At 35.5% G+C, this 72,089-nt stretch overlaps 5 protein-coding genes and 2 non-coding genes across 8 annotated transcripts; 1 reads left to right on the top strand and 6 right to left on the bottom strand.

Annotated features, from left to right (window-relative positions):
• Positions 1 to 16,479: 16,479 nt before the first annotated feature.
• On the bottom strand, positions 16,480 to 16,553 carry TRNAV-AAC (transfer RNA valine (anticodon AAC)). The gene has a single exon. It is a non-coding gene; the product is annotated as a tRNA-Val (tRNA).
• A 1,007-nt stretch (positions 16,554 to 17,560) lies between these two features.
• LOC141665148 (glutaredoxin-C10-like) lies at positions 17,561 to 17,971 on the bottom strand. Its single transcript, XM_074471131.1, has one exon. The coding sequence runs from the start codon at positions 17,969 to 17,971 to the stop codon at positions 17,561 to 17,563; it is 411 nt and encodes a 136-aa protein (XP_074327232.1).
• Positions 17,972 to 23,462: 5,491 nt separating this feature from the next.
• Positions 23,463 to 26,096, bottom strand: LOC141664288 (cytochrome P450 711A1). The gene is made up of 5 exons (XM_074470211.1): positions 25,861 to 26,096; positions 25,047 to 25,199; positions 24,159 to 24,936; positions 23,978 to 24,073; positions 23,463 to 23,877 (listed from the first exon to the last, which is right to left on the bottom strand). Exons 1-5 carry the CDS (start codon positions 26,094 to 26,096, stop codon positions 23,539 to 23,541), a joined length of 1,602 nt encoding a protein of 533 aa, XP_074326312.1. The 3' UTR covers positions 23,463 to 23,538.
• Positions 26,097 to 28,346: 2,250 nt separating this feature from the next.
• LOC141664289 (heat shock factor protein HSF30-like) lies at positions 28,347 to 30,427 on the bottom strand. Its single transcript, XM_074470213.1, has 3 exons — positions 30,080 to 30,427; positions 28,558 to 29,457; positions 28,347 to 28,483 (listed from the first exon to the last, which is right to left on the bottom strand). Exons 1-2 carry the CDS (start codon positions 30,347 to 30,349, stop codon positions 28,654 to 28,656), a joined length of 1,074 nt encoding a protein of 357 aa, XP_074326314.1. The 5' UTR covers positions 30,350 to 30,427; the 3' UTR covers positions 28,347 to 28,483; positions 28,558 to 28,653.
• Positions 30,428 to 31,509: 1,082 nt separating this feature from the next.
• LOC141668457 (putative magnesium transporter NIPA9) lies at positions 31,510 to 39,109 on the bottom strand. 2 transcript variants are annotated; one of them, XM_074475352.1, is made up of 9 exons: positions 38,911 to 39,108; positions 38,064 to 38,162; positions 36,552 to 36,681; positions 35,494 to 35,582; positions 34,250 to 34,306; positions 34,096 to 34,154; positions 33,148 to 33,268; positions 32,554 to 32,702; positions 31,510 to 31,992 (listed from the first exon to the last, which is right to left on the bottom strand). In XM_074475352.1, the coding sequence occupies exons 1-9, from the start codon at positions 39,019 to 39,021 to the stop codon at positions 31,863 to 31,865; spliced, it is 945 nt and encodes a 314-aa protein (XP_074331453.1). In that variant the 5' UTR covers positions 39,022 to 39,108; the 3' UTR covers positions 31,510 to 31,862. The 2 variants fall into 2 exon arrangements, with proteins under 2 accessions (XP_074331453.1, XP_074331454.1); XM_074475353.1 differs by lacking the exon at positions 31,510 to 31,992 and having other exon boundaries at positions 32,592 to 32,727; positions 38,911 to 39,109.
• Positions 39,110 to 53,123: 14,014 nt separating this feature from the next.
• LOC141665147 (uncharacterized) lies at positions 53,124 to 53,429 on the bottom strand. The gene has a single exon (XM_074471130.1). The coding sequence runs from the start codon at positions 53,427 to 53,429 to the stop codon at positions 53,124 to 53,126; it is 306 nt and encodes a 101-aa protein (XP_074327231.1).
• Positions 53,430 to 70,318: 16,889 nt separating this feature from the next.
• LOC141669330 (small nucleolar RNA R71) lies at positions 70,319 to 70,425 on the top strand. Its single transcript, XR_012553617.1, has one exon. It is a non-coding gene; the product is annotated as a small nucleolar RNA R71 (small nucleolar RNA).
• The last annotated feature ends 1,664 nt before the right edge of the window (positions 70,426 to 72,089 follow it).

Here is a 72,089-nt window from a genome sequence, read left to right as displayed (position 1 = left end):
ACACTGAACCATCTCCTACCTCAAAGCCTAAATTCCTATACAAACAAACTGATAACACCTTTCTAAAAATACCAATCACCTCAAGCCAAATATTTCTCAATAAAATCACAGACCTACCTTCTGTAAAGCCATCACTCAAAGTTAACTACAAGTCTGTGGGGAGGAAACCTAAGAAATCCAAGCATACTGAAAATGTGCAAGTTACTGAGAGGGCCATCTGAAATTGTTACAAACAAAGTGATTTTCTACCTCTAAATTGGTGCAACTCAGATAAAGATTACTTTCAACAACTAGCTGAGGAAATAGTAAGAGTCCGGGTTGTAACACTAAGAGAAGTAAGAATCTACTATGAAGATGGGTCTTTCACATTTCTTGGCAGCACCTTAATGGACACCCTTTCTATAACGACTCGTGTATTTTTATTTTTATTTTATTTCTAATATTTGGAAGTGTAATAAAAGTTTAAGTAAATAAATAAAAGGTGTGTATTGATTTTGGCAGCGATTACTGATTGTTATTTAATTATTTATGATTTGTTACTATGTGGAATTGGAATTATGTGATTTATTAGCGAGTTATATGATTTAATTTCGCTTGTAAAAGTGATTTTATGATGATTTTAATTCCATAAATATTTGGGTTGTCTTTAAAATTTGTTTTCCAATTTTATAATTTCAATAATTATTTTAGGACTTTATAAAATTGAGAAATCAATATTTTGTTAATTATTTATGTTTAAATGATTTTCTGAGTGTGTTAAATGCTAAAATCCATATTTAATTATGGAAATCTTTAAAAATTACGAAACTCATATTTTAAGAAGTTTATAATATTCTGAGAATTTTAAAATTATTTTGGAAATTTTCGGGAATCGTTTTACCCGCGCGTCGTTTCGTTATTTGTTAAAAAGAGGGTACGGAGAGCACCTTAAAAAGTGTTTTAAAAATTTCAAAATTTATGTCTTTATAAACTTCGGGTTATTTATGACATTTTGATATTATTTTTGTAATTTTCTGAAATTATTTTTCGTACACCCAAACTCGTTAATTTCAAGTTGTGGGGTGAAACGAACCGTAAAAACCTCTGTAATTATCCTAAATGCTACGTGTCCATTCCATATTCTTCAGAGGACACGTGTTTTCTGCGTATGCTGTGGAGTTGCAATCTGTTAAAAAAAAAATATAAGAAACCAAGACATCCCCGGCTTTGGCTACACGCGCCTCGTCTCTCTCTCTCTGTTTATTCTTCTTTCAGTTTCTCTTTTTCTTTCTTCCTTCCGTTTCTTCCCTTCATCTCCGGTGTTACCTCCGGTGGTGCTAATTCTGGTAATACTCCCGGCTTACTTCAGTTCTGTTGTAATTAAATTGCTTGCATGTATATATACATGTATGTATATATCTGTGTGTGCTCCTAGGTTTGTGATGTGTGTGCGTCTGTGTGTGTTGGTGTCGGGTGTGTGTGGCGGCCGTGAGGCCGTGCGTGCAATGGGGAGTGGTGGCTGTGCTGTTGTGGTGCGGCTGTGTTCTTTGTGTTTGGGCTTGGTTTTGTTGGGCTCCCTGTGTTGTTGGGCTTGCAGTTGGGCCTTATTTTGGGCCTCTACTGTTGGGCCAAATTCTGCAGTTGGGCTTGATGGTTATAACTTTTAATTTTTATTTCCTAATTTCTGCAGAGTTTTTGATTAATATTCATGATATTAATTATTTGTGCGGAGTAATTTTAAGGATTAATCGGTGAAATCTTGCGTTGGAAACCCGAGAATTTATCGGGTACCCGCGAAATTTTGCCGCCGTCCGTGATGACTTTTTACGAGTGGACGGTGGACGGTGATGACGATGTTCTGAGTCCTAAATTCTATAAATAAATAAAATAAAATAATTATGTAAAATATGTTTGGATTTGAATAATTAATTTTTATTGGTGTTGGGTTGTACAGAATAATATTGTGGATGGTTGAGAATTGTTGACGTCGACTATAATCGAAGGGTAGTCTTATAAATAAAGAAGTTGCTGCCAAAATTTTCTAAAAAAATATATATTTGTAATTATACATAATTATGTTTTTCGTGATATCCCTATTTATGTTCGAGAAATATAATTGCATGATTATGTGTATAATATTAATACGAGTCGGGTTATCGGATTTGGGTTATTAGGATTTGAGGATATCAAGCATGTCAGTATAACTAATTAGGGTATTCTATAATTGTAGATCCCAGTCGAGTTGTTCCAGGATCAAAGTCAGCGTGAAAGCTATTAGGGTTTGTAAAGCGTTGCAAGGCAAGTACCCCTGACCATTCTTTTATGGTTCAGTGTATATGAATAGCTAAATGTTTTATTCTCGTAATGGAACAGAAAAATTTTAAGTTACGTATCCCCTGTAGTTATAAAATCATTGTTTTCGAATTATTTTGGGGAAAAGTAACTTCGAAAGGTACCTGTCTCAAATGAAATGATTTGCGAAACGGATTTTATATGTGTGCTAGCTAAATAAATGATTTTGAAAATGAGATAGGTACAAGTGTTTTTGAAAACTGGATAAAACGGTCAGATATGGGATACATTGGGGCCAGAGTAGGCCTATTGAGGTGGCGTAAGAGGCTAATTCGGTTGCGCGCATTATAAAACCGATTATTCCAGCAGGTCAGAGACCTAGCTAGTCTCTGAGTTCCGGAACAGGTAAATGGGATGGCAGTTAGAGCCGTCTGGTGTTGATAGCCTGATAAGCTATCTTCACATATCCGCTATGTATCTGATTGGGATTTGTGAATTATATGAAAGCATGATTGATTGATACAACGGTTTTATAAAATGGTTAGCATGCTAAAATTGGACTCTGATGTTTGTACACAGCACACTAATACATTTGTTTTGTTGAAAGCATGCTAATTAGTGATATCCAGTTACTTTGATTATCATTATGGAATGTTGATATTATGATTACAGCTCTGTTCCCATTATTGTTACATTACTGTTTTAATTTGTTATTCATATTTGGTACTGCTGAGCGATTATGCTCACCCTTGCAAACTGTTATGTACATTTCGCAGATGCCTAAAAGATCAGTCAGACCGACCTATGTTCTCGCCCCTACTGGACCCGGCTCCTCTGAGGTAGTTTGTATCAGGCCATGTGGTCTGAGGAGTTGCTGAATAAAGTTAGTGTGCCGTAGTTAGTGAATAAAGAGTTTGTAATAATAGGAATCTGAATTATACTTGAACCTGGATCGGATCTTGGTTTGGGGTCAAGTTAATATATTCTAATAATAATTCTGTTGTTTATATTTTCGAGTAATTGTGTTTAGTGACGTCAACTCCTGACCCCGGGGTTGAGGCCGTCACAGTTGGTATCAGAGCTACAGGTTCCAGTCCCTGATTCAGGTTAGGAATCATGTCAAGTAGGTGATAACGTGAGTCTTTAAGTGTGAGTCAGCAACTCATATAGAGGAGCAAACCTTTAGAGTCAGTCGAGGGTTCCGACGGCGTTACCCTGGCATCTATTAAATGTTTTGATAGAATCGCCTTGACCTGGTTGTGTCTTGCCTGTATATTTATTATATTGGCAGTGGCCTATTGTAATTTCGAGTTCTCCATCTCGGGCTTCTGATTCGGATAGCTCAGATTCGGAGAAACCCCTTGATGCTGTTGCCGAAGAGACCCCTATGCCTCCTCCCCCAGTTCCTTCTTTTGTGCCTCGAGACATCCCTGGATCTGGTCCTCGTCCCCGTTGGGTACGTAGGTCTGTATCTGCTGTCAGGGATTTCCCTCCTGGCTGCGGTCCCAGTTCTTCCATGATGAGACCTCCGGTACCTCCTGTGGCCCCTAGTGGTATTTCCTCACCGATCCCTTATCATGTGTATAGGGCGCTGAATACTTCCTTTATCAGAGAGCAGAGTCCCGAGTTTGCTGCCCAGTTGGACCAGGTACCTATTGCACCATTTCAGGGTATTTCTGCCCCTTCCCCTGAGGTGCGAGCCCGTGTGAGAGCATTGACCCAGATGGCTGTAGAAAGGGCTAGGTCTGTTGACCGTTTCATTAGTTCAGAGTTCAGAGCTGTGCAGTGTCAGGACCTAGTGAACTGGCTAGTGTTTGAGCTAGGTTCCATTGGTGGCAGTGGTAGAGACTAGACAGAGTTGCAGTAGAGGGATGCAGAGCTCAGAGTTGACTTCTAGGAGTTCTGTGATGGTTTTCTTTGTATATGTACATTATGTTGTGATAGTTTATAGTAGGCGAGGCTGTTATGACAGCCAATTTTGGTGTGTATTCGGATGGTTCTTTGTATTTGAATTTTCAGTTGTATTGGTTGGATTCTGTTGGTTATTGCATTTCAGCTGCTTTATATTATTATTCGGTTATACATATTGTGTGTTGCTATTATTGTTGTTATTGTTATTGTTGATTCTGTTGTTGGCATTTTTAGATTATAATCATTCACTCGGGATGGATCCAATTATAATGGGGGATGAGAATATTGTCTTAGTGGAAACGCTCTCCTGATGCATAAGTATAAACTGCTGGAGCAATCCATTTTTTTATATATGACTATTATGTTTCAGGAGATGCCACCAAAGAGAAATTCTCAGCCCAATAACGGATCTGCTGGGGATCCTTCCATGAGTGACTTGATGAACTTGTTGCGTCAGCAGACTATACAGCTGGCCCAACAACAACAACAATTCCAGCAGCAGCAACAACAATTGCAACAGCAACAACAACAGCAACAACAGCTCATACAACAATAACAGCAAATCCAACAGTAGCAACTACAAATCCAACAGCAGCATGAGATGAGAGGGGTAAATCAAGGTGTTAGTTTTAAGTCTTTTCAAGCAGTGAAGCCCCCAGAGTTTAAAGGAAAGGTAGATCCTGTTGCTTCCAGGATATGGTTAAAGGAAATGGAAAAGGCGTTTGCGCTCACTAAGGTGAGTGAGGATTTAAAGACTGATTATGCTAGTTATTTTCTGAGGAATGATTCGAATTATTGGTGGGAATCTACGCGAGCCCTAGAAGGAGAAGGTCCAGTTCCCTGGGCCAGATTCACAGAATTGTTTTTGGAAAAATACTTTCCAGCCTGTCTCCAAAGTCAAATGGAGATGGAATTTTTGGAGTTGAAACAAGGAAATAGGAGTGTTACGGAATATGAAGCGAAGTTTACGGAGTTGGCCCGTATAGCACCGGAATATGTGAGTTCAGAAGCCCAACGAGCAAAGCGGTTTCAACAAGGGTTGAAGCCAGAAATAAGAAGTGGAGTTGTAGCCTTACAACTCAAGACATATACTTCGGTTGTCCAGGCTGCCTTGGTGATAGAGAGTGATCAGAAGTTAGCTGCAAAGAAGCAGGGTGAAAAGAAGAGGAAATTTGAAAGTGGACCTGCAAAGTCAGAATCAGGAATAGCAAGTCGAAGGTTTCAGCGTTGGTAGGAATAAGAATAAAAAGTTTAAAGGGCAGAACTTTCCCCAAGTTAAGCCCGGTACAACATCAGTTAACTCTGCCCCGACGAGGATGAGTAAGCCAGTAGTTGATTGTAAGACGTGTGGGAAAAAGCACAGTGGTCAGTGTCGAGAGAATGTTAATTGTTTTAAGTATGGACAGAAAGGTCACTATTCCACGGAGTGTAAGTCTGAGATTCAAGGATTTACTTGTTTTAGTTGCGGCAAAGTGGGACACATAGCTAGGAATTACAAGTCAATGACTCAAGGTAATGCTAGAAGGAGTGTGTCTCAAGGACCAGCAACCAGTACTGCGAGAACTAGGACTTTTAAGATGACCCAAAAGTCTCCAGTTCATGATTCTGATGTGGTTACAGGTATGCTTACTCTAAATTCCTTACCTGTTAACATTTTGTTTAATTCGGGAGCGTCCAAATCTTTTATACCCGTGAATTGTGTGAGTAAAATACAATTAATGCTAGAAGATTTAGATGAACCCTTAACTATAGAAGTGGCTAATAAAGATAAAGTACTTGTAAAACAATTTTGTCCTAGTTGTTCCCTAGAGATTTTGGGATATATGTTCCCTGTTGACTTAATACCCTTCGAGTTGGGAGACTTTGATGTTATTTTAGGTATGGATTGGTTGTCTCGATATAGGGCAAATATTGATTGTAAGAAAAAGAGAGTTGTTCTGTACACCCCAGATAATAGAAGGATCAGTTACCAAGGGCAGAGGCAAGATAGGAAGTTTCTCTCAGTAATGCAAGCAAGAAAGTTGCCGAGACAAGGATGTGAAGCGTACTTGGCTCATGTAGTGGATACGAAGAAAGAGACCCCTATTTTAGAGGACATCCCTGTAGTAAGAGAATTCCCTGATGTTTTTCCAAAAGAATTACCAGGATTTCCACCTGATCGTGAGATAGAGTTTTCCATTGATTTGATACCTGAAGCTGAACCAGTTTCTAAGGCTCCATACAGAATGGCCCCGATTGAAATGAAAGAATTGGCTAAGCAACTTCAGGAGTTATTGGATAAAGGAGTTATTCGACCCAGTGTTTCCCCGTGGGGTGCTCCAGTGTTATTTGTGAAGAAAAAGGATGGAAGTATGAGATTGTGTATTGATTACAGAGAGCTGAATAAGTTGACGATAAAGAATAAATATCCTTTACCGCGGATCGATGATTTGTTTGACCAGCTTAAGGGAGCATGTTACTTTTCAAAGATTGATTTAAGGTCCGGCTACCACCAATTGAAGATAAAGCCCGAGGATATTTCCAAGACTGCATTTCGAACAAGGTATGGCCATTACGAGTTTCTAGTAATGTCGTTTGGACTGACGAATGCGCCATCAGCTTTCATGGATTTGATGAATAGGGTATACAAGGAGTATCTGGATAAGTTTATTATTGTATTTATTGATGACATCCTCATATATTCGAAGAATCCAAAAGATCACGCGGTGCATCTGCAGATTGCCCTTCAAAAGTTAAGAGAAAAGCAATTGTATGCTAAGTTTTCTAAGTGTGAGTTTTGGCTGACGGAGGTACAGTTTCTTGGACATGTGGTGAGTAAGGAATGTATCAAAGTAGACCCGGTAAAGATTGAAGCCGTATCAAAATGGGAGCAACCGAAGACACCCACAGAAATAAGAAGTTTTCTTGGATTAGCAGGATATTATCGAAGGTTTGTGAAAGATTTCTCAAAGATTGCATCCCCACTAACTAAGTTGACCAGGAAGAATGAAAAGTTTGTTTGGAAGGAAAAGTGGGAAGAAAGTTTCCAGGAGTTAAAACGAAGATTAGTGACGGCTCCAGTGCTAGCATTGCCAGATGAAACGGAAAATTTTGTAATTTATAGTGATGCTTCTCTGAAAGGATTGGGATGTGTGTTAATGCAGCATGACAAAGTGATTGCGTATGCCTCCAGACAATTAAAGCCTCACGAACAAAAATATCCAGTTCATGACCTTGAATTGGCGGCTATAGTATTTGCTTTAAAGTTATGGCGTCACTACTTGTATGGAGAGAAATGCGATATTTACACCGATCATAAGAGCCTGAAGTACATATTCACGCAGAAAGATCTGAACATGAGATAGAGAAGGTGGTTGGAGTTGATTAAGGACTATGATTGTTCAATTAATTATCACCCAGGTAAAGCCAATGTAGTGGCTGATGCCTTGAGTAGAAAGGAAAGGCTGAATATGATTAAGATTGCGGAAGAGTTGGCGCAAGATTTAGAAAGAATGGAAATTGAAGTTCGAGTACCTAATGAAAGTCAGGAGCAGCTATATGAAGTTACTTTCCAGCCATCATTGATGGAAAAGATCAAAAGGTGTCAAGAAGGAGTTATGGAACAAGAGTTGGATACTTTGACAGGAGAAGAGCTGTGTACTCAAAAAGATAGTCAAGGTTTGTATAGATTTTCGTCCAGAGTTTGGATTCCTAATATAACAGAGTTGAAGAACGAGGTATTGCAGGAAGCACACAACTCTAGGTTTTCTATCCACCCTGGTAGTACCAAGATGTACCAAGATTTGAGGAGAAATTTTTGGTGGCCGGGAATGAAGAAAGATATTGCTAATTGGGTAAGTAAATATCACGTGTGTCAGACGGTGAAAGCAGAGCATCAACGACCGAGTGGATTGTTACAACCTTTGGAGATTCCCCAATGGAAATGGGAAGACATTGCTATGGATTTTGTAGTAGGATTGCCAAAGACGAGAGCGAATCATGATGCTATTTGGGTAATCATTGATAGATTGACTAAGTCGGCGCATTTTCTTCTGATTAATGAAAGGTATTCATTGGAAAAGTTAGTTAAGTTATACTTGGATGAGATAGTTACCAAACATGGAGTTCCTGTTTCTATAGTGTCGGATCGAGACCCGAAATTTAATTCCAGGTTCTGGACTAAATTCCAAAAGTGCCTAGGAACGAAATTAAATATGAGCACTGCTTATCATCCTCAGACGGATGGCCAAAGTGAGAGGACGATTCAGACCATAGAGGATATGTTGAGAGTCTGTGTTTTAGATTTTAAAGGTAATTGGGATGAACACCTACCTTTGATTGAGTTCTCGTATAATTATAGCTACCATGCCAGTATAGGGATGCCACCTTATGAAGCTTTGTATGGACGAAAGTGTAGGTCACCATTGTACTGGGATGAGGTAGGAGAAAAGAAAGTGTTAGGCCCTGAATTAGTTCAGCAGACTAGAGATGCTATAGTGTTGATTCGGAAAAGATTGGAAGCAGCTCAAGATAGACAAAGAAAATACGCAGATTTGCATAGGAAAGACATGGACTTCGAAATAGGAGCTTTGGTGTTACTAAAAGTATTGCCTTGGAAAGGGTTAGTACGATTTGGTCAGAAGGGTAAACTTAGCCCTAGATTTATAGGACCCTTTGAGGTTTTGAAGAGAGTGGGAAATATCGCTTATGAGATAGCGTTACCACCGCAGTGGCAGCACATTCATAATGTGTTCCACGTGTCTATGTTGAAACCCTACGTCCCTAATTCGAATCAAGTCATAGAATATGAACAGATTGAGCTTCAACCAGATTTGTCTTATATGGAACAACCAGTTCAAATCCTAGACCGTAAGGAACGAGTCCTTAGGAATAAATCAATTCCAATAGTAAAAGTTTTGTGGAGAAATCCTCGAGTAGAAGAGTCTACTTGGGAATTAGAGTCAGACATGCTTGATAAATATCCTCATTTATTTAGATGAGTCAGATTCTGGGGACAGAATCTTTTTAAGGGGGAAAGAATATAACGACTCGTGTATTTTTATTTTTATTTTATTTCTATTATTTGGAAGTGTAATAAAAGTTTAAGTAAATAAATAAAAGGTGTGTATTGATTTTGGCAGCGATTACTGATTGTTATTTAATTATTTATGATTTGTTAATATGTGGAATTGGAATTATGTGATTTATTGGCGAGTTATATGATTTTATTTCGCTTGTAAAAGTGATTTTATGATGATTTTAATTTCATAAATATTTGGGTTGCCTTTAAAATTTGTTTTCCAATTTTATAATTTCAATAATTATTTTAGAACTTTATAAAATTGAGAAATCAATATTTTGTTAATTATTTATGTTTAAATGATTTTCTGAGTGTGTTAAATGCTAAAATCCATATTTAATTATGGAAATCTTTAAAAATTACGAAACTCATATTTTAAGAAGTTTATAATATTCTGAAAATTTTAAAATTATTTTGGAAATTTTCGGGAATGGTTTTACCCGCGCGTCGTTTCGTTATTTGTTAAAAAGCGGGTACGGAGAGCACCTTAAAAAGTGTTTTAAAAATTTCAAAATTTATGTCTTTATAAACTTCGGGTTATTTATGATATTTTGATATTATTTTTGTAATTTTCTGAAATTATTTTTCGTACACCCAAATTCGTTAATTTCAAGTTGTGGGGTGAATCGAACCGTAAAAACCTCTTTAATTATCCTAAATGCTACGTGTCCATTCCATATTCTTCAGAGGACACGTGTTTTCTGCGTATGCTGTGGAGTTGCAATCTGTTAAAAAAAATATAAGAAACCAAGACCCCCCCGGCTTTGGCTACACGCGCCTCGTCTCTCTTTCTGTTTATTCTTCTTTCAGTTTCTCTTTTTCTTTCTTCCTTCCGTTTCTTCCCTTCATCTCCGGCGTTACCTCCGGTGGTGCTAATTCTGGTAATACTCCCGGCTTGCTTCAGTTCTGTTGTAATTAAATTGCTTGCATGTATATATACATGTATGTATATATCTGTGTGTGCTCCTGGGTTTGTGATGTGTGTGCGTCTGTGTATGTTGGTGTCGGGTGTGTGTGGCGGCCGTGAGGCCATGCGTGCGATGGGGAGTGGTGGCTGTGCTGTTGTGGTGCGGCTGTGTTCTTTGTGTTTGATCTTGGTTTTGTTGGGCTCCCTGTGTTGTTGGGCTTGTAGTTGGGCCTTATTTTGGGCCTCTACTGTTGGGCCAAATTCTGCAGTTGGGCTTGATGGTTATAACTTTTAATTCTTATTTCCTAATTTCTGCAGGGTTTTTGATTGATATTCATGATATTAATTATTTGTGCGGAGTAATTTTAAGGATTAATCGGTGAAATCTTGCGTTGGAAACCCGAGAATTTATCGGGTACCCGCGAAATTTTGCCGCCGTCCGCGATGACTTTTTAGGAGTGGACGGTGATGACGATGTTCTGAGTCCTAAATTCTATAAATAAATAAAATAAAATAATTATGTAAAATATGTTTGGATATGAATAATTAATTTTTATTGGTGTTGGGTTGTACAGAATAATATTGTGGATGGTTGAGAATTGTTGACGTCGACTATAATCGACGGGTAGTCTTATAAATAAAGAAGTTGCTGCCAAAATTTTCTAAAAAAAATATATTTGTAATTATACATAATTATGTTTTTCGTGATATCCCTATTTATGTTCGAGAAATATAATTGCATGATTATGTGTATAATATTAATACGAGTCGGGTTATCGGATTTGGGTTATTAGGATTTGAGGATATCAAGCATGTCAGTATAACTAATTAGGGTATTCTGTAATTGTAGATCCCAGTCGAGTTGTTCCAGGATCAAAGTCAGCGTGAAAGCTATTAGGGTTTGTAAAGCGTTGCAAGGCAAGTACCCCTGACCATTCTTTTATGGTTCAGTGTATATGAATAGCTAAATGTTTTATTCTCGTAATGGAACAGAAACGTTTTAAGTTACGTATCCCCTGTAGTTATAAAATCATTATTTTCGAATTGTTTTGGGGAAAAGTAACTTCGAAAGGTACCTGTCTCAAATGAAATGATTTGCGAAACGGATTTTATATGTGTGCTGGCTAAATAAATGATTTTGAAAATGAGATAGGTACAAGTGTTTTTGAAAACTGGATAAAACGGTCAGATATGGGATACATTGGGGCTAGAGTAGGCCTATTGAGGTGGCGTAAGAGGCTAATTCGGTTGTGCGCATTATAAAACCGATTATTCCAGCAGGTCAGAGACCTAGCTAGTCTCTGAGTTCCGGAACAGGTAAATGGGATGGCAGTTAGAGCCGTCTGGTGTTGATATCCTGATCAGCTATCTTCACATATCCGCTATGTATCTGATTGGGATTTGTGAATTATATGAAAGCATGATTGATTGATACAACGGTTTTATAATATGGTTAGCATGCTAAAATTGGACTCTGATGTTTGTACACAGCACACTAATACGTTTGTTTTGTTGAAAGCATGCTAATTAGTGATATCCAGTTACTTTGATTATCATTATGGAATGTTGATATTATGATTACAGCTCTGTTCCCATTATTGTTACATTACTGTTTTAATCTGTTATTCATATTTGGTACTGCTGAGCGATTATGCTCACCCTTGCAAACTGTTATGTACATTTCGCAGATGCCTAGAAGATCAGTCAGACCGACCTATGTTCTCGCCCCTACTGGACCCGGCTCCTCTGAGGTAGTTTGTATCAGGCAATGAGGTCTGAGGAGTTGCTGAATAAAGTTAGTGTGTCGTAGTTAGTGAATAAAGAGTTTGTAATAATAGGAATCTGAATTATACTTGAACCTGGATCGGATCTTGGTTTGGGGTCAAGTTAATATATTCTAATAATAATTCTGTTGTTTATATTTTTGAGTAATTGTGTTTAGTGACGTCAACTCCTGACCCCGGGGTTGAGGCCGTCATACTTTCATCCACAGAAATCAAGAGAATGATAAGTTTACTAAAGGATAAGGATACTGCTACAAGAGCATGGAGATTTGTTTTAGCTGAATGGTTGATAATAAGGGAGGAAAGGCTAGCACAGTGTAAGGCTGAATATGAGGAGAAGATAAGGAAGTATGATGATGAGATGGAAATGTATATTAAAAGATAAAAAGAACTCAAGGAAAAAGGGATGAGCAGAATTTCCAAGGATGGAAGATTTCTAAATGTCAAAGCTGGCACATTCTCAAAGTTTAGGATTGATTTGCTAGATGGTTATCCAAAACCAGACGAACTCAAACTTGTGGAAACTCCAAGAAGGACACAAATCATAGAGGAGCTTGAAATTCTTGTTTACTTAAAGGACCTCATTAGAGAAGAAACAAAAGCAAAAACAGACTCTGTCTGATGCATGTAACTATTTAAACTCAAGAAATCACCTAATGTATAAATGAGTAATTGTGTCATTTTTTATGTATTAGTCTTATTCCATAATAGCTTGGGGTTAGTCTTTTTAACATGCATGCATTTGTAATAAGCAATTTTCTCACAAATTGGGGGAGATTATTGTGCAAGACATGCCTGTACAATAACAAGACTAAGTCAAATTACCAACCCTAAGTAAGTTGTATTGTAATCTAAGTTTGCATTTTGTATTGTATCACTTAAGTCTGTAAAAATGTTCAAGGGCAGACTGGAGTCTTTTTCAGTAAACGGTGTCAAGCCTAAGAATTCTATCTAGAAGAATATCAAGAAGATCATGCCTCATAAGAATTATGAAGAAGCTTGGAGTTGAATAAATTTGTTTTGAGAAAAATATTCCAAGTCAAGATCTCTACAAGTCACATATTAGCTGGTATAGAGAAGTCATTCGAGAACTTCAGAATGACTTATCGACAAGTCAGAAAAAGCTATTAGAGAACTCAAAGATATCGATAAGCCAATTTGAAGACATGAAGAATGGAGATATCGACAAGTCATTTCGTCACTAGAGTACTCTGAGTTATCGATAAGCCATTTTGTCACTAGAGTACTTCTCAAGTATAGATTTCTCTATATAATGAGACTGTGACAAAGTTATTCCATCAGTTGACTGAGTTACCTTGATCCCAAGAATCACACTAGCCTCACCCATATCCTTCATCTCAAAGTGCCTCTTCAAGAAACTCTTTGTCTCCTTAATAATCTCAATATTGGTTCCTAACGACAAGATATCTTCTACATACAAGTACACGATCACACAATTATTACCTCTAACCTTATAGTAGACACACTTGTCACTTTCATTAACTAAAAACTCAAAGTCTAAAACAGTTTCATCAAACTTTTTATGCCAGTCTATTGATGCTTGTTTAAGGCCATAGATGGACTTGACTAGTCTACATACTTTCCTCTCATTACTAGAAGCAACAAATCCCTTAGGCTGATCCATATAAATCTCTTCTTCAAGGTCACCATGAAGAAAAGCTGTCTTTACATCCATTTGATGGATGATAAGACCATGTACGGAAGCCAATGCAATAAGCCTTCTGATTGTTGTCATTCGGGAAACTGGAGAATATGTATCAAAATAATCAATGTATTCCCTTTGCCTAAAGCCCTTAGCAACTACATATTATGTGTATGATAAAAGCACATGTGACAATTTGGTGTAGTGGTATGAGGTTGTAAAGGTGAATGAAATATCTCGAGTTCGATTCCCACAAACCACATCTTTTATATAAATATTAAAAATAGGGGTAGTTTAGTCTTTTTAATGAGACTTTTTAATCTCATGAATATTATGACCATGTTCTTCTATTATATATAGAAGAGATATCTTCTTCTATTTTTAAGAAGGGGTGTTACAAAGATGGCATCAAAGCTAGGTTCTTTCTTATTTAAACAAACCTATTTAGGTTGACATGTGAGTTTGGGTAGATGATATGAAGGGTATTTTATTTAAGTTTATTTCATTCTGCTATTTATCATTTCATTTTGCTTCATCATTCTGCTTCACAATTTTTATATATGTTTGAAATTGCTTCATCCTATCTATTCTTGTGTTCTTCGACATCTTATATTGTAGATGCCTCCTAGACGTGATCCACTTACTATTGACCCAGCCGAGCTTACGGCGATGATAGAGCAAACGGTAGCTCAGGATGTACAGTAGGCTTTGAGAAACCAAGGAAATTAGAATGATGAGCGAAATCAGAATGGCAATGGGAATCAGATTCAGAACGGTCAAGGCCATCAGCTGGAGCCGTTTGTATGGTTGGATAGGTTTGTGAAGCAGAAACCAGACTCTTTTAGTTCAGCACCGACTCCTATTGATACTGAAAATTGGATTGTTCATCTCGAGAAGATTTTTGATGCACTGGGTTGTGATGAGATTCATATTCTTCATTATGGCATATCTTGTTTGATCTTGTTAGTAGTTAATCGGGGTTTATGCTAATTTATTCATAGTTTAAAGGTGTGTGGGTCCTCATTTCCTAACCCCGAGATTGAGGGCGTCACAAGTTGGTATCAGAGCAACATGATCTAGTCCCCGAGACAAGTTAGGATAAAGAGGTATTTTGGGTATGTATATCTATATCGCGAGAGTGTTCGACTCATATAGAGTTGAGTTAGACTATTAGGTATAGTCTAAGGAAAGTGTATATAAGTTAAAGTGGCAACTAGAGTTTAGGTGTGAGTTAGTTGGAAGTTTTATTTAGCCCTAATGTTGTTTCTTGGTTGTTGTTTTGTGTTTTCTCTCAAGACCCCAGTAGTGGTAGTGATTCTGATTCAGATATTAGTTTGACCGGTACCCCAGTGGACCTCATTCCACCCTCGTCAGAGGTGCCTGTGTATGTTAGTTCAGATCCAGAGGAGGATCTATCTGAGAGTAGTGAGATTCCTATGCAGATATCACCCTTGAGGCCAGAGTCAGAGACCCCAGCCCCTGAGCCAGAGTCTGAAATGCCTAAGATTGTGCCTGTCAGTGTTGGTGGCAAGTTAGCCCAGGATGTTACGTGATAGGCCATAATATTATCAGGCCCAAAAAACATTATAAAAGCCCAAAGAAAAAGGACCCCAGACCCAAATGAAGATGGTCCCCGAACACGTGGCATCCAATCAGGATGTCAACGGTCCCATATTACCCAAAATAGCATGACAACATCCCAATAGTCCATGTGTCAAGAACTTAAGACATCCCAGTAACAAGGGAAAAGCTGATCCCCGTTAATAATCTGGACCATTCAATCATCCACCAATCAACATTCACCAATGGCTAGGATGAAGGGGTACAAACCCCTAAAATTGGGAGCCTATAAAAGGCCCAAAAAGAGGGTTTGGGGGTTACAACTTATTACTTACTCTCTACACATATACACACCACCACAATATATTTGAATAGCTCTTTTCTTCTTCTTCTTTTTCAAGAAATCTCATTCTTATTCTTACACCGGAGTTGTCGCGGGGGCGCCGCCCCCCTCCGGTTTTGTTTTGCAGAAACCCCACCTTGTAGTTTAATGACACACCATCATTTCTGCATAAACGGAGTTAGAGCTTGTGTAAGGAAAGGAGAAGCCCGAAGGAGGAAACAAGGTTATCATTATGCACAGATTTGCGTATGGATAGAACGTCCTTCGGATATACTGATATATAAAGAATGCGAGAGATTATTCTCCCGATTCACCTATGGTGTGAGAACAAGTAATATGAAAATATGAGTTTGTGAATACAAGAGTTTAAAGTGTAAAGTGAGTGTTTTTAAAGTGTAAAGTGAGAGTGTGCCGAGAAATGTCCGTTATCCTTGGTTCAGTTAAATATATATAATCAAACCTTTGTTCGTGTGTTACGTTATGTTAGAAAGGCTGACGAATGTCAGCGATTAAGGGGGAGTGTTTGCTGTGAGTGAGCAACGGCCGGCCATGTCAATTTAATGGGCTTTCATCTTCTGGATCTAAAGGGGCCTTTGGTCATTGAACCTGATGTTGAGCCTCCATCGCTAACAGTTCCGACGGTCATGTAATTTATTAGGGGATGATTTTGGTCTATTAGGTGTTTATTAAGGTTTCAACTAATGAGGCTCCTGTTGACAGTTAAATATAATACAAAAAGTCACAAAACAATTAGTAGGGAGGGGATTAAGAAAATCAGCGAAGTAGGTGATTGTTGTTGTCACTTCATCTGCGAGGTGTATTCCTTCCTAATCACAATTAACTTGTAGTAGTTAACTCTCAAAGCCAAATCTAGAGGATTTAAAACTGAGAAAGTGCCTCCAGTCTTTTACACTTGTGTGGGGCTTCGTGCAGTCACCGTGACCGGCATCTAAATTTTTGGCAAACATTATAAAAAGGACATGGCTTCGCCCGGGCTCGAACCGGGGACCGTCTGTGTGTTAGACAGACGTGATAACCAACTACACCACGAAACCATTGTGTACATGTATTGAAAAACATTTATTTATTGTATATTTCAGTCACAAAAAGTGTTGTCCCCTGACCCTGACTTTAAATATGGGAATTGAGAGGATTAGTCATCGGTCAAAACTTTCATAATTTCATTCTCAGACATGGCTTGGTTATGTTTTTTTTGTGCTCGAGGCCAGCAAATCTTGTAAAAAACACATTTTAACTTGAAGAATATTCTGTATTTGACGGTCATCAATTACAATAATTATTTTATTTCCTTGACTATATCATCAATTTTAATTTTGAAATTTACTTTAAAGATGAAAATACATCTAATTTTCAAAAAAATATACATTTTAAAGTTCAACCCCAGAGAATATAATTATACGGATGATTTGAAAAATCATCAAAAAATTTGGTTTAATGAAAAGTATAACATGTATTATAAAACAAAAGATTTTCATTGATTAATGAAAACAGTAGGGAGTTTATTAATACAACTTTTCGTAAAATATATTTGTTATTTTACCATCTTTTGAAAATATTTGTAAAAATATTTTTAATTCTGAAAATATTTACAAAAATACGATATTAATTATTATATAATATGTTATATTTAATTTAAATTGTGAGGTTGAATTTCGAGTTGCATTCTATATTATATTTTAGGTTGTAAAATGGTTCCGAAGTTGTAAAATATATTTTGTAAATATTTCAAAAAATGATAGTATTATTATTTTTTTTTAAAAATGGATATTTACAAAAAAGAACCCCAAAATAGGAATTTTTATACACATGAAATTCATGTGTTGGATCTATAAATATCTTACGATCCAACAACACTGAAATTCAACGGAGACAGCTTAGCCAGATCGTTTATATTTTTACAAGAACATCAGGCTCTCAAATATATCAACTACATGATAGATCATATAAAGTAGAGATACATGAGTTGAACAAAAAATTCACATAATTATGATCATATATTGATATTAAATGACATACAAATACAAGAACCTAGCATAAATGATTACAAGACCATAATCATGATTCTATTCATACTCCCAAGAGCACCTATTTGGATGAGCTTAGGAACAAGATGACCACCTAAATGAAGTGCCACGAGGCTCTCAAACCCCCCTACATGTGTCCCTCCGATAAACAAAGCAGGCGCATTCTCCCCGGCGGCGCTGATCTCATCCTCCTCTAATTCGATCACCGTTGGATGCACGCCAATTTTCCACAAAAGTTGCTTCATCACATGGCACATGCAACAACTAGAAGAGCGCGTGAAGATCACCACGGGGTTCTCGGAGATGAGTCGCTCAATTCTCATCTCCGGTGATTCCGAAACGTCGATGGCAAGTGAGGAAGCCGTTGGAGTGAGTTCTAGGCGAACACCGCCGTCATGCAATCTCCGGGAAAGATGAAGGCCTTGCATGGTCCGGCAGGAGATATTGTTGCGTATAAAAGAGAAATATGATCTACTAGTGGCAAGCTAGAAATGAAGCAGAGACGTATGGACTGAGTTGAATTATATAGGCAATTATAATATTAAATAAATAAGGTAATAATGATATTAGTAAAAGCAAAGAGGAATATACCCGTCCAAAGAGAGTGACATGTACAATTACTAATTATCAAAGTGTCCCAATACACGTTTGTAAATACGTGTTCATAAATTAAAAATTATCAAATATTTCCATGCCCTATATTTAAGGGACTCTAAAAAATAAAATCTGATGGGTAAATGGTAATATGTAAGGGATATGTTGTCTTCGAGAAATATTTGAATAAATATTTATGTTGTTTCCAAAATTGAGTTTAATTACTTGATATTTGTATATTTCTAATTAACATGAATTCTTTTTATATCGGAAATTATGATGTGAGCTGTGTGATTTGGAAGTATGTGACATCCACGCCACTTATATTCTGTGATAAAGTTGGCAATAAAAAGTGGTGCTAAACTAAATCATAGAGCCTTCATAAATATATAAATTGCATCACATGGAGTGATGGGGCATCACCAAATCATACCTACGTCATTCTCTTTTAATCTCGTCGAATTATTTTCAGCTTATGACGTAGCATTTGGTAGGTTATTAAAAGTGCAACCCTTTATGTTTTGTTCTATAAATGAATATTTTACAATATAAGTTTCAATTAAAGATTTGGAATTTTAGAAGAAACTAATGATGTTAATTTATTTGATTGTTCAGCTATACAAGGAAGTGTCAAAAGTTTTGAATACGAAATTCAATTACTACCAAATTCTTCACTACTAATTTACTCTAAATTTGAGAAGAGTGTACTAGTCAACATGAAACAGAACTAACATGGTTGAGAAGTTGGGGGGATGATGCAGTGAGTAATCAAGGAGAGGGAGTGGAGGGGGCACCAGGAATATAAAATGTAGATTAAAGACGAGAGATACGTAGGCCGAAGTGTAGTGGTGTTTAAAGAGCTAGGGCCGTTGGTGGTGGCTTATTTTAATTTTGGGTGGTGGGCTTTGGATTACGTCCCCATTTTTATCATTTCTCCTGATTCATGGAATATTTACGGTCTTCCATGGAATCTTGCCAAGTTCCTGTAAAGTTACTCATGCCCAACTGGATCCGTTCCTTTTAATTCATGTCATTATTAATATTCATGCACACATAAGCTTGCTAACTCAACACGTTCGTGGTGCTTGTTTGGTTACCCTCGGTGAACTCATTTATATTTCAAAATTTATATAAATTAGTTTAAATCCTGTGTCAAATGCCGTTAATATTTAAATTTTTTATTTATTCTGTCATATTATAATTTTAAAATATTTATATAAATATATAATAATTATAAATTTATAAAGAAAATAATAGGATAACATGTGATCGTAATTTAGTGGGATAGGTAGATTATGTCTAGTAATTTAAGAATTTAGTAGTTTACCAATTATATAACACTATTTATTTATTTTTTAATAATAAAATAAGTTGTCGTCGAAATTTAGTAGGATAAGTAGACTATATGTATTATTTTAATATTTTAGTAGTTTAGCAAATATATAACACTATTTATTTATTTATTTTAACCAAAATTAGGGGATACCGTTGAACCAAATTATACATCATTCGAATTATTATGGTATAATATAATATATATATATAAGTACTAGACTATGTCTAGTAATTTAAATTTTAGTAGTTTAGCGGTTATATAATATTATTTATTTTATTTATTAATAATAAAAATCATGTGTGATACACGGGTTCCGTTAATATTTAAATAAATTTTAAATTTTATTTATCCAAATTATATATTAATTTTAATATGTTTATATAAGTATATAATAATTATAGATATATAATAAAAATAATAAAATAATTAGGAATCAAATGTAATCTAGTAGTTTAGTACGACAAGTTTTGGTTGTTATTTAGATGAATAAGGAGACTAAGTAATATAACAATTTAGTAGCTTAGCATTTCTATAACACTATTTGTTTTTATTTTTAATAATTAAAATAGGGGAATAACCGTTGAATCAAATATACCCTATTTCGGTTATTATATTATAATATAGATAAATAAGTATATTATCTCTAGTAATTTAAGAATTTAGTAATTTAGCGGTTATATAATACTATTTATTTATTTTTAAATAATATAATAAGTTGTGATCACAATTTAGTAGGATAAATAGATTATATCTACTAGTTTAACAATTTAGTAATTTAACAGATATATAACACTATTTATTTATTTATTTATTTTATAACCAAAATTAGGGGATAACCGTTATACCAAATTATACCTCATTCCGGTTATTATAATATAGTATAGATTTAGAGCAGGTAGTGACTTACTCGACATTTATTTGATTTACTTGTTTCATTTTTTTCATAACAAATTTTATACTTTAATATTTATTATAGCTCACTTATTATAATTATCTTGATATTTATCATTAATTTTTTTAATATGTAAATTCAGAAGAAAAATAATTATACACATGCTATCTTTCTGATTTATTTTTTATTAATGTCTTAACAAACATAAGTATTGACATTATAACACGTGAATTTAAACAATTGCTATTTTTATATTGAATAAATTATAAATGTGCATTATAAATTCTAAAATAAAATTGAGTTGAAATAATAAATAAAAATTTGATTTCAATATTAATATCTTCATTGTAAATTTTTAGGCTAGCTAAAATTTTAAATATAAAATATTATTACATGGAATAAAAAATAAATATAAAATTTATTAACACCTACTTTAATAAAGAAATATATTTTATTTATAAATATATTTATTAATAATATATGGATTGTTTTTATTTTTTACTACTCAAGAAGTGGAACTAACCTAGGTATAAGGGTAAGCAACTTCTTGCTTTTGCATGGGTATTTGGAGTTCCCGGTCATTTCTAATAGTTACACGGTAAAACCTCGATAAATCAATACGTTGGGACCATGAAATATTATTAACTAATCGAAATAGTAATATATCGATAAATTAATAATTTATTAATTTATCTATATATTAATAACTTATTAATTTATCGAAATATATTATTTAAAATTTTATAACATATACAATTCTCAGAATAAAAATTTATTTTCATCTATTGAATACTTAAAATAATATTAAGAAATATTTATTAATTTAAGTAAATTGTTGGATGAGGAACAAATTATTAGCAGTGTTTTGGAAAATAAGAAAGAAGACGGAGTTGGTGAAGACAATTGGAGCCGGTCTCACAAAAAAATGTCCTTAAAATAACAATTGCATTATGTAATTTTCTCTTGCAATATGAACATAGTACGTTGCATTAAGAAAGATTTAAGATGAAATATAAGGCGACATCAATTTTAAAAGTGCATCTTATAAATCTATAATTTTGATGCAATATGCAATTATTAATTTATATATTATATGAGATCTATATGCATTAATAAAAAAATATTATCTTATAATTTTTTTTATTATATTTAAGCGACATGCTCTGATTGCATAATCATAAACTCTCCTCTGTAGGAGCTGTGTCCAAGAGGAGGATAGTTATCCTACCTTTACGACTTGCTCCCAAGTTTTTTAATGGGAAGGAAGTAAGTGATTAGGAGGTAAATTACTTTCATCCTATTTTTGGAGTGAAAGTTTTGGAGTGAAAGATTGTTAAATTTGCATTCAATAACACTTGCTTTCGCTCCTTTTAAAAACTCGGGAGCACGCTTACGGAGATAAGTGAAACAACTTTACTTATCCTATTGCGGGCTTATCTTATAAATTTAGCAAATTATTAATTTAACATAAAGGACCCGGCTCGGGATTACAAGAAATTATTAATTTAACGAGTTTATTAATTTATCAGAGGTTTGAATGTATTTTGTCAAACTAAACAACTTTGTCTGCCTAGGTATTCCAAATATTCAGGTAAATAATATGTGTCAACCAAGCGAAGTCTTACTTGTAATTCAGACTAAGAATAATTTTTCAACTATAGGATGCTGAAGAATTTTAGCTGGAGTGACAACTGTGCAAACTGAGAACACTCTGGTTTCTGTCATCAGCCAAATGCTTTTACTCGACTCAAAAATAAAGTTAAGAGATGTAATATTTTTGGCATTAAGAGTGGAACACTAGAATTCTTATTCCTTAGCGTCCAAATTATTAAATTATTTTTTTTAAAAAAATAAGATAATATAAAATTTGGTGGATTACATGTAGTAGAAGGATTGGAAATATGAAATAGCCAATTATAGGGACATCTCTCAGCTCAGAAGAAATTTAAGGTGCAAAAGCTAGGCAGAATTTGAGTGTGCAGGATGTGCCTAATGAACGACGAAGAAAGCAACACTATAGGAAGTCGAGGTAAAAAAATACAGACCGAGACCGATGGGAGCTTTCATGGTCACTTGCATATTCTCTTGCTAAAGAGATCACATTTGCAGTCCGATTAGCAATGTGTTCATAGGCCTCAGTAGTTGTTGGTGGTGGATGAGGTATTGGATCCGAAAACAAAATGGATTCTAGCCAATTGGAAGGATCTGCTCATCTGTGACGGTGATCGCCCTGCCCTGATCTCGCAAGCAGGTTCTGCAGTACCTGCCAAGGGCAGTAGCACATGCCCCTGTTTATTATCAAATTCACACCACGCAACTCAAATCTAGGCACATTTGACCAGATTAAGACTTGATATCTTTTTTATTGAACGACGGTTGTTTTTCGTGAATAAATATGAATGATTGTTTAATCACGATCAGTACCACGCCATTTAAGCAGAACCGATAACTTAATTTCACATCTATCTATACTATATTATTATAAGCACAACACCCTCGGTTGCTCGGTACAGTTGGTACGACAAATAACAACCGTCAAATCTAAAGTTTGAAAGATGAGAACCGTTTGATGCAATAATAAAATATTATTATATTAATATTTAAACTGTTCTCATGGATTCAGGGTTCGAACCCCGTCAAGAACTTATTATATTTAAATTTTTATATTCTTATTTTAACAATTTCTACGGGGCTCGAGTCCCGTGAACAACATATTATGTTATATTATTTAATTTCAATCAAGTCCCAAATTATTATAAAACATATATTGTTATAACTTATCATGTTTTTCAATTTATATTATAAAATATATTATTAAAAATTATCGAATGTTAAAAGCAATTCGTTAGTTAAGATTAAGAAGAGGCCTTGAGTTCCAAACCTCCAACAAACAATATTTACATTCACTCTTTTTCTTAACCGAGCTAATAGGCAGTAAACTTAAAAGCAACAAAATGCATTTATCTCTCACCAAAACTGATAACTGTATGAATCCACACCTTAGTTAGTTAAATTGCTTGTTGTGTATCATTCCCCCCTATTTTGTTTGTGTTTTTCGATAGCATAATTAAATCTAAGACTGATCTGAATTCAGATATAATCTGATTTATTTCATAATCTCAACATACAACGAAATGGATGACAATTACATATATAGAACATCTTCCTTAAATTTAAGACTTTAATGTACGTTTGATGGCTCTAACCTTGACCCCATGCTTAAAATTCAGAACTATGCCATAGTCTAGTCCCAGAGGTTTTTCCATGTTGGGTGAATGACAAAATACATAATTTCGATACAGATGAATAATCGAGAGTTTGATTTCTTGTAAAGAAAATTTTCCACCAATGCATGCCCGAGGTCCGATTCCAAAGGGAATGTTTGCATATGGATGTCTTTGCTTCTCCTCTTCACAGTTCAGATCAAACCTTTCAGGCTTGAACTTTTCAGGATCTGGGAAATTTTTCGGGTCTTTTGCTAATACTCCAAGAGCCAACCACACCCATGTCCCCTGCACATTCACAAACAAATCATGATCATGGTCTACTATTTTCCTCTTCACTTCTTTTAACTTTATGCCTATATATTTGGTGAGGAATCCAGGATCTTACCTTTGGGATAGTGTAGCCACCAATATCTACTTGTGCTGATGTCTCTCTAGCAACTAAAGGAGACACTGTATAAAACCTCATGGCTTCTTTAATCACCTGCAAAATTTGTCAATAATAATTATTAGCAAGGAAAGATATCACAAGACGTGTGTAAATTTAAGAAAGATGACTAGAAACTTGCTTGATCAATATAAGGGAACTTGTTTTGAAGATCCTCAGCTGTTGGGATCTGTTCTCGTGAGCCAAAACCATCAATCTCTTCAAGCAACTTTTTCTCAACCGCTGGATGCCCAGCAACTAGGTAAATGATTGTGGATAGAGTAAACGACGTAGTTGCTGACCCAGCAAGAAGGTGTTCGTATGTTACAGCACTAACATAATCAGGAGTGAAGAACTTCTTAGACGCCGTCTCAGATTCCCTTGCTTTTAATATAAGTGACAAGAAATCTTTAGAATTATTATCCTTCTGTGCCATTTTCTTCATGACAATCTCATTAAGCCGGCTACTTAAATTCTGGTTTGTCCTGTCTACTTTCCAGTCCATAGTACCAGGTATTCTCTTAAGAATCTGCCGAAACGGTTCTTGAAGTATTGGGACAAGGAGACCTAGAATAATCGAAAAGGAACCTGATAAGTCCATCTTCAGAGTAGATGTGGAGTACATATGTTGCTTAATGAAGTCCTCAACTTCTTTATCGTTGTGGCTGCTTGTTGGATTCTTTACTGAAACACTGCTTTGAGGTTTAGACAAGCCAAAATCAACACCAAAAGCAGCCTGTCCAATTACATCAGTCGCCAACTTAAGTGAAAGGTCTGAAAATACTATGTCTTCTTCTTTAGAGGGAATAATTTGAGTGGCAGATATGATGTACTCTTGCATTACTGGAATTAGTTTAGCTAAGTGTGATGGCTGGTAAACAGAAAGTATTGTGTTTCTCATGGTTGACCATCTTGTATCCCTGCAGAATCAACAGTTTATAAGAACAAAGATCATTTAACCAAGAAAAATTGCTTGGCAACAGCCTTGCAAATAAATTCTCTACCTTATGAGCAAAAGTAAGAAACATACTTGGTGAAGAATAGACCTTTTTGATGAAGAGGAGAGGATGCAATGGGAGAGGGGATGCTTCTGTTGGAGAAGTATTTGAATTTCTTAATTCCAACTTCTCTACAAAGCTCTGCATCTGCTATAATTATTAGTGGCTGTCTTCCCATGTGAAACCTGATCAACACAACAACTGACTTAATATATTTTCCTTACAAATAACCTGGAAGAAATAAAACAGTCAGTTTCTCGGCAGATAAAATTTGTTACTAGAATTAAGTTTTTCAGATACATTCTCCCCGTTCCATTAATTCAAGATAAATGGTTACTTTGCGTTAAAAATTGCATGTCATTTCTACTAGTGTGGCATCACTTACCAGTTCTGCTAAGAAAGTGATTACATAATGGCAGTAAAAAGAGGTGTTCAAATGATACTAAGAGTCGAAGTATGCATTTCCCATTACTTACTGCTGCTTTAAGATCAGCACAGTGAAAGTGGGGTACCAAAATAAAATATTTCAAGACCTTTATACAACTAATTTTACTGGCTTTCAAGTACATACAGTTGGTTCCCTACAGATGTCAACTTTTAGCTGGTAAGCAGTAAGCTTTCGAACTGACATCATTACTAACAAATATGGTAATGACACCAAGCAGACTCTCTGCTGGTATACAATACTATGCCTATTGCAAACATGTGTGATATTGGTGTAGTCAAAAGATTAAAACATAAACACTCCGGCGTTATCAAGTGAGCCATAGAACTACAGTTGACTTGAAATACAGATAGATCTGATAAAAACAGAACCATGCTATTTCTATAAATATGTGCACTGACCTGAAAATGGGGCCATAGCGTTTGGCGAGAACCGAGAACAAATCAGGACCATACTTAGCAAGCAAAGGCAAGTGTCCTACGAAGGGAAAAGCAGGAGGTCCTGGAACTCTCCTAACACTCCAATAAGGTCCATAGCAGTAACACAAAACAGCAGCAAGCAAAGCTAACAAAGAGCATATAGCTGAAGCAACAGGCACCCTTGTTAAAGTTAGAGAAGCTTCACTTATGAAGTCCATTTTGCTGGGGGAAATTCACTGCTGCAAGAATCAAATGGTAGATGGAAGAAATATAAAGAAGGGTGTCAAGAAAGCATCTTGATGAAGAGATATCAGCAGTTTGGCACTTGTACTTATTGTACATGATAAACGATTTAGCAAAATGCATGGTGGGTCCTTTTAATAATATATATTTGTGATATTGCCTTTTATTTTAATCTTACTTTCCACGCTTCATTATGCTGGTCTGAAGTTGGAATCTTTGGCTTTGTTTATGTATCATTGGTACAAAGAAGACCAAGTACTATAGCCACTGTATCACCTTGAAAAGGTTGAGTTAGTTATTCCATTCGACTGGTTCATAAGTGAAATGACAAACCTGAGGTCTATGTAAATATTCTGGTAGCATCTAAAGAGTTTCATGTCCATGAGTTATGAAGCCTACCGTGATAGTAATTTGCGTTTTCAGTTGACCGCTATTTCATTCTAAGAAACTGTTTGCTACCACTACTAACGGGCATGCTCTCATGAGGTAGTCATCAGCTATACAGCCTATACCTGCTCTCTCGCGAGTGCAGGTCAATTCAAATTATGAACAAGAACTATCACATTTTCTTTATTCTTAGTCTTTGGACGTGATCTAGGAATTTCTTAAGCATATCTTTAGTTGCAAATTTGCTGATTGGTGCCAAGGTCACTATTTATTTCATTAGAAAAATTTAGTAGGTGTGTTTGATGTTGAAGCATGGAAATATGCTTACTTAGAAAACAACATGGATTCTTCTAATCCCAAGTTTGTCTTGGTATATGGTGATGAGATTGATGTTGTATATATTAATCTAAACGGATTAGAGTCTGTATCTGTGTGTATATTATAAGCATCATAAGATAGTGAAACGATCATAGAACAAATTTCAACTTTTGTTTGTCTCTTTTTTGAGGTATATTCTAATGACCTTAAATTTTAAGAATCAAAGGGTATTTCCTCAGCAACATTTTCCTTTGGGCAATTGAAAATACAATTTACAAATTGAGCTTGAATATCTCCCCCTGACCTACGACAAGATGGCCTGGCAAAATTTTTTAATGTCATTTGGACAAGAGCAAACTTACTCGATACATTCACAATGGATTTGACTCGAATCACCGGATCTGCTGACTTGTCTTTCTTGGCTTTTTCTAATCCAATAAACATGAACCCTGCAATTGACTTGTTCCATTATCATGTTATCTTTAAAGCAAAAGAACACAATTTCACCTGCATAGAGTTATCAGAGATTATATTAATGTTACTGACAGCTATTAGCTCCACTCGTAACAGTTGCCAGTAAGTCTTATTATGATCAATATTAGTGACTTACCTCTACTATCATAAAGGCGTGTCCAGAAACCAATCCTTCCTAAATGTGAAGTGGTGGAAAATGAGCTAGCAGCAATTCAAACGAGGTAATGTTAGGCCTGGTACTATGAAATGATTTTAATTTAGACGTGTATGCAATAGTGACCACTATATTGAATTAGAGATAACGTACCAAGAATCAACCTAAATTAGTGTAGAAACTTCTGCAAGCACATGAGTGCCATATCCTATGGCTCATCTCATATAGATATTTAGGACACAGTTGCTCTGTAACTGATGTAGGTTTTGAGTTGCCTGCAAACACAAGGTTACTAAAGACCAAGCAAGCAGAAAGTGGCAATCATCGATAATCTTTTAGAAGATTTAAAGCCATTTAAGCCTCGTACATGCAATTAATTACAATTGCCAAACCCTAATTCTTCTAAGTTGAAATATTTCTTGTAAACATAAATAACTAGCAGCTAACACAGCAATATTTTGCTCCCAAACTGAGTCAAATATCATCAGGACTCGCTAAAATTACCCAAAATAGTGTTCTTGCATTAAACACTAATAAAACTACAATACCAACTATGAGCTATGTAAACTCATAAGACTACGATACCACCACCTAAAAGGATGACTGTTCTTGGAGTACCTTAAACTCGGCAGAAAGATAAAAGTGTCCCCCTACCTCCCACCTATGCCGAGTTTATTATTCTTTGTTACTTCTTCCAGACAAAAACCTAGACAGTGGTTCTACATGTATAATTATTAATTTGTCATATATTAATCTTAAAACCTCTACTTTATGATAATTCGTTAGACTAATTACACTGCAGAAACTTAATGCTTGCAAAGACCATATAACTAGAGGGAGAAAAAAACAGAGAATATAAATAATAATTCAGGTTTGTATCCTGAAAATGCATAAATGAAAAAACAAATGAAAGGTTACTGTCAAAATTGAGGAGGAAAAAATTGTAAATGTAAATTATTGAAAGGACATAATATCGTCCTTCAAAGGATATAATAACACTCCGTCTCTTCCCTGCAACTCTCTTCACCCCTGTTGTATGAAAAACAAATTAGCTAAGCACTTAAAAAAACCAGAAGTACAAATTAAGTAACGACACAAAGTACCAAAGATTAATAGGGGATGAAGCTGAAAGAGACCACATCACGACATCACGTACATCACAAACACCTAATACCAAATTCTCGGTCATAACTGACTACTCACGGATTCGACCTGAGATATTCCAATTGATCAACAAGTTGCTTTAGATCCTCACTATCCCAGTCTGGTGACTCTGCAGCCAAATCTTCCACTTCTACACCCGGAAAATCACTAGCCATCTCTTCTTTCTCTGCATTCACGGGCCCGAGATTTTCATGAAGTAACTCCTCCCAACAAACCTCACTTAAAGCATCCAACTCTCCACCTCCCGATGAGAACATTTCATCCTTTATTCCACTGGTTGCCTCTTCGTTCAGTGAAGCTAAAAAAAATGACTCCATGTCTGTTTCAATATCAGCTGACTTTTCTCTTTGCTGGTACAAATGATCTAAACCCTGGGTTTGCGAACCTTCCACATTTCGGGTTGGGCTCATAGTTAGCCTCCGTTTCCTCCCCATATCAATCTGATTCTGATCAGTCATCTGTACAAACTTGTCCATATACTGCTGCATAAATTGAGGATTCCTAATTGCCTGAGCGAGGAAACTCATCATCTGTTGCTGCTTAGACTCCATACTCTGAATTTTATTCTCCATTGCAACAATAACATTCTTCGACTCCAGGTGTTGCTGTCTAAGTTTCTTAATTTCTGCAGATAACAAACTGCCATCACGCCCGAGCCTTTCAAGCTCCTCTTCCATTCCATAATGGCCTAATTCCACACAGACGCCAGCCACTTGCTGCTGAGTTCCCTGTGAGATGGCATTCCTCCTTCTTTTGATAGTCTTCAAGAGATGCTTCTGACCTCCTAGAAACCCCTCATTCGCAAACTCCCATCTATCTGGATCCACTTTTTTGAACCCCTGCATCATTTCAGACAATTTATGTATCAGAAAACTTGCAAACTGCATAACTAGGTAAAACAAATCCCTTTGAACACAAAAAAAAAAAAAAAATCGAGACAGAAAGATAGCATTTTCTACATTAGTCTTCAACAATTCAACATAGAAGCTATCAACAATCAAGAAATTTATTGTCAACAGAAAGTAGAAAAAAAAGATATTAAAAGAACCAAAAAAATCGTAAACACAACCAAGAAAAAAGAATCTACTTATTTTGATTGTAGTACTTAAAACTAGTAGCTCGTCTACACTACCAATTAGGATTGACAAATACGAGTACACGAGCATTCACCCTGCTAACAATAACCAAAAAGAACTTCATTAAAAAAAATTAGAAAACGAACACGACCCATGATCCGAAATTATTTACATAGAAACCCTTATAATCCCACACATTTTAGAAGCTCTACAAAACCCATGACTAAGAACCTTAATCACATGCAGCAAAATGAATATGAAAATAAATCTTACACAAAACCCCAAGTCACCCAACACAAAAGCAAGAACAACCCACATAATATAATCCTATAAAAAAGCACAAACATGAAACAGAACATAAAATTAGGAGAGGAAAGGCACTTACATAAGTATTGAGCTGACGAACAAAACTAGAGAAATTACTATGTTTAAAGCATTTAGAGAGCAGAGCAGAGAAGTTGTAAGGATCCCAGACAATGAAGCTATTCTTAGCAGGACTCCAAGAAACAACAGTATCAGTAGTTGGGTCTTGAACCATATCATATGTCTTTGTAAGAAATGGAGGTGGCCCCACTTCATGTAATCCCTCCATTGGCTGAGGCCCGGGGGATGACGAACTACTTACAACTACTTGTTTCATTTTCTGACTTTCCATTACTATTTATATAACAAGTGGTGATCAGTGATTAGGGTGATGAGATTAAGGTTGATTAGTTAGTGTTAGTGAGGAGAGTGGGAGAGTGTTAATATTGACAAGGTTTAGAAAGTTCTGGACAAGAATGGAAGGTTCTAAATTAGCAACAAAAAAAGAGTGAAGGAAGAATAGAATGTTCTAGTGATGAGTGGGGAGGGGTTGAAGTTTCTGACATTTGTCTTCTTATGTCAACTTGAAAACTTGACATTGTCATTTGTCCGACTGTTAAATGAGAGAAACATACAAATCAATCATATATACAATATACTGTCGTAAAATGGGAAAATCTGAACTAAATGGCGAGATCAACTTTTATTGCTTAAGTATTAAAATGAATATTTAAACGGTTTTAAAAGCGGATCATTAACCGAATTATAAATATATATATATTTTAAAAATAATAAATATTTTTTGATATAAAGAGGTAACGTCCACGTATTATAATAAATCAATTAAATAATCATTCACAAAATCATAATTAACTTAAAAAATATAAGTAACATTTAAAAATATCAAATTACACCTCTTTTAAAAATAATTTTTTACTTTTTTCTAATTATTTTTAATCCCCATTTAATTAAGTCAAAATCCGCTTAATTTCATTTAAACCCGCTTAAACTTTACTAAACGCTTATCTATCCGATTTTGCACTAGTTCAAGCACTTTTACCTCCGATTCCGCATAAACCCATGTTTAAGTGTCAGTTTAATGTGCTTTTTATAACATTGGTATATTCCCCAATTTTTATAATTTCTTTTGATAATGTGTCCGGACCAATTTACCACGTACCTCGACTAATCTCGGAGACTTATAACACAACATTCCATCATGATTCTACTTAAAATCCGTGCAACCAAGGCTAGAACCTTGAGACCGTAAACTCTTAAAGTCTCGCTCTCGACCCGTTGAGCCAAGTGGTGCGGGCTCTTGTATTTTTCCTAGACATCATTTCCCAAAATTATCTTTTTAGACATCATTTCTGAAAGTTCTCATAAATGAGGAGTACTCTAAAATTAACAAAATATATTGTGGCTGGACGGTGTTTATTATTCTCAATGAAAAATGGACAGTGTTAAAAAAGAAATGGACCCAATGTTAGCCATTTAGCTACAACTCCAAGAGCATATGAATCAAAATCCATTCTTTGCTCAAACTGCTTTACTCCAACTGGCAGAAAAAAGATAGGTATGAAAGGAAAAAAAACTTTCATTAGCTATTCAAAATATAGACCTCTACAATATAAAAAATACAGCCAACTACTTTCTCAAGGGTACCCAAACAAAACACAGATTTTAACAGCTTATCAGGCCACAAGTATGGCTCGGTACCCCAATTAATAATCAACAATCTTGTATTCCGCACCTTCCACCTCCAAGGTTAATTGACGAATGTACACACCAACTCCAATATTACCCTAGATCTTTACATGTAAGCTTGTTTTTCAAGTGTTTTTCCGCAATCTTTTTGCTTTAGTTCAGACCTTCTGTCGAAGACCAAAGTTTTTATCAACACCGGCTCGCTTTGTTCTCCGCCATGGCCTTGGAATATATCGTAGCAGACGTGCTGAACATACGAGTAGTATCACACCTATGATGATTAACAGCCTGAAATATGAAAATAAAATATAATAAGGTTTCGCCGATATAAAGTTGCAACTCCTACCATAAACTTTATACACAAGATGAGCACAGAATGTACACTTTCTATAGCATAGCATTTTTGTTCGTTTTATTTTACTAAGCTTCTCTATTCATCCCATGTAATGTATAGAAAACATCATCATATTTTTCCTACACACTACTTGGCAGAAGGGCTCAAGGGGATGAAAATCCAACAAGCATTTCGCAGCAAGTACAACCAATGGATTACACAATTCGAAAGTAATTGTAACTGTAAGGATAATTTAGCCCATCTTATTTTCTTAACCATAAGTTCGAGATCAGCCCTTCCAATTTAAACTCAATCCTGATTCTCTTTGAATGTGTATTCACCAACATTCTGGAATCCCCGTTACATCAGTCATCACTTTTTAAATCCACGCACCTTATATTAAATTCCAAATGTATTTGACTGTGGCTGAGAACTCGTGTTTAGCATGGTAAGTTTAGGGGGTGCTATTTCTAGCAAGAGCACCAAGGGAAAGGCATTAAAGTGGAATTATTTACCATCCAAACAAAAGCCATAATCGGGCCATCGGAGCCGAAGGCAACCTTTCCCCAAGAGCAAGCATGCCAGCAAGTACACCGGTGACGATAGAAGCCACAGCAGCACAAGTGGACACCACAATTGCCCTCCCATGCTTCAAGCCACGAGTCTGTTTAAGCCAATAAACAGAGAATCTGAGTACGTATAAGGTAAAAGTTAAAACTCATGAAATATGGAGACGTGATAAAACAAGGGAGAATATATGAAAGAGAGTCAAGGGGAATAAAACCAAAAGACAGAGTCCATGATTTGTAGTCCTTTTAATTGACACTATGTTTTTCCAGAAAGTCCGAAATTATGACTTTATATCCTGCTCTCTTTTTGTAATAATGAACTCTGTTTCTAGGAAGAAGTTTCACTTGACAGAGCAATTTATTCCAAAAAGAGCCCCTTTATATTCACAAAAAGAGGCCCTTTATATTTCCAAAAAAAGCAAACCTTATAGCTGCATTATTGTGCCATTTACTCAACTAACAATTATTTTATCCTTGACATTTGCAAAATGCTTCTATGGAACCTTTTTCCTTAAAGAGGGAACAAAGACATCTGCAAACCTGATAGACAAATCCTGTTCCGCTACAGCATATGCTTATTGCAACACAAACAGGAACAAGCAATTTGGAGAAACCCTGCTCCAAGAATAGAAATCCCATTTTTGATATGACAGATGCCATCCTGAAATTTATACATGTATTCTAAGACAATGTACAAACATAAGAAATATATTAAAAAAAACAACAATCCATATTATTGTAAAATGGAGGGCTTGACTTGAGAACCGAGAACTGGAGAACACGGTTCTTGTAATGCAAAAATGGTCAACTTGTCCCGAGAAATGAAGATCGAAAAAATTCAAAAAAAAGTCATCTTACAAAAACTGGGCACAATGCAGATGGACAATTCTATTATTTATTTTTATTTTTATTTTTTTTTTAAAAAGAGAAGCTACGGGATGGAGTACAACTTTTGGTTTTCTCTCCACACCTGGGACTGAATCAGAAGTCCACAAAAATAGTACTCCTACAATATTTCAGTTTTAAATCTAATTTGATTTGTTTGCACAGTTACTGAGCTATGCTAAACAAGCCCAGTCCTTTTCTTAATTGAGCAAAAAAAAGGGTCAAATTTTAAAACAGTATAATTATAACCTTATGTTAGTATAAGCTAAGAGTTATATCCTGGAGATTTTGCCTATTCTATCCTATCCAAATTAATGGCCTAAGGGTGCTAATACAACTATAAACCCTTAAACACTAGTCTATAGCACCATGTATTTTTAAAACACTCTCCATTCCAACTCTGATGGCCCTTTGTCTTCACAAAAAAAAAACAGAAGTTATCCATTTTCAAATAAGGATGTGATGTTCTGAAGAACCAGTATCATGTTACGATGCTATTTCACTTGGTAAGCTCAATCAATAAATTCTATGACCCTAAGACATGATGAAGTAAAAATTGAACTTAAAAGAAATAGATGATTGTAATCTCAAACCGAGACATACCCAAACAAAATTCCTGATTCCAAGCCATAGATAATCTCTTCGACTACTTCAGATTGCATCTAACGGAATTCAGAAAATTACATTTAGATAAATATAAGACTGACAATATAATACGACTAAATAAAATTCTTTCAGAAAACCTAGACAGAATTACCAGCTCCTGCTCTTTACGCTGCCGTCGGTAGATACGAAGCCATCCATTAAGGAGAACCTACAACAACAGAATTACATGGATCTGTAGAACTGAATAAGATGGAAACATGATTGCATCTTACATAAGCCATAAGGAAATCCTTTTACTGAAGTAAACTAAACCAAAGCATGGGGAAAAACATATAAAAAAGGTGCAAAACTATTGAGTAACGGATTCATATCAGGCATCTTAGATACAAGTAATCAACAAAGCCATAATGAGCTCCTGCCAGGCGTAAACTAAACTAATGGATGAGCAAAACATTTTTAAAAATGGCGCTGAACTCTTGAGTAACGGGGTCATCTCCGCGTCTCAGATACAAGTAATTGACATACAAGGAGCTCCTACAACTACAAGCATATGTGATACAGAAGATTAATCGTGAATGATGAAACTCTTGTGTTAGGTCTCATATAACTTATTGACACGCACCATTACCAACGCAAAAGACAAAGGTGCTTCATGTTCAAAACTGCAGATATCCTGGTGCATCCTCACATTAATAATACTACACAACCTCACACTAACAATAATTTGCTTCATCGGTACAGCTTAAGAAGTCAAGATAACCTAGCCCATTATTAAGAGCAACTCCAATAGGTTAGCTATATGAGATCCTAAGCTAAAATTTAGGGAATGTTGTGCAAATTAGAGCTCCGACAATGTCCTAGTGGTTGCTTAAAAGTTAAGATTCTCCTCTCATGCCTCATTTATAAGTAATCAAAAGTCATTCCTTATCTTGTTTTCAATAATAAAATACTAATTTCTCTCTCCATCACTACTTAAAATACATAACTAGAGTTTTAAATATAATAACATAATAGTACTAGCCACTGGATACAAATATAGGGAAGGTTGTTGGAGTTGACATACAATAAAATGTCCTAAATCATTAGGATCAATTATTTTAATAATATTGTTAAGAAATATGCTCAGAATCTAGTGGAGTTGCTCTAAGGTAAAGTATAAGGGGTAGACTAATATCTAATGGTGATGACAACAGAAAACATGTTGGTTAAAAAAAATGATATGGTTAGACAAGAAGATTGACAACCAGCAATCTCCAGAATTACTTTCGTACATTCTTATATAGACTATATGGTAAATATATCTATTCCCTTTAAAATATTGTTAGAATAATGATAAATGCAACTAAACAAGTAAACATTATAAATATTAGATGGTGCAAAGGTTAGGATACCTACAAACATGAATGCAACAACAAATGCAAGCCATGGCAATTGAAAAACTGAAATGGAAGAAGATTCTTGGTCCTCCCCTCCAGCACCAACTCCTGCACATCAAGGAGCACAGATTACATAGGCATAATAATACTTGGCTGATAACTTAAAACAAAGAACAATTTTAAAGAATTATGAGGTAAAATTTCAGCAAGTGGTGGAAAGTGATGGCAGAATTTTGGAAATGAGGTCCAGTATCACCTTAAAGAGGTATTAAGAAAATGGAAATTTTGTTGAGCAGCTGATAGCTGTATTTTTTAAACTCATCCCAGTGTTTCTTCGCACGCGATGTTTAATTTAGTCCCTTAAATTTGCTTATATAGTAAATACTAAATTATTACCCAGTTCCCCAAAACTAGCTTTAAAATGTTGAATTTTTCCCCCATGCATGTCTACACTGTCTCTGCTTATTAAACGATATTTATGCCAAAATCTAGCTTAACCACTCTGTTTCTACATTGCCTAGCGAACAAAACATGAGTACAGGTGAAAAGATAAAATGAAGAGGAAAATACATTCACTTCAGAGTTGGTTTTACACCTTTCCTTTCAGTTTATTAAGGAAGAGATCAAGAGACTATTTTGGAGTAATAGAGATAGATAAGGGATTTGTATACAAAGGAAACTGTCCTTAGTTGCTCATAGATACGAGTAGTTGACCTTTTGCAGAAAGACGCTCGAATAACTACAACTCTACAAGTATAAAGGGTTGGCGATTAAAACCTCTCGGGCAGCATCCCTAATGTCACATGGCCCCCATACACCGTAAATATAATTTCTACTATCACCATAAATTTCAAGGCAGATATGAGTGAATTTACTTTACATTGCGCTGATTCACTAGATCTATTGTTTATCTAAGAGAAACTTTTGACGTAAATATGTGAAGATTCAAACCTTCGTTCATCTAAGTATTAAACATAAAATGTAAAGATACCAGAATTAACTTTTGCATTTAGAAAATAACAACTCTAAACAACAATTTTTTTTTGGATAACTACAACTTTAAATAACTTACATTACCTATGGTGCCAATGCCAGCTAACGTGATCCCAACCCAGTCAACAGCATTCATCATCTCCTTCAGATAATAATGGGAAAAGATAGAAAGTATAGCGAGTCCACAACCAGAAACTGGTTGAATGACTGAAACCTGGAGTAGATCAATAATATTCTCATGTTACAGGGAGATCTATTAACCTATTTCACAGTATTCTTATATCGCAACTTGTTGAACACGTGTTAAATCATGCCAAAAATGGTCAGTTTCTATAACTAATGCTAATAGAAATTCAAGACTTATGAATTATCTTCAGAAAATTAAGATTGTAAATATTACTATCTCTTAAAATAAACTAAGAAAAGAGAACCAAGGTTCAAATGACTCATGTCAGTTTAGATATGTAATGTACCATGAACGATTCTGTTTCCAGTCAAGAAATAAAATAGACACCTATAAAAAGAAAGCACAATTTACTGTTTCTAGATGTTAACTACTCAATGATACAAAACCAATATCGCGCTGCGAATATAAATGACAATTACAGTCAAAATTAACTAATCCCGAGTTTACTCTTTCTACCAACAAATGTGACAGTTACAGTCAAATTTAACTACTCTCAGTCTATTCTTTCCACCAACAAATGCCCTGGGAAAATCAAGGGAGGGGGGAAGGGGAAGGGGGATAAGATGATCTAATAAATTGACTTGACTGATTCTCATGTCTCAATTTAGATTTGCACAATGAATGACACAATTTTATTCCCGGTCAGGAAATATAATACATACTTCAAAAGATCCAGAGTAAAATGAAGGCACAGTCTAAACATACCAAAACTATCAAGCAATGTCCTAAGATTTATCCACACACCCACATACATATATACATAACAGTTGCAGCAAAATTTAACTACTCATAAGTCTAGACTTTTAATCAAAAATTCATAGAAGAAAGAAAGGGATGGGAGGAAGGTTACAATAATCAATATATTCAATTCAGAAGAAGGAAGAAAGAAAGAAAGGGATGGGAGGAAGGTTACAATAATCAATATATACAATTAAGAAGAAGGAAGAAAAAAAGGGGTGGGGGGAGGGTTACAATAATCAATTTATTCAATTAAGAAAAATAAGAAAATATATCCAAGATGATATGGTAGGGTGTTGTAAATTATGATGAGATGTAAATCACTAAGATACATAAACAAACAACAATAAATTACTTGAATTTCTTTGTGACGTGTATAATTTAACTTATATCCAAGTTTCATGTCCTATTTCCTTTTCAACAAAACCAGCGTACCCGCACCATTCTAGTGTTGCATTTGTGAGTGTATCTTTCACTTGTTCCACATTTTCATATCCTGTTTCAAGCCTTCTCATTCATTTCACATTTTCTTATGTGTAGATAACATATATTAAACAATTATCAGGTATATGTTATTAAAATATTTGCTTTCATATTTCCTTCATGCATATATTCTGGGATTACTAAATTTCATGGAGTTGGTTTGTATATTGGGATGAAGGAACACTTACAGGAGCTAGAGATAATGCTCGTAACATCAGCAAGGCTCCAAATATATCCATCAAGAAACCAATAATCCATGGTTTGTTAAAAACATATGCTCTTATGACCTGCAAACAGATTATCAGTCAATGTGTTTACGTAGGTTCCATAAGGAAAACTTGAAAAAAAACACATTTAATTCTAACATGAAGAAGCGCAGTTGACTGGTAATTATTTACGACTATAACTACAGACTACCGTACGAGTACGAGATCATACATAGACAATAAATTACAAAACTTCTCTATTAATCGATACTATGAGGAAACAAGCCATTACAATCAAGGATCTTTACTACATATTTTTTTTACTGGTTTTGTGTGAAACAATAGTTGATTAAATGACTGATCAGTTTAGAGACAAACCGATAAACTGAATCCCTGTACTCAATGTGGAAAGGTTTGTAACCGAAAAATAGAATCATCAGATTGGATATAAACAAGTACATTGCAGCATAATCTTTGAAAGCAAACGTGCAATGAAGTTAAAGAGGGGCCTAATGTGTGAAATCTACTACTGTTAACACTACGACACGATCATAAAAATGTAAACCACTTCAACAAGTGTTGATATTACGCCCTTCAATTTTCTAAACAAAATAAAACCAGACATTTTCCATATACATACATACAGATATAAAATTTGTTCTTGAACAAAGATAAGGCTACAAGATCGCCAAAGAAAACAATTACACGAAATGGGTCAAAGAAATTGACAAAAAAGAATAAAGTAAATGACAAATTACAGAAAAAGAAAGTAAATAAAAGAAATGCAAGCATATAAGATAAAAAAGAAAGGGGGTGTGGGTTGTATTGCCTTAAGCTTGAAGGAGAGAGGAGGGAGAATGATAGTGCCTTTTTTCTGGAGAACTTTTCCGATGTTATTTCCAGCGGTGGCTGCCAGCGTTAGTAAGATCGCTTCCCACATCTCTCTCTCTCTGCTTCTTCTGTTTTTCTTTTCAGCTCTATATTTTTGTGAAAACAAACCGTGATCTTTTCCAATTAGGAGGGTGCGCTTAGGCCCATAATTTCCTTTTTTTTGTTGATATTACGTATATATTAATTTCGGGGTTCTGTACGGCTGACCCGATTTAAGTAGCTTTTCTACTTATAAGTTATCATCTATTATTACTTATTGACTGTATTTGTCGATTCAATTTAGAAGGTCCAATTTGTAACTTTTAAGCTGATAAGTTGAATGTTAGCAACGACGTACTTTTTCTCAACTTATTTTGATTTTTCACTTTTTATTATCTTAATTTTTTAATAAATATTTTAAAATGTGATTTTAATGTAAAATTCACGAGTTAATATAATTGTATTTAAAACAATTTTATTTTAGTTCATTTAGGTAAAAAAAATTGACTCGTAAGTGAAATTATCAAAACACTTATATAACTTATAGGTATTTGTCTACTTATCACTTATAAGATACTTATTCATTTTAAGTCATAAATTACTTATTTTAAGATTTCACAAACAATCACATAAATTTCATGGTTCATTTCATGAGTCCGTTTATTTACAGAACATGAGCATGTTCTATGTATAATATATTTTGGAAAATATTTATTCTGGAAGAATATGAAAATTTATTTTCGGAGAATATGAAAATATTTGTAAAAACTCTTCCATAAAAAAAATGCAACATTCAAAGTAATTGTACTTTAATAGAAAATATTATTGTAATTTTCTCCCTTTATACCCTTTACTCTTTATAACAAACTGCAAACTTTTACCCGTACTACGCACGCTTGTTATCCGACAATTAATTAAACGTAAATTTTTATATAAATGAAAGCAATCGGTAGATCATAGTTTGAGATGATGAACTCTTAATTATATTAACGAACAAATACAAATACATTAATATGCACAAAAAAACATAATCAGTCATTTTCAAAGAAAACTACGGGAATCTATTGCTTGATTAAAGTCTCAAACCAATACCAAGATTATATTCTCCAAGATGATTTCAGCGTTAAGCAATTGAAAATTATAAGAAGTGAACTTAGTAACAATCTGAATGCTTTGTTAATTAATATAACACGTATATTATCTCAACTATGATGCATAACATGTATAGTTAGTGGCAAAAAATGTTCATCTGCATGAGTCATAATTTTCTGTCCGCGCTATGCACGCTTATTATCTGATAGTTTAGAAACCTAAAAAAATAATCGCCCTTTTAATTATTTTATTGGACAATAAAAATATATAAATGCACCATATTCCTTCTTATAAATGAAAAGAATCATGATATTGTATTCTGAAATGATCATGCTCTTAATTATCTTAACGAACAATTAAAAACATATAGATGCACAAAAAAAATATGATCATTGCAAAGAAAACTACGGGAACTATTGCTTGGTAAAACACTTGAATATAAACGAAAGGATGTTCTTCTCCAAAAAGTTTTGAGCATTAAGCAAATTGTGTACTAAGATTTTTAATGGTTACATGTGTTCTTAAGGATCATAAGAAGAGACATTCCTAACAATCGAAAAACTTTATTCAATAGTATAACATGTATAATACCTCATTAAAATTTGCTTAACAAGTTTAGGTACTCGCAAAAATGTTGCATCTAGATGAGCCATAACAATTTGATATACTCTCTTTACTATGCAGAGTTTGATGATCAGTGATCATTTTGTAAATATTCGACAATGTCTAAGTTGTCCAATGATGTAGAAGAGCATGTGTGTGTTCTAGTAAAGGACCACTAACTGGCTAATATATTTTAATTCAGTAGACTAATGAGAAGGTGCAACATGAAGAATTAACAATCATAGAGCAATGCTTAACAGAATGACACTTGAAGCCTCGGAATTTAACTTAACTATGTCTCAAAATTTGGCCTTAATCTGGTGCCTCAAACTTCGACTGACAGACTGCAAGCGCTAAATTCAAGACGATTTGTTTGATGACATTTTATTGTGAACATAAGGCCTAAGGAAATAAAAATTAGACTAAAAATGGTAGTTATAAAGCCTATCGTGTAAGAGATAAGAAGAGAATTGAACTTTTACATGTTTACAATTTAACACACTGTATATTGTAAACGAATATGTTGTTTCAATCTTTTTTTTTGGACACTTGAATTATTGATTTTACTATGACACTGGGATTTTCAAGTACAAAACAGTTTGCAGGTGATTACAGATGATGAATTTTTTGAGAAATGCAAGAACTTATTGAAAATATTTGTATATTTCGTTGTTAAATATAATGGCGATGACAATGTACCAGATTCATGAGAAGTTCAAATTTAAGGAAGAATGAGACAACATTGCATTATTGACATGCTTCATTCTAGTAGGATAATTATGTCACATTATGCCACAATGATGCTACTAAGACATATTAAGGTATTATTAACATTGAAATATTGGGCAATGCTGATGAATAAAAAATGGTGTTAGGAATATGTGTATTAGTTTGATGATAAGTTAAACAAAACACTTAAGTAAAAATCTAGTGTTTGTAGCCTCAACGGATAAGACCACTCTGGCTATCCGTTGATGGAGTAGCTTTACTTAGAAATAAGTTTAGTATTGTAGCACATTTCAGTTTCTGTATTTAAGCTATAATTCTTAGATGTTGTGGGAAATTATAAGTCATGTTGACTACTAGTGGATATGCAAATAGGAGGGCTAACTGTAAATATTTCATGCCTTGTAATTTTGTATAAATGAAGTAGTATCAACTGATAGATTAAAGGCCTTCAACGGATGAGAAACAAAACTTCAATGGATGTCTCTAAAGCTTCAATGGATAACATCCATCAACGGATGAGTGCATCAACGGATAAAGCTTCAACTGCTAATGCATCAACGGATAAAGTTTCAACTGATAAAGCATCAACGAATAAAGCCATCAACGGATGAAAGCTTCAACGGATGCTAAGTTCAATAGCAGTTGACAGTGACAATTCATAAGCTGACAGAGGCACATGGGTTGACAGAGACAATTGGAATGTGGTAGCCTCTTGGAGGAATCAAGAAAATGCAGCATTTCCATTCTGGTGCAAATAAGGAAGTATTCAAAGATTTACAGTTTATCCTAGATTGCATTGGATAGAGAAATGAAGAAGAAATATGTGAAGAACCTTTTTAATTGTATTTGTACTTTTGTCTTCACTTGTAATCTTGGTGATATAAAAACCAAGTTGCAGCTAGTAATTAGATGGTGAATTTTCCAGAGCTGTTTAGAAAAATATAGAGAGAAAATCATCTAGTTTGTACTAGGACGCAGCTGTGATCAATTCTTTTGAATCACAGATTTTCTGAAATACACATCTCTGGTGGAACAACAAATCCACCGAAAAAGTTTTTAAAGCGTTTGTGTTCTTTACATTTGTATCTTGAATACATATCTGTCTGCACCTGCTCAAAGCAATTCACACACAACTGTTCATCAAAACACTTAGCCTTTGAAACTGCTCAAAACTTGAAAAAGTTTTGAGATTTACATTCAACCCCCCTTCTGTAAATCTCATTGTTAGTTCCTTGGAAATAACAATTGGTATCAAAGCAAGCTCTTAACTTACAAAGAGTTTAAAGATCTATTCTACTAACATCATGAGTAAGAAGGATATTAGTGTAAAGATTCCAATCCTGGAAAGAGATAATTACCATCACTGGAAAGTGAAGATGCATCAACATCTTCTCTCTCAAGATAAAAGCTACATCAACTGCATTGAAAATGGTCCTCACATCCCTCACAAGGTAGCCACAACTGCAACTGCCACAGTTGCTGTCGGATAGTCTATTCCCAAGCCAAAAGCAGAATGGACTGATGAAGATATTAAAGAGGTTCACAAGGACAAGAAAGCCATGAACATTCTGTTTAATGGCCTAGATCAAGATATGTTTGATAATGTCATTAACAACCAAACTGCTAAGGAAATTTGGGATACTGTGCAACTTATCTGTGAAGGTACTAAACAAGTTAGAGAAAACAAAATGCAGCTTATCATCCAACAGTATGAATACTTTCATTTTGAAGAAGGAGAATCACTGAATGACACCTTCAATAGATTTCAGAAACTGTTGAATGGATTGGAGCTGTATGGCAGAGTGTACCAAGTCAAGGATTCCAACTTAAAATTTCTGAGGTCTCTACCAAAGGAATGGAAACCTATGACTGTTTCACTAAGGAATTCTCAAGATTATAAGGACTTCACACTTGAGAGATTATATGGAATTTTGAAGACCTATGAACTTGAGATGGAGCAAGATGAGCTGTTGGAAAAGGAAAAGAGAAAAGGTGGATCAGTTGCACTTGTAGCTGACAATGAGAAGACTGAAGCCAGGAATGAAGAAAAGACAATGCCAAGTCTCAAAATTGGCACAAGCAAATCAGAATCAAGCAAGGGAAATGAGCAAGTAGCTGAGGTTGAAGATAGTTCCAGTCAAGATGACTCTGATGATGTTGACGAACATCTGGCTTTTCTGTCCAGAAGGTTTGCAAAGATGAAATTCAAGAAAAATGCTAGATTCACTAAGCCAAACAAGAACATGGTGGACAAATCTAAGTTCAAATGTTATAACTGTGGCATAAGTGGGCACTTTGCAAATGAGTGCAGAAAGCCAACTTCTGAAAAGAAGAAATTTGAGCAAGTGGATTATAAAAAGAAATATTTCGATCTGCTCAAACAAAAGGAAAGAGCTTTTCTGACTCAGGATGACTGGGCAACTGATGGAGCAAATGAAGATGATGATATGGAATATGTCAACCTAGCACTGATGGCTAATTCTGATGAAAATGAAACTAGTTCATCAAGCAACCAGGTAATTACTACTGACCTCTCTCAGCTTTCTAAAATTGAATGCAATGAAGCTATAAATGATATGTCCAATGAATTTTATCATTTGCGTGTTTCTCTTAAATCACTAGCTAAAGAAAACACAAGAATTAAAGAGAATAATTTGTTTTTAAGTGATAGAAATGTTGTGTTAGAGGGTAAGGTAATTGAGCTTGAAAAGATTAAAATCAAATGCTTATCTGTTGAGAGTGAACTAGAAGAATCTGTTAAGAAAATAGAAATTCTTTCTAAACAATTAGAACGTGACCAAGATGTAATCAAGGCCTGGAAAACATATAGGGATGTTAGTGCTCAGATTGTCAAGGTTCAGGGAATTGAATCACTCTGTGAGAATGCCTGAAAGAAAAACAAAAAGGAAGTAGAATTAATTGATGGATTGTCAACGGATGTGGAATCAACGGATGATGAAAGTTATCCGTTGAAGGAAGAAAAGGAGCATCCGTTGAAGGCTCATCAATTAAAACAGGCAAGTGATTCTAAAGAGAATAATTTGAAAAATCTCAATAAGAAGTTTGGTTCAACTTCCAAGAACTTTGTCAAAGAAGAAGCTAGCACATCCAAAGATGCCAGTAAGGTGAATATATGACACATGACTTTAGATCAGTTAAAAAATAGGCTTAAGTTGGTTGAGAATAAAAAGGAAACTAAAAGGAAATCTAATAGAAATGGGAAGGTAGGGATTAACAAACACAACAATTACACACCTGATAAGTATGCTCCTAGAAAAAGTTGTGTGCATTGTAAAAGTGTTAATCATCTATCTGCTAACTGCAAGTCTGTTAAGAATGCTCCCATGCCTTTAACTCCTTCCATGCCTAACATGTCTATGTCACCTCTGCATGCTATGCCTGTTATGTCTCAACAGAATCCTCATGCACATTTTACAAACATGCCATATGTTAATAACCCTTATTTTGCTGCATTCAGTATGCCTCAAATGCCATACAACATGCCTATGTGGAATAATATGTTTGCACAATCTATGCCTTATCAAATTCAACCAAATGTGCTAAATGATTCTGTGATTAACCCTACACTTCAACCAACTAAATTCCAGACCAAGGTTGACCCAAAGTTACCTAAGTCAACAGATGCAGGAAGTATGAAGTCTAGGAAAAAGACTAACAAGGCTGGACCCAAGGTAACTTGGGTATCAAAATCAGCTTGATTTGGTTTTGTTGTGTGCAGGGAAAAAGAATGAATCTATGGTACTTGGACAGTGGTTGTTCAAGGCATATGACAGGAGATTCCACCTTGCTCACAGAATTCAAGGAGAGAGTTGGCCCTAGCATAACCTTTGGAGATGACAACAAAGGGTTCACTATGGGATATGGCTTGATTTCAAAAGAAAATGTCATTATTGATGAAGTTGCATTAGTTGATGGTCTCAAACATAATCTATTGAGCATCAGTCAACTATGTGACAGAGGGAATATTGTTTCCTTCAATTCTGAAGCCTGTGTTGTCACAAGTAAGAAGGACAACAAAGGGGTTCTAACTGGAGTTAGAAAAGGGAATGTGTACTTGGCTGACTTCAACTCTACAGATGCAGAATCAATTACTTGTCTTTTCAGCAAAGCAAGTCCAGATGAAAGTTGGCTATGGCACAGGAAGCTGTCCCATTTGAATTTCAAGACAATGAATGATCTAGTCAAAAAGGACTTAGTTAGAGGAATGCCTCTAGTGGAATTCTCAAGGGATGGACTGTGTGATGCTTGTCAGAAAGGAAAGCAAAAGAGAACATCATTCAGTAAGAAGCTTGAATCAGCAATTGATGAACCATTACAACTGCTACACATGGATCTTTTTGGACCAGTCAATGTATTATCAATTTCAAGGAAAAGATATTGCCTAGTGATTGTAGATGATTTCTCAAAGTTTTCATAGATCTACTTTCTTGGATCAAGGGATGAAGCTAGTGAAATCATTATCAATCACATTAAGCAAGTCAACAATCATCCAGATTTCAAAGTAAGGAATATCAGGAGTGACAATGGAACTGAGTTCAGGAATTCTACCATGAGGTTATTCTGTGAAGAAAATGGGATCATGCATGAGTTCTCAGCTCCAAGGACTCCACAACAGAATGGTGTGGTGGAAAGGAAGAACAGATCACTCATTGAAGTTGCAAGAACAATGCTTGAAGAGTCAAAACTCCCAACATATTTTTGGGCTGAGGCTGTTAACTGTGCATGTTACACTCAGAATATTTATCTAATTAATCCGGCAAAAGGCATGACTCCCTATCAATTATTCAAGAGAAGAAAACCAACCTTAAACTTTCTTCATGTCTTTGGTTGCAAATGCTACATTCTAAGGAATCAACCCGATCACAAAGGGAAGTTTGATGCAAAGGCTGATGAAGGGATATTTGTTGGTTATTCTGCTGGAAAAACTTATAGGGTCTACAATCTAAGAACCAATATTGTTATGGAATCTGTGCATGTTGTGTTTGATGATAAAAAGATTGATGGACTAACAGATGAGGGACATCATGAAGGACTCAAATTTGACAACATTGAGATATATTGTGATGATAGTGAAGATGAGAATGGTGGAGAAGGCACCTCGAAAAGGATTCAAAATCTGCCTTTGGATAATGCACAAAATGCTGCATCAGTTGAAAGTCTTAATTCAGCATCCATTGAAAGACAAAGTGCATCATCCGTTGAAGTACATAATGAAGCATCCGTTGATCATAGTCTATCAACGGATAATCAATGTACTTCATCAGTTGATAGAACTCCTAGTTCCTTTCAAAGGATCAGTAACTCAGGGGGAGTTTCAACCAATCAACACTCTATCTCACATCATGACAATACTGAGGCAACCTCATCTAGAGCTAATCTACCACCTCAAAGAAAATGGACCAAGAATCATCCTTTCGAATTGATCATTGGTGATGCAACATCTAAGGTGCAGACTAGAAGGGCTACTCAAGATGAATGTCTATACAGTAGTTTTCTATCGTAGGAGGAACCTAAGAGAGTGGAAGAAGCTCTATTGGATCCAGATTGGATTCTAGCAATACAAGAGGAGCTAAACCAATTTGAGAGGAACAAGGTATGGAAGCTGGTACCCAAGCCAAAGAACAAGAGCTCTATTGACACAAAATGGGTATTCAGAAACAAGATGGATGAAAATGGCATTGTAATAAGGAATAAAGCTAGATTGGTTGCCAAGGGCTATTCTCAACAAGAGGGAATAGATTTTGATGAGACATTTGCTCCAGTTGCAAGACTTGAAGCCATCAGAATCTTTCTAGCTTATACAACCCATGCCAATTTCAAAGTCTATCAAATGGATGTCAAGAGTGCATTTCTGAATGGAGAATTGGAGGAAGAAGTTTATGTAAGCCAACCTCCGGGATTTGAAGATCCAAATTTTCCAGACTATGTGTATTATCTGTTGAAAGCACTCTATGGACTAAAGCAAGCACCTAGAGCCTGGTATGAGACTTTGTCAAAAAAATTTCTAGATAATTACTTCACAAGAGGTACTGTTGACAAAACTCTTTTCTTTAGAAATGTTAATGGCTCTACAATACTTGTTCAAATCTATGTAGATGATATTATATTTGGTTCTTGATGTGTAAAATTGTAATACCGCAAGTGCACGGTGTCTGTTGTTAGCAGATATAGGCAAGTACGGGTCGTATCCACAAAGAGACTGTTTCAAGGATTTTAATTCAACTACTACAAATTGTTTCTGGATTAAATCGAGTGTTGTGAATTTTTAGCTAACTAAATAATGCAAATTTTGTGTGGTTAAAATCAAATAACTAAAGTCTAGGGCAATATAGGTTCACCATGCTTACACCAAAACATTCACTGAAATATAACAATTTATTGGGTCGAGTAATTAAATTAATGGTTAATCTCTCTCAAGCATTAACACTTTCAGAAATCCAATTATGCTCTCGCACTAATCCTCAAATCTTCTAATCGTATGTATGCCTCTAGCGAGTAAAATCTCTCGATCTATTACCCCTATTTGCATACAATTAATCCACGATATTGGCCAATTACATAGATTAAATAATAAAACATATCAATTAGAATCACTCTTTACCCATTAAACTACTAACAAATCAGAGAATTGTCATGGTGCAAACATGGCTTCCCTTAAACCCTAGGATAAAACTACTCACTCATATTAGCAATAAAAACAACAAGAACAATAAATAAAGTCATAGAAAATATATGCTAATAAATAAGAAGAGATTAAGAATACCTTAAACTTTTATATTAATGAAGAAATTGAGATCCAAGCTTAAACAAAGAATCCAATGAAGAAGATGAAAGACATAAACCCTAGTTTTTTTGTAAACGTCCGTATGTCTTCTTGTAACTAATGATAAAAACTCCTAACAAAACTAAAAGTATCCTCCAATAATAATATCTGATCCTATTTCTAATATTAAAAGTATTTTTAATGTTCTAATAATAATACCAAATAGAATTCCATAATAGAGTTGGAATTTAATGTAAAATTCGCAGCTGTTTTTGCTCCCCAGTTTTCGGGCTCTTCCAGTTGGACTTTGCTTTTGGGCCCATCTCTGAATTAAAGGAAATCTTGCAAGCTTCGCGTGGACTGTAAGATGATCAAAAACGGATTTCTGGATCTCTAGATATGGCCCAAACAGTATTTGCAGGCCGTATAGCCAAATAATACGAATTTTCTTCTATTTTCACTCCAAAATAGGTCTTTTCGCTCCAAATCCTTCCAAGTCAAGGATTCTTTATTTCCTACAATAAATCATTAAAATCTATTAAATAAATATCCAAATCAATGCAAAATATAATTAATATGGGAATAAAATCATCTAAAATATACATAAAAATATATTTTATCAAACATCCCCACACTAAGCATTTGCACGTCCTCGGGCAAATAAACAAAAAAAAACTAAGTCCTATCTAACTAACATCATTTTCGTAGATGACACGATTGCATTGAGCATATGCAACAAGCCTTTAAACCCCTAAGCAGCCCTAGTAGGACGAGTGTTGTCTCGTGAAGGTTTATAGTGAATTTACCTACAAAATTCATTTTTTTTCCTTTTCTGCCAAGTCTCAAGCATGCAACATCTCATAGCATTTCACACATGTAAACTACAATTACACAATTTTGACAGTCTTTCTAATTCGCACATCATTTGTACACAATAATTCAAGTACACACACATTGTCTAAATAGACAAAAAATAACATGAAACAATCATCAATGTCGCCTTTGGTAAGTAACATGCTATGGATAGAAAAACTCACACAACTCTCAAATCACACAAGTGTATAGGCTAAGTGTATTCACTCAAGTTCAATCAATGAAGTTACGTGGTACCATAAGCTTGGTTGTCTACCAAATCTCCACTACTTTGAATATATGCATACACAAATTAAAAGGTCTTTATCGAATGTTGTAATGTGGCTAAGGCGAAGGGCAGGATATCAAGAAAAAGGCTCACAAGTGGCTAACTTGACAAACTAATAGAGCATAATGATCATTTTTAATTAAGCACTCAATATGAAATCAAATCATGCAAAGGCTGAACGAACTCTTACAAGCATTAAGTCCAAGCACATATAACCATGTAGTTTCCCACTTCATATTGCACAAACCAATGAACACAAACTCTTTTTTTTTTTCTTTTTTTTTCAAAGTTAAGTAATTCTCCAGTAACCAAGGACAGTGAAAAGTCACCAAGAAAAAAAAGGGTTATTAGGTTAATCCTCCTTAATTTCTAGTACAATGCACTTAATACCAGCACATGTACATGGATCGTCCCTTTCATATGATATTACACTTGCCACCCAATGGTCTCAAAGGAGTACTTAACTTTTCTTCTTTTTTCCCTTTTTTTTCTTTCTTCAATCTTATTAAAGAGGAAGTAGCTAGCCAGCCATTCCAATTCCCACCAAACTAGCACACCATAACAAAGAATCCCCACACTATGCTTTCACCAACCCTCAAATAAATCAAATTGCTCTACTAGTAAATCAAGACAAGGATAAAAAAATAGGTCCAAGCATTTAGAGTGGTGACATATCAAAAGAACGGATATAAAGCTCAAAGGGGTTCACTAGGGATATAATTTATGGGTACTGTTTAGGTAAATGAGGTTTATCCTAGCGCCTTTATCATTTTCATGCATACACATATCATGTAGTCTCAACAAGGTTCAAAACAAGTTCTAGAGCACATAATCAATGATGAACAACACACAACAATAAAAATTCGATTGATATAGAAAGTATCAATCACAGATTAGGCTCAAGATCTCACAAGGTGAAAGTATGTTTCAGTACTTACTAAAATTGACAAAGATGCATCTCAAATTTTATAATTTTCGCAAGCACATACTAGGAATCATCATGCAACAAATGATTTTCTATAGACATGACATATCAACTAATTATGCAAAAGAAGCTCACATGATGTGTAATTATCCTTGTTAACACACTACGGGACATGGCAATATACAAGATTTTCTAATTTTTTAATTTTTTTTTTTTTTGGATTTTTAACACTAGGATCGCATCCCCACACTTAAGTGGTTCATTGTCCCCAATGAACTAACTAACAAAATACAAAAAGAACAAAATAAAAATCTACACTAAAAAGAAAGAAAACTCCCCTAGGATTAAGGTGTAGGATGCGAGAAATATCTCTGAATAGAAGCAGAGATGTCATCCAATTGTTTCCCCATCCTCTCTTGATTTTGTATGATTTACATCTGGTTTGCCCTTAGCTCAGCAACTTGTTGCTCGAGAGATATCACTGGCTCTGTAGTCACCTCTGGTTGTACTCCGTCGCGTTTGTGAGGTGCTAGAGACAACCCTTTCTTACCATGTCGACGCATCATATGCATACCAGTGATGTACTTAAGATTAATTTGTGTAGACCACCCTGTTGCTGCCTTCAAATTAGTCGTGTAACGACCAAAAACATTTAGTAGCTCAGCAATACGAGTGACAAATCCCCCAATGACCAGAGCACCAGTATGCCGCTCAGCTTGATACAAGAACCTTTCTATCAACAAACTTGTCCAGTCTACCGGAAGCTCCGCATCAAAATAGTACAACAAAGCAAGCTCCCCAGTTTGAATTTTATTGTTGCTCTCTGCACGACCATATAGGGTAAATGATAAAATTCGAACAAAATAACGATAGCATGGGCTGATGATATCTGAAGCCAAGGCAGTCTGAGCAATATATCTTTGAGTGCTTGGCAATCCTGTAATTTTGAGCCAAAAGGGAGTTTCATAATTTTCAGGAAGTGGTTGTTGCTCTACTAACTGCCAATCAAACATGTCGGCCAACCGAGCTTTTGTAATCTCGTGATATTTATTTGCAATCCGAAAAGATAACAAACCATCGCTAGTGACCGTGAAAGAACTGAGGAACTCATAGGTAAGAGGAGCATAAGAGGGCTCATTCATCGAATAAAGATTACTCCATCCAACCTTAACCAGTTTATTTTCAAATTCGGTATCAATACACAACTCAATAGTTGTGCGAGGACATACATACCGATTGGGAAGCACTGGGCGTTCACATAGAACAGTATAACGAGCTGGTTGTGTGTCCCCAATAGTCTTGACAACCGGATACTTTTGAAAAACTTCCGTGTCTTCAGAAATTTTCTTTTGTTTCTTCTTGAGAGGAGACTTAGAGGAAGATCTAGGACGAACCATGTTATAACAGAACAAGATGCTGCTAGGGAATTCACAACAGCAGTGTAAGGCACCGATTCTGGTATGGTCGTGCTTATAATTACCGATAAACTAACAAAAGCGAAGGCCAGATAAGATCAAACTCCGACAAAAATCAGGATGCAGGAGAACACGGAGGGTGCGTATGTACTGTCTGAGATGGAGGCGCAGGCGTGACCAACAGGATGAAGGGATTAAGGGATGATGTTGCGCGGCCACAAAAGCTGAATACAAGGAGGATCAGGACCCGTAATCTGTTCTAGCTGGGATAGAATGTTGATGATGCAGACGAGAGCCGCGGCCAATTAGTAGGTTTATAGGTTACCCGCATGTACATGATACACTGATAATTAGATTTTGGCTATCTAATTAATAAAATACAAATATTTACATATATATATATATATAATTCCATATTATATTATATTAAAAAAAATAGGAACATATTTTTTTTAGAGAAGTATGAACATAATTATAGAAAGTAATATTTTATAAATGATTACTAGATACATTGAATTATAATATTAATAAAGATAATACTAATATGATAATAATTAAAATTTCTAAAAAAAACTATATATATAAAAAAATATTAATATATATACAAATATTTATATAATAGTAATGTAAAAATAAAAATTAATAAAAATATATAAAATATTTACAATAATAGTGATATAAAAATAAGAATTAAAAATATTTACATAAATATCTAGAATAGGTGAACTAAATAATATACAATAATAAACATATATAGGGAAAAGGTGTACATATGCGGGGGTTTACATGTTAGTATCATGTCATGCTGGTTTCCAGAGAGGTGAGGTGACCGTGGGGAGTGAACACCGCGGGCCCTTTTTTTTTTTTTTCAAAAGCCGTGCGCACATGAAATACTCACTCCTGGTTTTGGCAGAGAGGTGGTGTGACCGTGAGGAGGTAATACACACCGCACACCTTGTTTTTGTGTCCTGCTTTTTTTATGTGTATTTTCCAGAGAAGTGAACTACCCGCAGGTAGACATTGCCCGACCGCCAGACGTTTTTTTTTGTTTCCAGAGAGCATCCTCCCACACGGGGTGTTTTAATGCACCACAGGTAGCAAAATTGTACCACTCGAAGATAATTTTCAACACTTTCTGAATTTTAAATTTTATTTTTGAAAATAAATCACCTCCAAATTCAAGCAAAAATTCGTTCCTTCCTGAAACACTTCACACAAAAATCATCAAGGTACCTTGAGGGAGTAAAAAGAAGATAAAATATACAAAAAAAATTCTACCTAAAAAAAAAGAAAAAAAAGAAAGAGAGAGAGAAAAAAATAATAATAATAACTTATACAAAATTTTGGGTTGCCTCCCAAAAAGCGCTTGTTTAAAGTCATTAGCTTGACTTCTAACCTCGATTTAGACACTCGCGATAGGATCATTGAGACGAATCGTCTCCATTTTTCCAACAAATGCTCCATCCACATACAATTTAAGGCGTTAACCGTTGACCTTAAATCTTGTTCCATCTTTCCCCATAATTTCAATAGCACCATGAAATTTTACTCCAGTCACAGTGAATGGTCCGGACCATATAGATTTGAGCTTTCCCGGAAAAAGCCGAAGTCTAAAATTAAATAATAAGACCTTATCGCCAACTTGAAAATCTCTATGTAATATTGCTTTGTCGTGCATCTTCTTCGTTCTCTCCTTGTAAATCCGAGAATTATCATAAGCATCAAAACGAAGCTCATCTAGTTCATTCAGTTGAAGAAGTCTTGCTTCACCTGCGGCCTTTAAATCCATGTTGAGCTCTTTGATAGCCCAAAAAGCACGATGTTCAAGCTCAACCGGCAAGTGACATGCCTTACCATAGATCAACCGGTAGGGGGTAGTGCCAATAGGGGTCTTATAAGCTGTTCGATAAGCCCATAATGCATCATCTAACTTCAAGTACCAATCTTTTCGAGACTTGGACACCACCTTCTCTAGGATGCTTTTGATTTGACGATTTGAAACCTCAACTTGGCCACTTGTCTGAGGATGATAATGTGGCACCCTCCAAACCCGGGTCAGAAGTTTGGGGTCCACACACACACCTTAATTATAACCTGCTTATAACAATAATAAAGATAATAATAATATATGCAGTGACCCTACTTACCAACCACCACGGACCGCAACAGGTTAAAGTATGCACACAAGCCAAACACACTAATATATTACAAACCGTTCAAATCCCAACTATTTCAAACTCAAACTGAGTATTAAACATTATTACAAACTTTTACAAACTTAAATTATCCCAAAAGAAGCCTACTAGCTCAGCTTTCTTAACCTGAACCCCTAGCTCTCGCGCTGGACTGGGGATCCTCGCTACCAACTGGTTCCTTTTTAACTGGAAAGAATATAAACAACATCGCACGAATGAGCTAACTAGTTCAGCAAGTCACAATGACAAAACTGAGAATAATGATCATCAGGTGAATATGATTATGATATCAAGTGAACATTGGATTATGATTTAGAATTGGATATTATACTTTTAATTTAAAAACCAAGGTTAGGCTGCTGATCAGTCACGCACTAACCCCGAGCAAGGCACACAACATTGCTCTAACTACTGGATCCAAGGCACACATTGGCCTAACTTGACCATTATATGGTCTAACCACGAATCTGGTCCACAATTTTATAAAAAAATAATCCAATTCTAACATAATAACAGAATATGCAATAATAAACAATAACCGAAATCATTAACAACAATAAATGTTTAACAATGAAAGGATTTCAATTCTTGTAAGTATCAATAAGGCAATTTAAAAGCTTGGATGCTGGGTAATGAAAGAATTGGATAACAAAGGAATCAACATTTCAGGGTTTCAAAGATTTGGGCTTTCAAAGCATAGAATACAACGATTGAATGTACAAGTAATTCAGTTCAGTGTTTGGGATTTTGTTTACATGTATTTGTGGAGTAATATCGTATACTTGAGATTTGTGTTTAGATATACAACAATTAATGGTCTAAAAAGAATAAGGTTTATGGCTCAAGAACAATAACTGGAATCAGAGTTTAGGTTTCAGTGCTTCAAAGCACTTGCAATATCAACCAGACTATCACGTATTACAATATTTCAAGAAAGTTCGGAATACTTGCCTGATATTAGCTTACTACACTGCACTCGCTTCCAATCACAATCGTCTTACTCCTCAACTAACTGTTTCCCTTTCCTACGCCTTGCCTCTTCTGCTTACATATCATAAGCATCTATCAATAATTTACTCATGGAATTCTATTCAACACATACCTCTATCTACCCTTCGTTTTACCCAAATTCGATTAACGGATTGAAAGTTATGCAATAATCAAGTAAACAACGAATATATAGACCGATAGTCAATTAACAAGTCACATATAGCACATAATACATCACGTAATCAATGATATATTATTTATAAAGAAGTCTCGGGTCATAAATAGGCTTTCTGGTATTTAAAATGATTTTTAAAACATTTTTCGGAATTAAAACGGGTCGTTGGATCAATTTCGGGTTAATAAACAGGGTTCGGTTGGTCAATTCTGGCTCCGAAATAATTTTAGAATAATTATCGAGCCTTGGAAACAATTTAGAATAATATTTTAAAGCTCGAAACTATTTTTCAGAATTTTTAAATCATTTTTAAATAATTAAATCTAATTAAATAATTAATTAAAATCAATTAATAATTAATTAAATTAATTAATCAATTAATTTTTGAATTAATTGACCAATTAATCAATTAGAAATTAACTGAAATTAATTAACTAATTAATTTAGATTTATTTGTGAATTAAAAATAATTTTCAGAATTAAAATAATATTTTTAGAATTTTCAGAAATTAAAAACGAATTTTTATAATAAAAATAAATAGGAAATATGATTTTTAAACATTTTTAAAACGGAAATCCAATTTTTGCAAAGTCTGGAAACTACAGGGACCAAACTGCATCGTTTTCAAAACTGCAGGGACCAAACTGCAATTTTGCAGTCCAGCCACCGGAAAAAGTCGGGGATGGCCGGAGAACACGTTCCCGACGTCCCCACCCCACCAACACCTCCAGATCACATCTACAGGTTACCAGGAACACAACCATGCAATCAAAACAACCTAACAATCCCTGAGTTGGCCGGAATTTGGCCGTGAAATTTTCCAATTTCCGGCGAACATCGGAAAACTTCAAAACACAACTCCCTTCTTTACAGACCTCGTTATTTCATGAAACTTATATGATTAGATTGCAAATTTCACAGAGAACACAACCCACTATAACACAACATCAATCTATCACAGAATAAGAAACCCCCAAATTTCAATTAAGAACATTCATACGGGTTATAAACCCTAATTTTAAAATTCGAAAATCAAACTCAAATTTGAACATGTTATTGAAATCCAAATCAGACGTATGACATATGAAAATCATCAGGAAAACAAGCTCTACAACATGCAATCATCAAATCATACAAACAATCATCTGAACAAAAATTCATATTTTTAATAAAATAAATTCGAAAATAAATAAATTTTTAGAATAATAACCTTGATTTCTGCAGGTGTATGGATTACAGAATCTGGTAGAGCTCTTCAAGACCTTCAGATTGGTTACTCGAGCTTTCCAAACCGAATTCAATAACACCTCCAAATGCTTGTTTGATTCTTAAAACAGTTTTAGGAAATTAGGGTTTTCGATTTTCGGTTTTCGGGATAATTATCCAAATCAGTACAATTTGTACTGCGGTCTTGGTCTCAGCGCCTGGTTACACGTATTACGAAGTGATAATTGTGATAGTTTAATAAAAAGCTCCCGTTTATCGATAATTGTGATAGTTTAATATTCAAGTACAGATAACACTTAACAATTAGCTCACAGAATAGATACTGAACACACATAATAATTATATAATAGCAAAAATAATTACACGATATATCTCGGATATTACATCCTTCCTCGCTTAAAAGGATTCTGTCCTCAGAATCTCCTAAGAAAACAAATGAGGGTACTTTTCTCTCATATCACTTTCTAACTCCCAGGTTGACTCTTCAACCTTTGGGTTTCTCCACAATACTCTTACTAATTTTACCACTTTATTTCTCAATACTTTCTCTCTTTCCTCTAGAACTTCTACCGGGCTCTCTATATATGATAAATCTGCTTGAAGTTCTATTAGCTCATATTCTATTACATGCCTGAAGTCTGGATTATATTTCTTAAGCATTGATATGTGAAAAACATTGTGAATGTGCTCCATGTGCGGAGGTAACGCCAACTCGTAAGCTACTTTGCCAATACGCTTTAGGATTTCAAAAGGTCCGACATATCTTGGGTTTAGCTTCCCTTTCTTCCCAAACCTCGTTAGTCCTTTCCACGGTGATACTTTCAATAATACCAAGCTTCCTTCTTCAAATTCCATGTATTTTCTTGACTAGTCTGCATATTTCCTTTGACGATCTTGTGCGGCTATTAATCTTTTCTGGATAATTTCAACAACTTCCTTTGTCTGCTGCACCAATTCGGGTCCGAGTATTTTGCGTTCTCCTACTTCGTCCCAATATACTGGAGATCTACATTTGCATCCATAAAGGGCTTCATAAGGTGGCATCCCAATGCTGGCGTGATAACTGTTGTTATAAGCAAACTCTATCAGGGGTAAATGCTCGTCCCAACTTCCTTTGAAATCAATAGCACAAACACGTAGCATGTCCTCGATTGTCTGGATCGTTCTTTCACTTTGGCCATCCGTTTGGGAGTGATAGGCCGTACTCATATTCAATCTTGTTCCCAAACATTCTTGAAAACTCTTCCAGAATCTTGAATTAAACCTTGGATCTCTATCAGATACGATAGACACTGGAACTCCATGACGAACTACGATCTCTTTCAAGTACATATGAACTAACTTGTCGAGCGAAAATCTTTCATTTATAGGCAGAAAATGAGCTGACTTGGTAAGTCTATCTACTATAACCCAAATGGCATCATGATTAGCCCTTGTCCTTGGTAATCCAACTATGAAATCCATGGTAATATGTTCCCACTTCCACTCTGGAATCTCCAATGGCTGTAGCAATCCGCTTGGTCTCTGATGCTCTGCTTTAACTCTCTGACAGGTATAGCATTTGCTAACCCATTCCGCAATTTTCCTCTTCATATCTGGCCACCAATAATTCTTCTTTAAATCTCTGTACATTTTGGTACTCCCCGGATGGATGAAATATCTTGAACTATGTGCCTCTTGTAAAATTTCATTTTTCAGCTCCGTTACTGGTGGGATCCAAATTCTTGAAGAAAACCTAAGAATACCTTGATCATCTTGTTGCGTGCATAATTCCTCACCTACCAAACTATTTATATCTTGATCCATTACCTCTTTCTGGCATTTCTTTATTTTCTCCAATAACTCCGGTTGGAAAATCATACTGTACACTTTTGCTTCCTCAGGCTTGTAAATTCTAATCTCCAATTCCAATTTTTGAAATTCTTTATATATCTCTTCAGGTACGGATAACACATTTAACCTTTCCTTCTGACTTAACGCATCTGCTACAACGTTCGCCTTACCGGGATGATAACTAATCGAGCAATCATAATCCTTGATCAATTCTAATCATCTCCTTTGTCTCATATTAAGTTCCTTCTGGGTAAATATATATTTTAAACTTTTGTGATCCGTGAAAATCTCACACTTTTCTCCATACAAATAATGTCTCCAAATCTTCAAAGCGAAAACTATAGCTGCTAACTCCAAATCATGAGTAGGGTACTTCTGTTCGTGTGGTTTCAATTATCTTGACACATACGCAATCACCTTGTCGTGCTGCATAAGAACACATCCTAATCCTTTGTAAGAAGCATCACTATAAATTATGAAATTCCCTTGATCGTCTGGAAGTGACAAAACAGGTGTTGTGATTAATCTCCGCTTCAATTCCTGAAAACTTTCTTCGCACTTGTCATTCCATATAAACTTTTCATTCTTTTGTGTAAGCTTTGTTAATGGTGTTGTAATTCTTGAGAAATTCTGAACGAATCGTCGATAATATCCTGCCAATCCCAAGAAACTTCTTACCTCAGTGGGTGTTCTCGGTCTTTCCCAATTCGTAATTGCCTCGATCTTTGCCGGGTCCACTTTGATCCCTTCATTACTGACTATGTGTCCTAAGAACTGAACTTCCTGTAATGCATATAACTTCTTTTTCCTTAAAATCTCCAAAGTTGTCCTTAAATGTTTCGCATGATCCTCCTCCGTCTTTGAATAGATCAAAATATCGTCTATAAATACTATAACGAACTTGTCCAAATATTCCTTAAAAATTCTGTTCATCAGGTCCATAAACGCTGCTAGGGCGTTGGTCAATCCAAAAGACATTACTAGAAATTCATAATGCCCATATCTTGTTCTGAAAGTTGTCTTTGGTATATTTCTGGTTTGATCTTCAGTTGATGATATCCCGATCTTAAATCGATCTTGGAGAAATATTTGGCTCCCTTCAATTGGTCAAACAAATCATCAATTCTGGGTAACGGATACTTATTCTTGATTGTCAACTTGTTGAGCTCCCTATAGTCATAGCACAGTCTCATGCTTCCATCTTTCTTCTTGACAAATAATACCGGTGCACCCCACGGGGATACGCTGGGTCTGATTACTCCTTTCTCTAACAGCTCTTGTAATTGCTTTGCTAACTCTTTCATCTCAACGGGCGCCATTCTATACGGGGCCTTGGATACTGGTTCGGTTCCAGGTGCTAAGTCGATTGCAAATTCAATTTCTCTATCTGGAGGAAGTCCTGGCAATTCGTCGGGAAATACGTCTGGGAATTCATTCACTACTGGAATATTTTCAAGTTTTGCTGGCTCCTGACTTCTGTCAATCACATATGCTACGAAATGTTCACATCCTTGTCATAGTAACTTCTTGGCTTGAATCATCGTTAAGAACTTCTTTACCTGCTTCTGTCCCTTGAACGTTACTATTCTTTCGTCTGGCATTTTTACCATTACTTTCTTATTTCGACAATCTATCTGAGCATCATACTTAGATAACCAATCCATCCCTAATATAACGTCAAATTCTCCTAACTTAAACGGTATCAAATCTACCCAAAACTTACTACCAGAAATCTCAATCTCATAATTCCCACAAACTTGGTTAACAGTTACACGTTCTTGATTTGCTAATTCCACAGTCATTATTTCATTTAAATACCCAACTGGACAATTTAACTTACTAACAAAATCTTATGAAACAAACGATCGAGTTGCTCCCGAATCTATTAACACTTTGGCACATAAAGAATTTACATTAAGCGTACCTGCCACGACATCCGTATCCTGGATCGCATCCTTCACCGACATGTCAAAAACTCTAGCCCTCGGAGTCTCATTCACTGTTGGGGTAGATCCCATAATCCTCAATGCATTACTGACTGGGGCTGGTGTCTTGCAATCCCTGGCCATATGTCCTGGCTTCCCACATTTAAAGCATGTAAATCCAATGACTGGAACCTTCACTGCTGGATTCCAGATAGGCTGATCCTTATTTGCTGGCTCTCTTGCTGGCTGATTTTGGCACTCCCTCGAGTAGTGCCCTTTCTGGTTGCATTTAAAACATACCACATTCAACTTGTTACAAACTCCTCCATGCTTCTTTCCACATACTTGACAATCTGGAAAAGTTAATCTCAACTGATTTGGCTGATTCACATTAGCTGGACGATTGCCCTGGCCTCCGTCTCCTGCATTTTCTCTCCTGAAATTAAAATTTCTCCCTGGCTGAAACTTGCCCTTCTTAAAATTTAGAAACTTCCCTGTTTGTGACTGACCCTCATTTCCCTCAACTTTCCATTTCTTGCTTTCCTTATCTTTCTGGAATATCTCACTCTCTGTCTCTGCGATCATAGCTTTCTGTACAACCCCGACATAGGTATCCAATTCAAAAATAGCTACCTTCCCTCTGATCCATGGCTTCAAGCCTTGCTGGAATCTCTTAGCTTTCTTTCTATCAGTATCAACATACGACGACACATACCTTGACAATTCCTCAAACTTCCCCTCATAATCTGTTACCGACATGTTCCCTTGCTTTAATTCTAAAAACTTCAGCTCCATTTGATCCTGAACAAACTGAGGAAAATACTTTTCTAAAAACAATTCCTTAAACCTTTCCCAAGTAATAACATCTGTGCTTTCCAATGTCTTCACCATCTCCCACCAATAGGTGGCCTCATTCTTCAGATAGTAACTTGCAAATTCAACCTTCTGCTCCTCTTTCACTTTTACCAAGGCAAATGCATTCTCTATTTCCTTTAACCACACATTTGCTTCAATTGGTTCTAAGGAACCCTTGAATTCTGGTGGGTTTACTGCCTGAAAAGTTTTGAAAGTTACCTGGGGATTGGTCTGTCTCTGCTGTTGTTGTGCCAGGTGAACTGTTTGTTGGGCCAAGATTTGAAGAATCTGGGCTATTGCTGGGTCCATGGGTCCTGGGTTCATGGGTCCTGGGTTCATATTCTGGTTTGTATCATCTTGGTTGTTATTGTTGTTGTTGTTGGTTTCTTCATTCTGGGTGTTGGTGCGGGTATTTCTTCTGGGGGGCATTTTCTGTAAAGAATCAATCAATTTATTTAGCTTTTGAATCAAATCTTTGTATAAAAGAAAAGTTTTGTAAAATAGGAATATCTCTTTTTGAAAACAGTTGTAACCAAGTAAATTGCATGCTTCTTTACAGAATATAAACAGTTATGGAAAACAGGGTACATGGTATCACAGGGTATACTGGTGCAATAAATAAGGTAAAGTAAAATAGGTGCGATAAAGTAAATGACAGTGTTGGAAAGGAAAAAAGGTACTGATATATATAGATCAAAAGTTTTAGGTAGTACAAGCGTAAAGACGCTTCGAAAGTAAAAGCAAAAAGGGTACAACAACCTACTCACTAGTCAGCATCGCTAGTCTATAAATACAACTCAAAAGTCTATTGATACACACTACACACTACTGCACATACTACATAATCGTAACAACACTGCTCAGCATCTCCATCTCTGAATCTCTGGCTCATGGTAAATATGGACCTCCTATCTCCTCAAGCTCCTCTAGAACCCACTTAGCCCACTCCACTAGAAAATCAGGGGTGATGTCCTCATGTGTAGCCTCAGCAATCCTCACAGCAGCTGCTCTACGAAACGCCTGGAGCCTCTCCCTAAGTCGCCTCTCACCACTCCCCATCTCTCTGGTATGCATGATATGCAATAAATCCTGGATCTGACCCTGTAGGAATCGTTGCTCCATAAGGCAAGCCTCAAACTGATGATATAGGACAGGATAGGAAGAGAACTGGAAAGGTACTCCAGTGACTGAATGACTAGTAAAGCCTGAATCAGCAGGTGGGGGTCCTCTAACAGGTGACCTCATGCCTGGAGGTGGAATGGCCTGCAATGGTACGGGCTGCAACACCGGTGGAGGTAGAATAGCCAATGTTGGTGGAATAACAGGACGTGGATCCGATGCTGGTGCTCCAACTGAAGGCTCTGAGTGATCAGCCGATACGGGAATAAAAGAGTCGGCCATCTCTGCTATCTGAAATCATATCGTAATATAAGAATCTCGTACCACGACGCAAACTATACTAATACCGGGTATACCATAACAATCAACCTCTCGACGTTCTATCATCCTATACCTTACTTCTAATCCTATCCCTCTACCCATTCCCGTCAACCTAGGCTTGTGTCAGTGACTTATAACCTGTAGCTCTGATACCAAACCTGTGGCGCCCTCCAAACCCGGGTCAGAAGTTTGGGGTCCACACACACACCTTAATTATAACCTGCTTATAACAATAATAAAGATAATAATAATATATGCAGTGACCCTACTTACCAACCACCACGGACCGCAACAGGTTAAAGTATGCACACAAGCCAAACACACTAATATATTACAAACCGTTCAAATCCCAACTATTTCAAACTCAAACTGAGTATTAAATATTATTACAAACTTTTACAAACTTAAATTATCCCAAAAGAAGCCTACTAGCTCAGCTTTCTCAACCTGAACCCCTAGCTCTCGCGCTGGACTGGGGATCCTCGCTACCAACTGGTTCCTTTTTAACTGAAAAGAATATAAACAACATCGCACAAATGAGCTAACTAGCTCAGCAAGTCACAATGACAAAACTGAGAATAATGATCATCAGGTGAATATGATTATGATATCAAGTAAACATTGGATTATGATTTAGAATTGGATATTATACTTTTAATTTAAAAACCAAGGTTAGGCTGCTGATCAGTCACGCACTAACCCCGAGCAAGGCACACAACATTGCTCTAACTACTGGATCCAAGACACACATTGGCCTAACTTGACCATTATATGGTCTGACCACAAATCTGGTCCACAATTTTATAAAAAAACAATCCAATTCTAACATAATAACAGAATATGCAATAATAAACAATAACCGAAATCATTAACAACAATAAATGTTTAACAATGAAAGGGTTTCAATCCTTGTAAGTATCAATAAGGCAATTTAAAAGCTTGGATGCTGGGTAATGAAAGAATTGGATAACAAAGGAATCAACATTTCAGGGTTTCAAAGATTTGGGCTTTCAAAGCATAGAATACAACGATTGAATGTACAAGTAATTCAGTTCAGTGTTTGGGATTTTGTTTACATGTATTTGTGGAGTAATATCGTATACTTGAGATTTGTGTTTAGGTATAAAACAATCAATGGTCTAGATAGGATAAGGTTTATGGCTCAAGAACAATAACTGGAATCAGAGTTTAGGTTCAGTGCTTCAAAGCACTTGCAATATCAACCAGACTATCACGTATTACAATATTTCAAGAAAGTTCGGAATACTTGCCTGATATTAGCTTACTACACTACACTAGCTTCCAATCACAATCGTCTTACTCCTCAACTAACTGTTTCCCTTTCCTACGCCTTGCCTCTTCTGCTTACATATCATAAGCATCTATCAATAATTTACTCATGGAATTCTATTCAACACATACTTCTATCTACCCTTCGTTTTACCCAAATCCGATTAACGGATTGAAAGTTATGCAATAATCAAGTAAACACCGAATATATAGACCGATAGTCAATTAACAAGTCACATATAGCACATAATACATCACGTAATCAATGATATATTATTTATAAAGAAGTTTCGGGTCATAAATAGGCTTTCTGGTATTTAAAATGATTTTTAAAACATTTTTCGGAATTAAAACGGGTCGTTGGATCAATTTCGGGTTAATAAACAGGGTTCGGTTGGCCAATTCTGGCTTCGAAATAATTTTAGAATAATTATCGAGCCTTGGAAACAATTTAGAATAATATTTTAAAGCTCGAAACTATTTTTCAGAATTTTTAAATCATTTTTAGATAATTAAATCTAATTAAATAATTAATTAAAATCAATTAATAATTAATTAAATTAATTAATCAATTAATTTTCGAATTAATTGACCAATTAATCAATTAGAAATTAACTGAAATTAATTAACTAATTAATTTAGATTTATTTGTGAATTAAAAATAATTTTCAGAATTAAAATAATAATTTTTAGAATTTTCAGAAATTAAAAACGAATTTTTATAATAAAAATAAATAGGAAATATGATTTTTAAACATTTTTAAAACGGAAATCCAATTTTTGCAAAGTCTGGAAACTACAGGGACCAAACTGCATCGTTTTCAAAACTGCAGGGACCAAACTGCAATTTTGCAGTCCAGTCGCCGGAAAAAGTCGGGGATGGCCGGAGAACACGTTCCCGGCGTCCTCACCCCACCAACACCTCTAGATCACATCTACAGGTTACCAGGAACACAACCATGCAATCAAAACAACCTAACAATCCATGAGTTGGCCGAAATTTGGCCGTGAAATTTTCCAGTTTCCGGCGAACATCGGAAAACTTCAAAACACAACTCCCTTCTCTACAGACCTCGTTGGTTCATGAAACTTATACGACTAGATTGCAAATTTCACAGAGAACATAACTCACTATAACACAACATCAATCTATCACAGAATAAGAAACCCCCAAATTTCAATTAAGAACATTCATACGGGCCCGTAAGGGTTGGCTCAGTTGGTTAAAGAGAGGAAAACTAACCTCTTGGTCACAGGTTCGAATCCCACGGGAGGAGAATTTATGATTATGCCTCCTGAGCCAGAGTCTGTCGCTTAAATGTGGTTTACCTTGGTTCACGTGGTTTGCAGGCTATTACGTGAACCCGTAGGGTTTACCCAGTGCACACCCGAAGGGTAGCGGCTGCGGGTTACCTACGATAAAAAAAAACATTCATACGGGTTATAAACCCTAATTTTAAAATTCGAAAATCAAACTCAAATTTGAACATGTTATTGAACTCCAAATCAGACGTATGACATATGAAAATCATCAGGAAAACAAGCTCTACAACATGCAATCATCAAATCATACAAACAATCATCCGAACAAAAATTCATATTTTTAATAAAATAAATTCGAAAATAAATAAATTTTTAGAAAAATAACCTTGATTTCTGCAGGTGTATGGATTACAGAATCTGGTAGAGCTCTTCAAGACCTTCAGATTGGTTACTCGAGCTTTCCAAACCGAATTCAATAACACCTCCAAATGCTTGTTTGATTCTTAGAACAGTTTTAGGAAATTAGGGTTTTTCTCTGAAAATTATATAATTATCTGTCTGCAAATGATTTTGATATGAAATAAATTACGGTAAAAGGCTATTTATAATTACGGAAAATTAGTATTCCGTTGTATCATTCCGGATATAAAATGGTACGTTTATTTATAAAAACTGATCCAAACGGTATCGGTTTTCAGGATAATTATCCAAATCAGTACAATTTGTACTGCGGTCTTGGTCTCAGCGCCTGGTTACACGTATTACGAAGTGATAATTGTGATAGTTTAATAAAAAGCTCCCGTTTATCGAAAATACGGGTTTTATTGATTTACCGAAACGAATATTGTATCGAAAATGTTGCGTCGGGACCCGCGCAGGACAAACCGTACGCCGGATCGAAAAAGTCGAAACATGGAAAATGCTCGGAATATTACAATTAGGTTAGGAAGGAGTTCTCGAAAGAGTTTCGGGTTCCAAAAACGTAACAACGGTTGACGTCGGTTGGTTCCCGTTTTTATAAAATAGATTTTAATTACCCGGAAAAAGATTTTAGAAATTTCATATGATTCTTATAAATCCATAAACCAACATAAAAATAATTAGGAAGATATGACAATTATCTTTATTTTATTTTGGACATATAAAAATTAAAATACTCAATTAATATTATTCTTGAATATTCAAGTACAGATAACACTTAACAATTAGCTCACAGAATAGATACTGAACACACATAATAATTATATAATAGCAAAAATAATTACACGATATATCCCGGATATTACAGATAAGCTAGACCAATCTTGTGAGTAACAACATACTTTTTCAATAAAGTTTCAAATTGTCGATGCCTGAAGTGGGAACCACCATCACTAATCACAGTCCTTGGAACTCCAAAACGTGGGAAGATAATATTTTTGAAGAGCTTCATGACAACTTTTGAATCATTGGTTGCAGATCCAATTGCTTCAACCCACTTAGACACATAATCAACTGCAACTAAGATGTATTTCATTCCACAAGAAGTTGGAAAAGGTCCCATGAAATCAACACCCCATACATCAAAAATCTCGACTTCTAGAATACCAGTCGGTGGCATCTCATGGCGTTTTGAAATATTACCCGTTCTTTGGCATGCATCACAAGCCAGACAAAAATCACGAGTATCTTTAAATAGAGAAGGCCAAAAGAAACCGGATTGAAGCACCTTTGCAGCGGTTTTAGAAGGGCCGTGGTGCCCTCCACATGCTAGAGAATGACAATGTTTGAGAATGTCATTTACTTCAAATTCAGGAACACATTTACGAAAGATACCATCAGCGCACTTTCGATACAAGAAAGGGTCATCCCAAAAATATTGCTTAGCATCGTGATAGAACCTCTTTCTTTGTTGATAGGTCAATTCAGGAGGATGAGAGCCACTCACACAAAAGTTTGCAAAATCTGCATACCATGGAGTTTTAGTTGCAACTGCAAATAAGTGATCATCTGGAAAAGAGTCGTCAATAGGAATGTCTGATGCAATATCTGATTTAAAACGTAGCCGTGAGAAATGATCTGCAACCACGTTCTCAGCACCTTTCTTGTCCTTGATTTCCAAGTCGAATTCTTGGAGTAACAAAATCCATCGAATAAGTCTCAGTTTTGCTTCTTTCTTCGCCAAGAGATATTTCAGTGCAGAATGGTCCGTATGAATAATGACTTTTGAACCAATGAGATATGTTCGAAACTTGTCAAGAGCATAGACAACAGCTAGAAGCTCCTTCTCTGTAGTAGCATAGTTCACCTGAGCTTCATCCAAGGTTTTACTTGCATAGTAGATAGCGTGCAATACATTATCTATTCTTTGACCAAGAACTGCACCTACAGCGTAATCACTTGCATCACACATAATTTCGAAAGGAAGATTCCAGTCTGGGGTTGTATGATTGGTGCAGTTATCAAAGCATTCTTTATCCTGTAAAAAGACTCTAGACAAGCATCAGTAAACTCAAAAGTGGCATCCTTAAGCAACAATTGAGTGAGGGGTTTTGCAATTTTTGAAAAATCTTTTATAAAATGTCGATAAAACCCCACATGACCTAAGAAACTCCTCACTCCCTTGACATTTACAGGAGGAGAAAGTTTCTCAATCACCTCAATTTTTTGCTTTGTCAACTTGGATGCCACGTTCAGAAATAAGATGACCAAGTACCACTCCTTCATTGACCATGAAGTGGCACTTTTCCCAATTTAAAATCAAGTTAACTTCTTCACAACGTTTAAGCACTTTAGAGAGATTATGCAAACACACATCAAAATCAGAACCATAAACACTGAAATCATCCATAAATACTTCCATAATTGACTCAATGAAATCAGAAAATATGGATGTCATGCAACACTGAAAAGTAGCAGGAGCATTACACAATCCAAACGGCACTCTTCGATATGCAAAGGTACCATATGGACATGTGAATGTAGTCTTTTCCTGGTCATCAGGATGTATAGGGATCTGAAAGAACCCTGAATACCCATCCAAATAGCAAAAAAATTTATGTTTAGCAAGTCTCTCAAGCATTTGATCAATGAATGGAAGAGGGTAGTGATCTTTTTTAGTGGCAGTGTTTAATCTACGATAATCAATACACATCCGCCAATCAGTGACAACTCTAGTGGGAATTAATTCATCTTTATCATTCCTAACCACTGTGGTTCCTCCTTTTTTTGGAACTACTTGAACCGGGCTTACCCATTTTGAGTCAGAAATTGGGTAAATGATGCCCACATCAAGTAGTTTTAAGACTTCTTTTTTAACAACCTCTTGCATGTTAGGGTTCAAGCGGCGTTGTCCCTGTATACAAGGCTTATGATCCTCATCTAGGTGAATTCTATGCATGCAAAAGTCTGGGCTAATCCCTTTAAGATCATCAATACTATACCCAATCGCTTTTCGATGCATACGCAACACAGTAAGAAGCTTAGAAATTTGACTATCATCAAGATTAGAGCTTACAATCACAGGAAAAGACTCGTTATCATCAAGATACACATACTTAAGATTGGATGGCAAAGGCTTTAACTCTAATTTTTTCACATGAGGTTTATCACAAGAAGTAATAATGTTTGTTACCTCACAAGTTTGGCTTGGATCAACTTTACCATCCAACTCAAGAACAAATGAGTCAACTTCAGCATGTCCTTCTCCTTCTGAAGCTTCAAGCATCAACACTGCTTCCAAGGAATCATTCAGTAAAATCTGAGGTAGCTCATCATGCACAATTTCATCAATGACATCAATCCTGCAACAAGTATTCTCAAGCAAAGGGGACTTAAGAGCAGAGGTTAGAGTAAAAGTAATTTTATCATCACCAACACTCAAAGTTAAAGTCCCACTTTTAACATCAATAACAACACCTGCAGTACAGAAAAAATGGCCTACCCAAAATAATGGGGATTTGGCTATCCTCTTCCATGTCCAACACTACAAAATCCACAGGAATATAGAATTTTCCAACCCTGACAGGCACATCCTCTAAAATACCCAAAGGATATTTTATAGAATGGTCTGCCATTTGTAATGTCATTTATGTGCATTTCAGTTCACCTATGTTTAATTTTTGAAAAATAGAGAGAGGCATGACAGAGACGCTAACGCCTAAGTCACATAAAGCTTTGTCAATAAATAATGCACCTAAATGACAAGGGATTGAAAAACTTCCAGGATCTTTAAGTTTAGGTGGAGACTTATTTTGTAAAACAGCACTGCACTCTTCAGTAAAAGCTACCGTCTCCACCTCACCAAAAGATCGTTTCTTTGTCAAAATATCCTTTAAAAACTTTACATATGATGGAACTTGAGAAATTAAATCGATGAAAGGAACTGTTACCTCAAGATTCTTGACAAGTGTCATGAACTTACCAAATTGTTGATCTACCTTTGTTCTGTTCATCCTGCTGGGGAACGGCAACTTAGGCACAAATGGTGGAGGAGTATTTACAATCTTCTCGTTCTCAGCTTTCTTGCTTCCTTCAGTTCCACCCTTGTTTGTCTGATCAACATCATCCACCTTGACATCTTTGTTGGTTTCCTTCTCTTTCTCATCAATCACATCAGTATTAGGCATTGAAGGACCATCATATGTAAGACCACTCCTAAGAGAAATAACATTCACATTTTCCTTTGGATTTGTTGGTTGTGATGGTAAAGAGCCAGGTTGCCTTGCAGTTGAAGAACTAGCCAATTGTGCAATCTGAGTTTCCATCATCTTGTTATGGACTTTCATATCTTTAATCTCTTGCATCAGTAATTTCAGCATCTCATTTTTCTGATCAGGCTGTGCAGCTTGACTAGCTTGAGGAGCGTAATTTTGAGGAGGCTTCTGAAATCCAGGAGGATTCATAGGTCCCTGAGAAGGCCTATACTGTTGTTGTTGAGAGCTCTGATAAGATTGCTGATATTGTTGCTGCTGATTAGGCATAGGAAGATTTTGAGCATTGTTGTTCCTATATGAGAAATTCGGATGGTCTCTCCAACCAGGATTATAAGTGTTGGAGTATGGATTATACTGCTGCCTCTGCTGAAAAACATTTGCTTGTTCCATCTGAAAATTTTGTGAATTCTGAAAATTGTATGAGCACTCATTACCCATGTGGCCTTGGATTCTACACACTTCACAAACAAGATGATTCATAGGAGCCATGGATGACAATGCATTAATACTCATAGGAGGAGCAGATGATTGTGAGGTCTTCAAAGAATGAATCTCCTGAGTTAACATAGCGAGCTGAGATGATAAAAGAGAATAAGCCTCCACTTCAAGTTTACCGCCCTTCTTAGGTGCTCTCGAGTTATTGAAGTGATGAGTAGCCAAATTTGCAAGAAAAGTATATGCATCATCGACTCCTTTATCTAGAAATACACCACCTGCAGCATTATCAACCGTACCTTTGGTTTCAGGATCAAGACCATTATAGAAGCGTTTTATCAGAAACCACTTCTCAAGACCATGATGAGGGCATGCACGTTGAAGATCTTTGAATCTCTCCCAAGCATCTTTTAGAGACTCTCCATATTCTTGTTTGAAACCCGTCATCTTGTCAATCAAATCATCAGTTCTGTTCGGAGGGAAAAACTCAGTTAAGAAAGCTTGAGCAATTGCATTCCACTCAGTCACATTGATATCATTCAACCATTTTTGAGCTTTGTCACGAAGAGAAAACCCGAACAACATGACTTTAAGTTGGTTTGCAGTGACACCTCGATGTTTGATGGTAGAACAGAGTTGTTGAAACCTTTGCAGATGAAGTGTAGGGTCTTCAGATGGAAGACCAGCAAACTGATTCTGTTGGATCATAGTAAGCAACGCCGGTTTGATCTCAAAATTTGTTGCTTCAATAGTTGGCATAGTAAGACCCGTATGCACACCACTCGGAGAGGGTTGTGAATAGTTCTTCAAAGATTTAATAGGAAGTTCTGCCATTATGATCTTTGAATCACCGAGATTTTGCTGCCTTTCTTTTCTTACTCGATCTATGTATTGCTGACAAGTAATCCCAAAATCCGGACTAAGAGGAGTTACTTCTGCTTCTTTTGTGGACCTGGGCATCAACAACTAAAACAAGAAAAGGCATTGAAATATGCCTCAATTGGAAGTCAACCTCCAATGAGACAAAGGAAACAATCTAAAATAATCAAAATAAAATCTATAGAAACTAGGCGTCTCCCCGGCAGCGGCGCTAAAAACTTGATGTGTAAAATTGTAATACCGCAAGTGCACGGTGTCTGTTGTTAGCAGATCTAGGCAAGTACGGGTCGTATCCACAAGGAGACTGTTTCAAGGATTTTAATTCAACTACTACAAATTGTTTCTGGATTAAATCGAGTGTTGTGAATTTTTAGCTAACTAAATAATACAAATTTTGTGTGGTTAAAATCAAATAACTAAAGTCTAGGGCAATATAGGTTCACCATGCTTACACCAAAACATTCACTGAAATATAACAATTTATTGGGTCGAGTAATTAAAGTAATGGTTAATCTCTCTCAAGCATTAACACTTTCAGAAATCCAATTATGCTCTCGCACTAATCCTCAATTCTGCTAATCGTATGTATGCCTCTAGCGAGTAAAATCTCTCGATCTATTACCCCTATTTGCATACAATTAATCCACGATATTGGCCAATTACATAGATTAAATAATAAAACATATCAATTAGAATCACTCTTTACCCATTAAACTACTAACAAATCAGAGAATTGTCATGGTGCAAACATGGCTTCCCTTAAACCCTAGAATAAAACTACTCACTCATATTAGCAATAAAAACAACAAGAACAATAAAGAAAGTCATAGAAAATATATGCTAATAAATAAGAAGAGATTAAGAATACCTTAAACTTTTATATTAATGAAGAAATTGAGATCCAAGCTTAAACAAAGAATCCAATGAAGAAGATGAAAGACATAAACCCTAGTTTTTTTGTAAACGTCTGTATGTCTTCTTGTAACTAATGATAAAAACTCCTAACAAAACTAAAAGTATCCTCCAATAATAATATCTGATCCTATTTCTAATATTAAAAGTATTTTTAATGTTCTAATAATAATACCAAATAGAATTCCATAATATTGTTGGAATTTAATGTAAAATTCGCAGCTGTTTTTGCTCCCCAGTTTTCGGGCTCTTCCAGTTGGACTTTGCTTTTGGGCCCATCTCTGAATTAAAGGAAATCTTGCAAGCTTCGCGTGGACTGTAAGATGATCAAAAAC

Source organism: Apium graveolens, chromosome 6, assembly GCF_009905375.1.
Source record: "Apium graveolens cultivar Ventura chromosome 6, ASM990537v1, whole genome shotgun sequence".
Classification (NCBI taxonomy): domain Eukaryota; kingdom Viridiplantae; phylum Streptophyta; class Magnoliopsida; order Apiales; family Apiaceae; genus Apium; species Apium graveolens.
The sequence above is the reverse complement of the archived record's forward strand: the minus strand, read 5'-3'. Positions and strand labels throughout refer to the sequence as shown.

What these genes read in the sequence shown, in the direction of transcription:
- LOC141668457 (XM_074475352.1), bottom strand. Translation starts at nt 39,021, where the DNA reads ATGTGGGAAGCGATCTTACTAACGCTGGCAGCCACCGCTGGAAATAAC. An exon ending in GAGCATTATCTCTAGCTCCT is followed by an intron (nt 36,682 to 38,063) that starts GTAAGTGTTCCT and finishes GATCTACTCCAG; the next exon opens with GTTTCAGTCATTCAACCAGT. An exon ending in AGCGTAAAGAGCAGGAGCTG is followed by an intron (nt 34,155 to 34,249) that starts GTAATTCTGTCT and finishes GAATTCCGTTAG; the next exon opens with ATGCAATCTGAAGTAGTCGA.
- LOC141664289 (XM_074470213.1), bottom strand. Translation starts at nt 30,349, where the DNA reads ATGGAAAGTCAGAAAATGAAACAAGTAGTTGTAAGTAGTTCGTCATCC. An exon ending in TTCGTCAGCTCAATACTTAT is followed by an intron (nt 29,458 to 30,079) that starts GTAAGTGCCTTT and finishes GAAATGATGCAG; the next exon opens with GGGTTCAAAAAAGTGGATCC.
- LOC141665148 (XM_074471131.1), bottom strand. Translation starts at nt 17,971, where the DNA reads ATGCAAGGCCTTCATCTTTCCCGGAGATTGCATGACGGCGGTGTTCGC.
- LOC141664288 (XM_074470211.1), bottom strand. Translation starts at nt 26,096, where the DNA reads ATGGACTTCATAAGTGAAGCTTCTCTAACTTTAACAAGGGTGCCTGTT. An exon ending in CGCTATGGCCCCATTTTCAG is followed by an intron (nt 25,200 to 25,860) that starts GTCAGTGCACAT and finishes TGTGTTGATCAG; the next exon opens with GTTTCACATGGGAAGACAGC. An exon ending in GTGGCTACACTATCCCAAAG is followed by an intron (nt 23,878 to 23,977) that starts GTAAGATCCTGG and finishes GTGAATGTGCAG; the next exon opens with GGGACATGGGTGTGGTTGGC.
- LOC141665147 (XM_074471130.1), bottom strand. Translation starts at nt 53,429, where the DNA reads ATGGATTTAAAGGCCGCAGGTGAAGCAAGACTTCTTCAACTGAATGAA.